A 72,089-nucleotide genomic window follows, 5' to 3' on the forward strand; every position below is an offset into this window, starting at 1 on the left:
TTTTCCTTGCATGCTTCCACATTTGCCCACAACTCTTCTTTCGCTCTGCTTGCACGAGCTTGCGTTGGCGGATGCATACACACAATCACCCACTATTGTAACCCTACTTTCAGTCTTACCCACAGAATCCTTGAACCAGGTGAGTCATACTCTCTTATATTCTCCTTCTATCTCTTGCAGACAGCAATACATACATCGTCTTTTGCCCCCTCATTCTCACCTACTCACTCGCATATACCCCATACATATTCCCACTCTCTCACACCCTAGCTGGATAGACAGACAATTATACGATGGGTAAATAGACATGGACAGGCAAAATATACATTCAAGAAAAGACTTTGCTTAATTTAGGCCTAATTGTTCTCACGGAGATTATCACAATGAACAATATCTTCAAGAGAGTCACTTATTCATTGATAGAAGTTAATGTAAAAGAAATAAAGGAATCAGCACTGATTAGTGTAGAAAATAGCACACGACATGAACGAAGTTTGCCTAAAGGGTGACACCTGACATTTTTTCTTTTTTTCACATGAAGGAAACCTTTCGTTGCAAATACTGGAAATGTGTCGTGTAGCCTTAGGCCTCTGGACTCATGATTGAACAAAAAAGGACTGGAAGATTGTTGTGAAATTATAGTCTTCCTTAATCATTTCACTGGTATAAGTGCAATTTTTTTTACCCTAGGTGATGGTGGATAACTCTGTTCAGTTGATAGAAGTCGTAGGAACTAGCGAATTAAAAATCCTAGATTAGCCGGTTTGCATGTTTTACTCAGAGTATGCGCATACAGCTTTATTTACCTGAAAATAGTTCATGAGGATAATACCTAGAATCCGATGATATATATATATATATATATATATATATATATATATATATATATATATATATATATATATATATATATATATATATATATATATATATATATATATATATATATATATATATATATATATATATATATATATATATATATATATATATATATATATATATATATATATATTACTTCATTCTTGTTTCTGGGGGACACTTTTATCCAGCTTAGGAGACTCTTTGAACGAGAGGATTTTCCTCATAAGTTTAATAAAAATTGTGTAAAACTTGTTAGCTTCAATAGGAAAAATGTGTAATCGGACTGAAGAAGTAAAATAAATACAGCATGTTTACTTGCTCATCAGTGACTGAGAACTGGTGTCAGTGAGTGTGAAGTGAAGTGTGTGAATGGGAAGGGATGTCTGTTAATTGATGCCCCATCGCGTTTGTCCTAGATGTTTCTCGAGCAGTGTAAGCTTGTATAAGGATGGGAAAGAGACTAGTTCAAGTTGTCAGTTTTCGGTTCAGTTTGAGCTTAGTGCAGTGTCAGTGCAGTGTTAATGAAGATTGTACTGTATATTTTCGGTACTTCTGAAAACAGTGGCAAACAGTGAAAGGTTACGGAAGTTGGTATATCGGTACTTGTGAAAATAGTGACATGTTGTGAAGCATTAAGTGTAATAACAGTTAAATTTGTGTAGCTCCAGCGCTTGTGAGAATAGTGAAGTGAAGTTGGAAAGCATTAAGTGTAATTGTTTGATAAGTAAAGACAGTGAGCGAACTTAAGAAGCCAATGTTTATTTACAAAGCCTCAGCTGATCTTGTGTACTGCACACCTAAAGGCGCCTGTGGCAGTGTGAGATGGGGACATAACACTGGCGTCAGGAGTGTGGATAGTTGACGTGCTGCAGTGAGTCTATCCTTTGACATGGAGGAAGAAGGTGTACAGACAAGAGGCCAAGCTAGGCAGGAAGAGGCATTGCTGGGTGCAATTATGAAAGTAACAAGCACAACTTTAGGCACAGAAAGAAGGACATAAATACTCAAAAGAACAATTAGAAGCACAAACTGTACAACTACAGGCACAGAATGAAGGACAAAAGGAATTCAAATAACAATTACATGCACAGAACGAAGGACTGAAAGAACTCAAAGAACGATAACAGGCCCAAAGTGAAAAACAGAAAGACCTCAGGAACGAAATCAAAGAACTATTGCAAGCACAGAGGGAACAGCTTTAAGAGAAATTACAGGAGCAACAGAGGGAATTACAACTGAGAATTAAAGGACAGCTACATGCTTTCATGAGGGAAATGAAGGAAGAACAGGAATAATTGAAGGAGAGGTATACAGTGAGGTACAGCAGCAGAAATATGAGGTAAGCAATAATGCGACTGAGTGCAAACAGCAGTAGACAACCAGTTGAAGTCAATTGGTGAAGAAATTGTGATGGAGTGCAGACAGCATGTAGATAACCAGCTGAAGCATGTAGTTGACCATGTGGAGATAATTAGTGAGAAAATTGAGGCTGTAGAGAAATATTGCCCTGCTGAGCTTCAGGTCAATGTACAGGGGGCATATCAAAGGAATGGACAGTGTATGGTGAACTTGATGGATCCCAGGCATCAAAAGGTAGCATTACAGGGTTGAATAATCAGAATGCAGAAGTTTTAAATCCTGGCCTTAATTATGATGCCCCAGTTTTTAGGCCCCAAACCAGTGAAATCCATGGCTATAATGGGGGTCCAGTTAAAAAGAAGCCTCAGGAATTTGATGGTAGAGTATCTTGGAAAGCTTACCGTGCACAGTTTGAGTTACTTGTGGATCAGAATGGTTGGGATGATGGGCAGAGGGCGGTGCAGCTTGCTACTGGCCTTAAAGATGCTGCAGTGGAAATTCTGGGTCAGATGTCAGTGATGGAGAGGAACAGTTATCTGTCCATAGTAGAAGTGCTGGAGTGCAAATATGGAACCATGCACCAGACTGAAGTTTACAGAGCAAGATTCCGGAGCTGTGTATGGGCTCAAAGCGAATCCCTACAGCAGCTTGCTCATTGACCTGGAGAGTATGGCATACAAGGCATACCCTGGAGCAGCACCTAACCTGTTGGCTATTCTTCTGAGAGACCAGTTCATCAATGCTCTTGATGGTGCAGAGTTGAAAGTGCAAATGAAGCAGGTACAACCAAGAAACATGCAAGAAGCACTAGCCAGGGCGCTAGAATATGAGTGCTATGTCAGGTCTAGTATAGCCACCTTTCAGGCAGGTCGTAGTACAGGATTCAAGGCAAGAAAGGGGCAAGTATGTGAAACGGAATAATTTGAGGGAAGTTGCTAGTACTGTGAAAAGCCAGGACACAGAAAAGAGGACTGCTACAACAGGAAGAGGGAACAGGAGAAGACTGGAGGAGGCTGCTGGTTCTGCGGGAAGCTGGGACACAAGAAGGAGGATCGTCACAAATGAAAGAAGGAGCAAGAACAGAGCAGTGCAAGGAAATCTTCAGTTGTAACAAAAGCATGTTGGACATGTTGTGAGGTGGGGCACTTCAGTTTTGAGTGTCCGAAGAAGAAAAAGGATGATAAGAAAAAGGTTGCAGAAGACCAGAAAGAAGCAGAAAACTAGTGGAGTCTGTTGTGAAGGGGCAACCACCAGACAGCTTTTCCCAAGTAGCCCCACCACTGAGAAAATGCAAGAGTAAGGCAATTGACAGTGTGCAAATAGATGAAAGGGTAAACGGAAAGAAGCGTTCCCTGGTTAATGATTCGGCCTCAGAACAGACTTTAGTGAGGCCTGATGTGTTACATCACGGGTATCTGCCTGAGTCATCAGAACCGAGGGGACCCCTGGATGTTCAGACTGAAGTGGCAGGCAAGAGGCTACCCTTCCAGTCTACGTGGCTGACATGGAGGAGCCTTGCCTTCTAGGTCTGGACTATCTGATGTCCATGGGATATGAGCTGGATCTCTGCTCCATGAGGCTGAAGGTTTGAGGAAGGTCGGTTCCCATCATGGCAGTGAAACGTACCAGTTCGGGTCCTGAGGTGAAGGCGCTCTACACTGCAGTGATACCCCCCAAATCAGAACTGTTGCCCCAGTGTAAGCTGAGTGGCTCTTTTGACAGCTGTATAGGGGTAGCGGAGCCTGATGTATGTTGCAAGACGAAGGCCAAAGTGATGGTGGGGAGAACACTGGTGGAAACAGATGCAGATGAAGTACCAGTTGTGGTGGCCAATTTCTCCTGTGAGCCACAGAAGATCAGTGGGGGAGAAATTGTTGGACTGAGCCAGGTGGTAGACCCTGAGTGGCACCAGAGAAAGGCCTGTAAAAGGAGCATAGTAATGGAAGATGGGTACCTGCCAGACCACCTATAAGACCTAATTTCAAGGAGTTGCCAATGCGTGGATGGCTCACAAGTGCTCAAGTTGAGGCAGCTGCTGACAAAGTTTGCTGATTTCTTCTCCACCGGAGACCTAGACTGGGGGTGCACTGATCTGGTGGAGTATAGTATAGGCACCGGGGATCACCACCTGATTAAACAGCCAGCGTGGAGGATGGTGCCAACCCAACAGCAAGAAATGGAGAAGGTGATGGAGAATCTCCAAAGTCAAGGAGTAATAGAAAAGTCCAGCAGTCTTTGGGCATCAGCAGTGGTTCTGGTAAGGAAAAAGGATGGCTCAGTAAGGTGCTGTATAGATTATCGAGCCTTGAATAATGTGACAGCGATGAACGCATACCCCTCGCCAAGAACTGATGACACCCTCGATGCTCTGTCAGGTGCTAAGTGGTTCTCCACCCTAGACATGAAGGCAGGATGTCATCAGGTCAAGGTTGCAAACAAGGACAAAGAGAAGACAGCTTTTCATATGGGCAGGGTTTATGGCAGTTTAATGTGATGCCTTTTGGCCTATGCAATGCTCCAGCTACGTTTGAGCATCTACTGGATCGCATACTGGAAGGCCTGCACTGGCAGATGGCCCTCATCTATCTGGATGATGTAACTGTGTTTGGACGGACCTTCAACCAGGGATTGGACAGGCTGTCGGAGATGTTGAACATGATTCACGCAGCGCACCTCAAACGGAACCCCAAGAAGTGCCACTTGTTTCAGAAGGAAATAAAGTACCTGGGACACATTGTAGGTGACAGCGGCGTCCGTACTGACCTGGAGAAGGTGGCAGCTGTGTAAGACTGACCAGTTCCAACGTGTGTGAAGGAGCTACAGAGTTTCCTTGGCTTGTGTACCTACTATCAGCGTTTTGTCATGGACATTGCGATAATACCTGCACCTCTGCACAAGCTGTTGAGGAAGAGGCAGAAGTTTGCATGGACAGCAGAGACTCAGAAAGCCTTCAATGAAATCAAGCAGGCGTCAGCAAACTCTCCAGTATTGTCGTACCCTGATCAGAGTCAGCCATTTATATTGGACTGTAATTCTAGTGACCATGGTATTGGTGGAGTCCTGTTGCAGAAGAAGAATGAAAAAGAGTATGAGGTAGCTTATTACAGCAAGAAGCTCAGACCACTGGAGTGGAACTACTCTGTGACCCGTAAGGAGCTCTTGGCAGTGATGAAGAGCCTTGATTTCTTCTATCCCTACCTGTATGCATCAAACTTCATCATCAGGATGGACCATGCGCACTCAAGTGGCTGAAAACACTAAAGAATCCGGAAGGACAACTGGCACACTGGCTCGGGAAGCTAGACTTGCACAATTATAAGGTGCAGCATCATCCTGCGTGGGTACATGGCAATTCTGACAGCCTGTATTGTCGGCCTTCTGATCCAGAGTGCTGGCAGTGTCTTAAAAAGGAAGATCATAGTAAGAAATGCAGCCATACTGCAATGACAGGGCTAGCGTCAGATGGAAAAGACCTGAAGAGGATGCAGATGGAGGATGTAGATTTACAACCAGTGCTAGAGTGGCTGCAGTGGAGTACAGTGCAGCCATCCTGGGATGAAGTTTCCAGGTAAAGCCCTGTGACTAAGAGCTGCTGGAGTCAGTGGGACCTTCTTCATTTGAACAATGGACTACTGGAGCATCAGTGAGAGACAGCCGATGGCCTCAGCAAGTTTTGGCAACTGGTGGTTCCGAAGAAGATGAGGTCCAAGATCTTGTATGAGTCCCATAACCTTATCACTAGTGGGCACCTGGGAATGAAGAAAGCTCTAAGCCAGCTGCAACAGAGATTCTACTGGACTGGCATGTGCCAGGATGTTGAAGAGTGGTGTTGGACCTATGATGTGTGTTGTGCCAAGAAGGGACCCAAGAAATGTGGTTGCACCCCTATTCAGTCGTTCCAGGTTGTGCAGCGATGGAAAGAGTCACAGTGGACATTGCTGGACCTCTGCCACTCACTGAAAGAGGGAACCAGTATATATGTGTTGACATGGACTATTCCACAAAGTGGCCTGAAGCCTATGCCATCCCCGAACATGAGGCTGCAACAGTTACTCAGGTGTTGGTTGATCAGTTTTTCTGTTGTTTCGTTTTGGGATGTCACAAGAGCTACATTCAGACCAGGGCAGAAACTTCGAGCCTGTTGTGTTCCGTTAATGCTGCAAGTTACTGGGGATCAAGAAGGCCAGGACGACCCCACTAAAGCCACAGTCAGATGGGATGGTGGAGAAATTCAGCTGGACCCTGGAACAAGAACTGGCCAAGTACTGCATAGAGGAACAAACAGAATGGGACCAGAAATTACTTGCATTGCTGATGGCATATCGGTCTGCATCCCATGAGTCTACCAGCTTCACTCCTGCAAAGCTGATGTTGGGCCACGAGTTATGCTTACCTATTGACTTGTTAATGGGAAGACCACCTGGTGAAGAGCTGCCTACAGACACCTCTAGCTATATGAAGCACGAGCTGGCTGAGGTACACTCACGATCACTCATGGTCACATTACTAATACACAGACCATACACTAGAGTAAGTAAAAATTAAATAATATAACAATGAACATGCTGCAGCAAGAAATATAGTGCATTATAACGTTGACAACAACAGTAAAACAAAAATGTTAACAACGGCCATTCCAGGCCTCTTGTGTTCGGTGCTTGCATGAGCTTGCGTGCGTGTGTGTTAGTGTCTGCGTGTTTGGGTGTGTCTATGTCAGTTTCGGTGCACCCGTGCACACGTGTGTGTGTGTGTGTGTGTGTGTGTGTGTGTGTGTGTGTGTGTGTGTGTGTGTGTGTGTTTTGTGTCTTTATTTTTGTGTTTGTGTTTTTGCAAAGCAGTGTACCCAACACATGAGGGCTGAGGTGGCTGCTATTAACGTTTTTGTTTTACTATCAGCGTCTTAATGAATTGATTTCTTGCCGCAGCGTGTTGATAGTTATTTTATATATTTTAACATATCCTAGTGTTCTGTGTTTGTATTAGCAGTGGAACCAAGAGTGTTAAGCATGAAATCAGTATGAGATGTAACTGCCAGTTAAGAATGATGGATAGGGTGGGGAGTTGGGTAGGGGTAGGGGTGAGGGTTGGGAGCTGGGGGAGAGGCGGGTGGAGCTCGTTTTGTCCGTCCCTCCCCACTTCCCTGGTCATACAGGAGTGGGAAGGGGGGACTCCTGGGCATAAATTAGTGATCGTCAGTGTACATCATCAAGCGCGAGGAACCCTCAAGTTTTTGGGAGAGGTGATGAAGTGCAAGTATGATGCCAAGGCAAGTGAGGTGAGCTTCAAGGATGGTAACCAAGTGTGGTTATACAATCCTCAACAAAAGAGTGAGGATAATCACCGAAGCTGCAGAGCCCATGGGATGGGTCTTACATTGTGTTGGACCGCCTATCAGAGGTAACAAATCAGATTTAGGGAGGCAGGAAGTTTCACCTAAAGGTGGTACACGTGAATCGTCTGTGGCGATACCATGTGCCGGCACAGTACAGCTGGGACGTCTCCAAGGAATCGTGCTCTCACGCAGCCAAAGATGCTGAGAAGGACCACGGAGCTGAAGTGCAAGAGGATGGTGACAGTTGCCCAAGAGAAGATGTGAATCAGGAAGAGGACCAGGACCTTCCAGGAGGAATGGACTGTTTGGAGGAGCAAGGATGTCGTCGGAAGTGGCACAGATGAAGACCTGATAAGTTGAAGGATTATTTTGTGTATAGTTAGATGTTACATTAGGATAAAGGTTTATGTTTTCATATACTGTGTAGATTTGTCAGGATGACAAAGAACTAGGGAGGGGGTAGTGTTAAGAAGCGAGATTTGCCAGTTAGGCACTCAAGGAGCATCTCGATGTAGGTTTCGGTACGAGTCAGAGGTGCCAGTTTACCTGCAGTTTGTGAGTGTACATTAATTTTTGTGCTCTTTTTCTTTATCATGTTTCATTTATGTGACAGCTTGTTATGTCATTTAATTTAAGTTTGTATGCTAAATAATTTATAGTGTTGTACAGTGTAAAAAACTCTGGGATGCTTTGATGTTTCCTAGTTGGTAACTGCTAACTGATTCTCTGTCCAGTTTGTGTTAGAAGTTTCTCGAGTAATGTAAGCTTATATAAGGATGGGGAAGAGACTAGTTCAAGGTCAGTTGGTTTTCAGTTCAGTTTGAGTGTAGTGCAGTGTCAGTGCAGTGTTAGTGAAGATCGTATATTTTCCGGACTTGTGAAAACAGTGACAAACAGTGAAGTGTTACTGAAGTTGGTATAATGGCACTTGTGAATATAGTGACGTGTTGTCAAGCATTAAGTGTAATAACAGTAAAGTTTGTATAGCTCCAGTGCTTATGAGAATAGTGAAGTGAAGTTGGGAAACATTAAGTGAAATTATTTGATAAATAAAGCAAGTGAACTTAAGAAGCCAGTGTTTATTTACAATGCTTTGGCTGATCTTGTGTACTGTATACCTAAAGGCTGACCATAGGAAGAACAATTCACTGGGCAACGTCCTTCCTATACTATACTACTGTTGTTGCAGCCCGTGGCAGTGTGAGGTGGTGACGTAACAAAATATATATATATATATATATATATATATATATATATATATATATATATATATATATATACACAGTATATATATATATATATATATATATATATATATATATATATATATATATATATATATATATATATATATATATATATATATATATATATATATATATATATATATATATATATATATATATATATATATATACAGTAGAACCTCGGTCCTCGAACACAATCCGTTCTGGAAGGCTGTTCCAGAACCGAATTGGTCGAGGACCGAACTAATTTTCCCCATAAGAAATAATGTAAATCATTTTAATCCGTTCCAAGACCCCAGATGCTTACCTATTTAAGTTTCAGCACTGGTACCAGTGCTTTCCTTTACGAGGTGACTGTATATTTCTCTTGCCTTTTCACAAATTATATACTCATTAACACTGTCTCCTGCTAACTGTTTCTCATTGATGAAGATAAGCAATAATTTTTCCACTTCTTCAATTATTTTCCACATTACTTTCCTCTTTTCACTGCCAGTAGCCGTACTGGATGACCTTGCTTTCTTTGGAGCCATTATTAGGGGCTAATACTGCACTGAATCAAGAAAAATGTGAAGCAAAGCAGGACGACCACGTTGACGAACAACAAAGGTGAACGCGTGACTGTCGATTGGCCAACTTCCCTTCGTTTGGCTACGTTCAGGTTGGTCGAGGTCCGATATTTTGGTCGACCTCTGGAGCAAAAATTTCTTGAATTTTTTGGTCGAGGTCCGATTTGTTCGACATGTGAGACGTTCAAGGACCGAGGTTCCACTGTATATATATATATATATATATATATAATATATATATATATATATATATATATATATATATATATATATATATACATACAGTATATATTGGCACGAATTTGCTAGATCGAAATTATTATGGGAATTCATGACATTGTGTTATTATTATGATGGGAACGCTTGAACAATGTTGAAACCCATAGAACTTTGCTCAGTCAGTTAACCGCTTGCATTTGGACTCCGATTTGAAAGAGTTTTTCAGAACATTAGTCACTACTTCATAAGTGACTGTTCTTATACATGACATTAGTGCATCACTGACTGCTTTTATTACATGTGTACATCATTCTCCCTGCCCCTGTTAACCGTTGAAGTTAGGCCATGCCCACTTCCGTTAAACATGCCCATATCTCACTCCTCTGTGCCAAGCGTGAGAACATTATTTAGTTGGAGAGGGGCCTTCATTAAGGACAGAAATGTGCCACGGCAAGGATTCCCGGGGATTCGACTACTCCTGAGCTGTGGGCACTAGCTTGGTGATGCCACTCCTCTCCACTCACTCTAGGTAGTAGTTACTTATGGACGGCCGAGGGTGAGAAGGATACCGCGTGACTCAATCTGTGGATCGTCTGTGATTCCAGGGGATCGCCCATCTCTCCATCAGCAGTCCAGGGAGCGTGGACGTAGCAACGGAGGAGCAGACAGGAAAATCGTCTTGCGGTGTCTTAGCAACGACTCCAGTCTACAGCCCCGTGACTGCACATCTCCAATTAACGGTATCTTTTTTCTGTTTTTGTAGGCTTAAGATTATTAGCTAGCATGACTGATTGAGTTAATTTACTTTGCTTTGGAATTCTTGTAATGTACATTTATTCTGTTGCAATGAATAAATTTACAGTTCTTCTCTTTGAGCTGGATTAAATGTATTCATGGTGTCTGATTTCTCCATATTATGCTAACTATAGTTTGCTACTCCCAATTAGCACAAACTTCACGACTGGTAGTTAAGCCAGGTCTTTCGTATTTGTTCATAATAAATCCGCTTGTGCTAACTAGGAGTTAGCACCAGCAAGAATCTGTTCATTATCATTAGTATTGTTATTGATTGTCAGGGGTAAGGACACTTTCTCAGAGGCCAATAGTACTAAAAATACAACATTCGTGAGTGATTACTTTCCGCTGTGTACTGTTGAGAAAGTTTATCTCGTCTTTAGAGAATTGGCAAAGTAAGCCAGAATAAAGTAAAATTTTCTTCATGATTTTATTTAGTCGATAGCCCTCGTGTCAGTGGCGATGTACTGGATATATATATATATATATATATATATATATATATATATATATATATATATATATATACACACAGTAATCTCTCATTTATCCAAAGCCAAATGCATGCCCAGGTAGTGGCAACATCAGGATAATGAACACTATTCCCCTACCATGTGCAGACCCTACCTATACCCACCTCCAACCTATACCTACCCTATTTGTACAGTACCAGCGCTTAATTTGGCCATGAGTAAACCAAAAAATACCGTACCTATACACTACTGTATGTACAGTACCCCTACTTACTTTAGTAGTGTTTTCAGGTCATTCAGGCATATTTTGACATCAAAACATACACAGGGTTATGCAAAATAACTTTCAACACCAAGAAAACCATGAAAAAAAAAATCACTGAAAACCCCCCAAACCTCAAAACACCCTACATAAACAGTACTATATGTACAGTACCCCTTCTTATTTTGCTAGTGTTTTCAGGTCATTCTGGCATATTTTAACATCAAAATATACATTGGATTATCCAAATTAATTTTCAACACCAAGAAAACCATGGAAAAAACACTGAAAAAAAACCTACCTAACACTACTGTATGTACAGTACCCCTCCTTGTTTTGGCACTGTTTTGGGGTCATTCTGACATATGGTGACAAAACACACATAGGAATATCCTAGGTAAATTTTAGCACCAAGGAAACTATGAAAGAAACCTAAAGTTTCCTGCCGAAAAACATTCAGTTGGGGTACTTACCACCAGTTCACTGCAGCCAGGCTTTGTAACCGGTCACCTACAACAGGTGGAGAGTAGTCCCATGTGGTCTAGTGACAAACAGAAGCGCCTAACAGAGGTCTATAAACTCCTCATCATCCTAGCAGAGGTCTATAAACTCCTTGTCATCCTCAACCTGCTGGAGGTGGGCGATGACTGGTGACGTGCAATGAGGTGATGGTGGCCTACCCACCTCAGGAAACTCCAAAGACAGTCGCAAACTTACGTTCAAAGGAAACTCAGTGGCTTTTGATATGCTTAGTTGCAGGTCCAAAGGTTAAGGTGGGAAACGAGCTGGTGGTGGTGGTGATGGTGAGAATGGGCTGGCACTCGTGGGGGTCATAGGCTTGAAGAATGAGTAGATCCTGGTCAGATGATAGGACCGATGATTCTGCCAGAGGATGACAGCATCCCCGACTGCCTGCAGCTCCATCGCCAGGCAGAGCGGCACCAACTCCCTGTCACAGTGTGGGTGCTCAGCATACTCCAGCACACCCTCCACGTAACCTCGGAGGACACTAAGATGAGGAACTGAAGGAGTTCCAGAGGGCAGCGAGTCAGGGTCCTCATCCTCATCCTCGTTAGTCCCGTTGTCCTCTTCCGTGCCCGCAGAGGCTGCAGAGGTGATTTCTTCATCAGACACCACTTGGTAATCAGGATCATCACCGTCACCATCCAGCCACTCCCGCACATTTTCGACGTCCATCTGCTCTGCTGTTGTTCTAAGGCAACTGTGAAAATCATCTACGTCAAACCAATTGAAGTTGAGCTCGTCATCGAATGCCTGCAGGAGATGAGACCAACCACTGTCGAAGGTTTTGAGGGTGACTTCCTTCCATGCATTCCCCCAGTTGAACACTGCTGACTTCAGGCCTTAACACTGAAGATTCTGCAAGGTCTGGTCCCCACATGTGTCCTCAACTGCGTCCTCATCCTCCAGCATCATCATCACCTCATTCAGGAACCTCCGTCAGTACAGTCTCTTTGCACCCATGATAACACCCTGGTCTGTTGGTTGAATTAGAGCAGTTGTATTATGTGGCAGAAACATGCATCTACTTTGCTTGTCAAAAGCAATCAAATCTTTCTCAGACAGATGCCTGGGAGGATTATCCAGGAGCAGGAGTGCCTTCACCTGGTCACGAGTGATTCCAAGGACCTCTGTTTGATAACGGAGAACCTCCTTGACGAAATGTCTGTGGAACCAATCTCTGAAGATCTTAGCTTTAAACCAGGCCTTCACAGAATGGTACCACACAACAGATGGCTCTCTGTCAACCCACGGAGACAAAGTGGTTATTTTGCACGCCCAATAACAATGGGTTTGAGACGGTGTGTCCTGTTAGCATTGGCACAGCACAAAACAGACACGCTGTTTGGAAAACTTCCAACCAGGCACAGACTTCTCCCTTTCCTCAGCCAGTGTTGGTGGGCAAACAGCAGTAGAACAGACCAGTTTTGTCAGTATTATAGACTTGACCAAGGGCAAGGCTCTTGTCCTTGATGAGGCACTGTACTTTTGGTGAAACCGGTCTTCTTCCTCCGCTGCCACATCCAAGGCCTCGTAGTGTGCCTTACAGCCAGTAAGTTCATGGTGAAGCTTGAAGTGAAGAGCCATCCCTCAGACACCTTTAAGTCCTGTACATTGTGCAGGTGTGCAAACTTCTCAGCAGCAACCCTCACCTCGGTCCCACACACTAGTACCCTGACACCATGTTGCTGACAAAGCCAGACCAATGTTGACCAGTCGATAAGGTGTGCCAAGCTTGGGCCATTACCTACTTCCTTTCACCACGACGTGTGCTTTCAACAAAATCCTGTCTGTACTGCATAAGCTTGTCACTAGACTTCTTGATATTGAACAGTGTTGAACGAGCTAGATTATATTCACGAAGAATGCGTCCTGTGGTCCAGTCCACGTTAGCCTTGCCCAATATCTCACGCTTCTTCTCCGGACTCAGAACCTTCCTCTTCTGCATCTTAAATGGTGGTGGGGATCACCACACACACAACAGCAGAGCAGGGCCACAACATGAAGAAGGTAGGGAACTACCACAAACACAACTGCAATCACAACCATCGTTGCAAGCGCTACCACTCACGAGAGGCAGAAAGACCGGAACTGAGGTGAGGGCTTCTGTTCACTGCCAAGCAGTACAGCACTGCCATGTCACACCCAACAGTTGCTTTCGAGCACAGAGGAAACAACATGCAGCAAACTGACATTTGCATATAAGGTTCACTTTTGTTTACCCAGGCCAAGGTTAATATGTTATGGCAACAGCAGATGACCAGTACTATAAATCACCACCTCAGGCAGTATATGACTAATGTGGCCTGCCAGGCAACTCTCACCAATCGGTAGGGAAGCTGACAGGTGAGCATGGTGGGGGGTTTCCACACTAATCCCGGAGGCCGAGGGACTCCCAGCATTCAGTGTAGAGGCAGGTGGGCGGTTTTACCATACATTTACTCGTGGCTTGTGGTCTGTGTTACACGTGCAGTGGCCACCGGTACCCCTCACCCAGGAACAATGCTTGCCTCCTCCATTCAAAAATAACCCAGGGCAAGGTTAATATGTTATGGCAACAGTAGAGGACCAGTACTATAAATCACCACCTCAGGCAGTATATGACTAATGTGGCCTGCCAGGAAACTCTCACCAATCGGTAGGGAAGCTAACAGGTGAGCATGGTGGGGGGTTTCCACACTAATCCCAGAGGCCGGGGGACTCCCAGCATTCGGTGTAGAGGCAGATAGGCGGTTTTACCATACATTTACTCGTGGCTTGTGGTCTGTGTTACACGCGCAGTGGCCACCGGTACCCCTCACCCAGGAACAATGCTTGCCTCCTCTGTTAAAAAATAACCATAAAATTTTCTCGAAGATATGGTCAATGAGTTTCCCTGGCAAAATCACATAGGTTATCTTTACCTAACCTTACCAAACCTAACCTATCCCATCAGGGCTAAGGTGGCTGACTGTGGTATTGAAACGAATACCCATACCAAATGGAAGTGTACTATGCAGTACAGTATTGTACTATGCATACACACATACAGTACTGTACTGTATACAGTACAGTACTGTACTATCATATGTATTGGTACCGAAATTACTGTACTGATATTGTAATAATTGGATGGGAAGGAATCTCTCTCTTTGTGTGTGTGGTGTGCATATCTCCAAGGTGGCTACGAGACTTTCGACCTTTGACACAGAGGCGGACAGGCGCTGTCGCCAAGCATGTACTCGTGGCTTGTGGTCTGTGTTACACATGTGGTGGCCACCTGTACCCCTTAGCTAGGAACCAGACTTGCCTCATCCTTTCAAAAATAACTATAGGAATTTCATGACAATATGCTCACTTTGTTTCCCAGGGAAAGTGACATACATTAGCTTTACCTGACCTTACCAAATCTAACCTATCCCAATAGGGCTGCTTGGCAAAGATGGCTAACTGTGGTGTTGAAACAAGTACTCATACCGAATGGAAGTGTATTGTACAGTATTGTACTATACATGCACACATACAGTACTGTATTGTGTATAGTACAGTACTATCGTACACACTGGTACAGAAATTACTGCACTGATGTTGTAATCATAGCCTTGGAAGGAAGCTCTCTGTCTCTTTGTGTGTATGGTGTGTGTGTGTCTCCCGGTGGCCGCACAATTTTCGACATTCGGTGGAGAGGCGGACGGGTGCTGTTAGCGAAAATGTACTCGTGGCTTGTGGTCTCTGTTTGATGGTGGCTGTGGCTGGGCAAGACTTAGCCCAGTGGTAGCGCGACTTTCGACTTTCAGTGGAGAGGCGGACAGGTGCTGTCACCGAACATGTACTTGTGGTTTGTGGTCTGTGCAGATGTTTTGACACTGCTCATGGGTTACAGGCGTATTGTTCGGGTGAGGGAGGTTCATTGAGAGTGATCGTACGAGAGCATGACTTTGACCATTCAGTACAGGGGAGGACAGACATTTCAGCTCTGGTTGTGGATAACAGACTACTTCCCACTCATGGTTCAAGCTCAGAGGCCATGATGCGCAGTGTTTCGACATGTTGGCTGGCTGGCCGAAGTTCGTGAGCAATTTTATGTCTGGAAAATAGCAAGTAAATTTGGATAATGGTTTAATAGTGCCAAGGTCCAGTGTCTGGATATAGAACACGTCCGGATAATGAGAGTCCAGATAATTAAAGGATTACATACTTATATGTATATATACATATAAGTATGTAATATATATATATATATATATATATATATATATATATATATATATATATATACATATAGGTATATATATATATATATACAGTATATATATACAGTATATATATATATATATATATATATATATATATATTATCATCATCATCATCATCAGCCGTTTGAGTATCCATTGCAGGACCGGCCTATCCTGACCGAAGTCGGGACGATACAGCCAATGTTTCTCTATCAACTGGCTTAGGCTGTCTGGTAGAGATTGTTTGTAGGGTGAGAAGTGCTTGTAAGTGTATTGGTAGTGTTGTAGTGGCTCTGGATGTGTGTGTAGTCTGTGAGCCAAATGTAGTCGGCCCGCGCAAGCCAACTGGGTGCAAGCATACTTTACAGTAAGCGACACTGGTTCAACCACAGCATCCCTTGTGTCTGCCAAAGTAGTAGGTGGCTGGGTGAACACCCCCAAAGTTTATTACCCTGGCGGGGCATGAACCCTGGCTCACCCATGTATGAAACGCACACTCTACCACTGTACCCCATATATATATATATATATATATATATATATATATATATATATATATATATATATATATGTATATAAGTAATCCCTCCAATATCCAGATGCCCATTTTCCAGACATCCCCAATAACCGGACATTTTTGTCCCATGATCCAATATTCCCAAAATGGGCCAAAAACTACAAAAATTTTGAAAAAAATCCGACTTTTTCCCGCCCATAATTTGAAGTTGGCACGCCCGGAGCGGGCGAGCTGTGTTTTGGTGCGTTGTTCCACCGACGTTGGCTAGAGCGCCCGTGCATCCTCCCCACTTACCACCCTTCTCTTGTTGTGTGTGCACGCTCGTCTTCATGGCCGCCCACGTGCTCGCTTTTGTGGTGGTGCCTTACCTGCTGCAGGCTCTCCTGCTGCTCTCGTGCCTCTCCTTCGTGTGTGTGATGATGACCCCACCACCTGAGAAGAGGAAGAGAGTGGTTTTGACTCTGGAGAAGAAGAGGGAGATATTGGACAAGGTGGATGCAGGATGGTCTACCTCACATATCCTCCATGAATTCAACCTGGCCCGGTCTACTTTGTTTGATATCAAGAGATCCCATGACAAACTCATGGAGTACACAGCTGACTTCTCGTCGAAAAGCAAATGCAACGTGGAGAGGAAGGTGATGTATACTCCCAAGTATGCAGAAGTCAACCGCTCTATGTTGATTTGGTATCGACAGCAACGTGCTGCTGGTGTGATGGTGCATGGCACTGAGCTGAAGGCTGCTGCTGAGAAGTTTGCAAGGCTTCACGACGCCCTAGACTTCAAGGCATCTGAAGGTTGGCTCTTCGCGTTCAAGTTACGACATGGCTTTACCAACTGTAAGTCTCATGGCAAAGCTTTGGACGCCAACGAGGATGGAGTTGAGTTTTGGCACAAGGTGAAGGGCTTGATCGACAGGGAGGGCCTAACTCTCGGTCAAGTCTACAACGCTGTTGAAACTGGCTTATTCTATTGCTCTTTTCCTACGAACACTCTAGCCGAGGAGACGGAGAAGTGTGTACCTGGCCGCAAGCTCTGCAAGCAACGGATATCTGCTTTGTGTTTTGCCAATGCTAACGGCATGCACCGGTTCAAGCCCGTTATTGTTGGCCGTGCAAAGCAGCCTCAGTGTCTTCGTGGGGTGATGGATGTCCTTCCTGTCATCTGGCACCATTCCTTGAAGGCATGGTTCACAGCCCAGATCTTCAAAGACTGGTTCCACCGCCATTTCGTCAAGGAGGTCATCCATTACCAGACGGAGAAACTGGGAATCCCACGCGACCAGGTAAAGGCCCTCCTTCTCCTCAACAATGCACCTGCCCACCTGTCCGACAAGGAGTTGGTGGCTGAGAATGGGCGCATTAGGTGCATGTTTCTGCCACCTAATACTACTGCTCTCATCCAACCAATGGACCAAGAGTGATCATGGCAACGAAGTGGCTGTACTGGCGGAAGTTCCTGGACGATGTGATGGTTGTCTTCGAGGACAAGGACGAGCGCAGGGAGGGACGGGACACGCGAGGCCAGCAGACTTTGGAAAACATTCGCTGCTACAGTATCAAGTCTGCCATCTACAACTGGGCCAGTGCATGGAAGGAAATCCCTGTCAAGACTCTAGAAAACAGTTGGTCTTGTCTGCTTCTCAGAACGGATGTGGAGCATGATTTCCTAGGTTTTGACGTGGATGACTTCCATGCACGTCTACGTGCGCATGGCAACGATGTTGATGTGGATGAAGTGCTTGAGTGGTTGGATGACGAAGAGGGCGATCCTGGGTATCAGCCCATGTCTGATATCGAGATCGCATCTTCAGTTGCAGGTGTCAGTACCTAGCTTGAAGATTCCGACGAGGACGGTGACGATGATGCGGACTCCTCTCAGCGTGACACTACTCCAGCCATCCCCAAGCTGAGTACATTCTGGGAACACCTAGAGTTCGTTCTGGACTACCTGGAGCACCCAGACTGCGACAGGGAGATGGGGCCCTTGGGACTTGTGGAGGAAGTGCGCGCTTTCAGGCAGCAGATCATTAATCACCAGAATCGTCATTCCTTGCGTCAATCAATGATTGACGGCTTTTTCAGGCCCGTGACCCCCGCTGTGCCCAGCCCTGGCTCCACTCCATTGCCTCCCCAAGACAGGCCCTCATGCTCCGAGCCACAGCCCAGCACATCAGGCACAGTGGAGTCACCACTCGACGTGAGTCTGCGCCTTCTTCAGAGTCATCTGCAGTGGGTACTCCATCACCACGACCCAACGACGCACCCCTAGGTCACCTGTATGTTCTACTCTCAGACTCTGACAGTGATTAGATGCCAAGAACTTCTCCACTAGACCACACGGGAATTTACAGTGTTGTGCAGTGAAAAAAACAGTGCATAGTGTTAAGGAATTAGAGTTCTGAGTGAAAAGACAAAAATTTTATGAGTGTGTTTTGTTTAGAAAATGGTTTCAAGAGTGGAAAGACTTAAAGTGCAGAGTGCAACACTTACTTCATTAAGGTACAATGGAGCGCAATTAAGACAAGAGTGCGCAGTGTTAAGAGAATGGAATTCTGAGTGCAAATGACTGAGTTCTGTGCAAGACTTCATGAACAGTGTACTGCAAGTGCTTCAGGAACTCCTTCTTACTGTCAGAGTCTGAGAGGAGGCGGGTTATTCATCGAGATGGCCAGGGACTTGCTGTAAGTACCCAGAATGTTTCATATTGTACTGTACTGTTTTTTCCATACTTACCTCTAACACCTCATTTCACTCTTTTATGTCCCTTATTGGTGTGAATAATGTCTTAGGTCCTATGCATGTGCAGTAGGGAGGTGTTTTTCTGAGTTAGGCTAGGTTAAGGTCCATAACTACCAGTCAAGGAGCCAGGGACTTGTAAGTACCAAGAATGTTTAATATTGTATAAACCTACCTCAAAAACCTCATTTTATGGTTCTTTTGCATTTATTTCAGTCTTTTATGTCCCTTATTGGTGTGATTTGGGTCTTAAACAGATGCTATGCATGTCCAGAGGGAGTTGTATAGGTGTTTTTCTGAGTTAGGGTCCATAAGTACAAGTCCAGAAGGCTGGGGCCCAATATCCAGACGGGATCACTATTCAGACATGCCGTTGGCTCTATTACATCGGATATTGGAGGGACTACTGTGTGTATATATATATATATATATATATATATATATATATATATATATATATATATATATATATATATATATATCACCCAGTCTTATGTAGCCCCATGAGGAGCATAGGAGCCTGAGGCTAGGGAATTTGGTCCTGACATTTAAGATGAGATTGACCAGCCTCACTCATCCCTGAGTGGCATTATGTGAGCAAACGACCCCAACCATCCCTGGGATATAAACCTGCACTGGCTCAATCCAACTGGAGCGCCTTAATTATGCACTAAAGCACCTTGCCTTATGTTTTGGTTATATGGTTACCATCCAGTGTAGTAAATGGTTTCCTGGTGTACTGGAAACCACTTGGCTTGTCACTCAGTGTAGAGTCATCCACAGACAGAAGGAAGATGAAAGAATGAAGGAAAGTAAGACAGAAGAGAAAAGAAGTATGGAGGGAAAGGAGGATGGAAGAGAGGAAAGGGTTGTCATCCAAGAGCAGCACTACATTGTATGAGTGGATGGTGAGCACCCTCACCTACAACCATATATATATATATATATATATATATATATATATATATATATATATATATATATATATATATATATATTGTTAGGTCCGTGTCCCAGGCTCCAAAAGCAGTAGTACAGTATAGTATGGACGTTGCCCATTGAGTTGTTCTTCCTAGTGGCAGCCTTTCAGTGTGCGACAAGACCAGCTGAGGCATAAATATGCACTAGCTTTAAACTTCACTGTGTTTATTTTCATAACAGTTACACTTAATGCCTACAAACTGTTTTCACAAATACCGAAGATATACAAACTTTACTAACTGCAGTTACACTTAATGCTTGACAACAAGAAACACTTCACTATTTTCACAAGTACCGACGATATACAAACTTCACTGACACTGCACTGACACTGCGCTACACTCATACTGAACCCAAAACTGACTGAAACTGCTCTAGTCTCTTCCTCATCCATATGTAAGCTTGCATTACACTCGAACCTTTGAGTACACTCTCGACCAGCAACAGTTACCAGCTCAGAGACATGCAAAACATACCAGAGTTTTCTTACACTATCTAACACTTTAAATTACGGAGGTAAAAGTACATAATTAAGCAGTCACATTAATGAAACATTGTAGAGAAATAGAGCGCAAAAATTAATGCACAACGTACAAAGTAACTACGCTCACAACAGCAGGCTAACTGGCAACTCTCACTCGTAACGGAACTACAGTACGAGAAACATCAGGAAATCTCCAGCATAATCTAATTGGCAAATCCCGCTACTCAACAAAATAGATAGATAGATACATATAGATAGATATACAGATAGATATAGATATAGATAGACAGATAGATATAGATACATATATAGATGGATAGATAGATAGATATATGGTAGTAGGTGGGGGTGCTCACCATCCACTCACTCGATGTAGTTCTGCTCTCAGGTGGCTGCCCTTTCCTCTCTTCCTTCCTTCTTTCTTCTGATGTCGTTCTTTCCTTCATTCTTTCCTCTTCCTTCTGTCAAAGGGTGACTCTACACTGAGTGACAAGCCAAATGGTTTCCTGTATGCCAGGAAACCATTTACTCTGATGGGTGGTACCCATATAACCAAATTATGGTGCCTGGTGGTTTAGTGGGTAATTAAGGCGCTCCAGCCGGACTGAGCCTGTGTTGGTTACTGTCAATCAGGCGGTTGTTGTTCTGTTTCTCATGTAATGCCAATCAAGGATGGGTGAGGCTGGTCACTCTCATCTTAACCCCCCCCATCCCGACGTTTTCTGGGCAGTGGTACGCCCCAGTCTCAATATTTTTGGACCTTTTTTTTTGGCTCAAACATCCGCTTTTGGTGAGAAACATCGAAAATTCATAGAGAAATCGCTCACCTGAGGTTTAAAATACTCGATCCAGGTAGGAGTATCTCCTTACCTTACAGGGTTTTCTATCAGGTTGGCTGCAAAGAAAACGAGTTCTATGGGAGGATAACTATTCCACACCACTCATAAACAGTATTTATTTATTTATTTGATACGAATTTATATGTAGTACGAGAGTATATTGGTTTTCAAATGGTAATATAGGCATTATAAGCATTGTTTCACTCACTAACTTATCACCATTCCTGACCTTTTTTTGCCACATTACCTGATCATCATTTCTGACTGTTTCTTCCTCTAATGTTTGTCCTCCACATTGTCATCGATTGGGGAATCACTCTGGCCCTGAATTTCGTACCGTGGCATGACATGGCTTTACTGGCCAGGTCACTGATAACAGGTGAATTGCTGACAAAAGGGTATGCGGGGGGGGGAGGAGGTCATGTTGGGTAAGGCATTGTTCCTGCTTGGCATCTTGAAGAGGAAGGTGTCCCGTGTATACGTGCCAAAAATCATTCGCGAAAATTGAAAATTGTGCAAATTAGGGACCTTGCAATGTTGCCGCGTTAATTTACGTCTCCGGGATATGAGTGCACATCATGTGAGGATGTGAATTCACGTCTCTGGGACGGGGCGGGTTAAATGTCAGGACCAACTTGCGTAGCCCTGGGCTCCTATGCTCCTCATGGGGCAACATAGGTTTAGATGATGAATGGACTGATGGATATACTGTATATACAGTATATACATACCAGCCATCAATCAATCGACCTACATGGAGAAACTCATGCAGTAGCCCTTGATATTTCTAAGGCTTTCGACAGAGTATGATATTGTTCCCTGTTGCCCAAACTCCATTGCTATGGACTAAAGTCTTTAGTTTCTTTGATTTCCTCATATCTCACTGACAGAAAAATAAGAGTAAAAGTTGATGTATATGCCAATTTCCACTCAGTTAGCACCAGCGTGCCACAGGGATCAGTTCTGGAGTCAACCCTGTTCCTGGTTCATATTAATGATCTCTTAACTGTCACCCACAGTCCCATCCATTCATATGCAGATGACTCAGCTCTTCATAGTTCACTCACACTCAGACACCCAATTACAACGTTTAATGTCTCTAACTGTCAACTTAGTACAGCCATCTCCATAAATCAAGACTTCTCTACGATCAGTGAATGGGGACAAAACAGCCTTGTCTCATTTAATGCTAGTAAAACTAAATATATACAATTTACTAATAGACAGGTATTGCCAGATTCGTATATTACCTTTAATGCTACAAATATTCCCATCTCCAAAAGTACTGAAATTCTCGGTGTTTCACTTAACAATGCCCTCAGCTGCCCCTCTCATGTCAGATCACTTGCTAAAACTGCCTCAGAGAAACATGGATTATTGCACAGAGTCCGTAACTTCTTCAGTGACGAGCAGTTAGCTATAATTTATAAGTCACGTGCGGTCTCAGTTTGAATACTGCTTACCCTTGTGGAATGGATGTGGAGAGGTTGCATTAAAACAACTAGACAAAATTCAGAACAAAGCTGTCAGAATTATTAATAACCCTGCTATTACTAATAAACTACCTCTCCTACAAGTAAGAAGGAATGTTGCCTCCCTTGCATTATTTTACAGACATATTTATAGCAAATGCTCAGACGAAATTGCGTCCATTGTGCAACCTCCCCATGCCTTCCCTCGTGCAACACGGGTATCTGGTAGCGCTCATGACTGGACTGTCACACTATGACACTGCAGAACTTCTGCCTATCAGAAATCTTTCATTCCCCAAACTGCATCTCTCTGGAACTTGATTCCCCAGAGTTGTTTCACTCAAAACCTCAACCTACAGCTGTTCAAGTCTAACTATTACAGATATTTCATGAACAGAGGACACCAATAATCTGGTGTATTGAGTATGTCCATGGCGGATCTTTTGTGGCGAAAACCATATAGTCTATCACTAATTAAGTTGTTGGATTCAAGATGTTTGACTATGTGCTCATTAATTAAAGTTTCAAATACCTTACAAGAAAGGGGTGTGAGGAACTTCCTTTCTTAGGTATTGGGTGGATATTGGCTTCTTTCCATGAAATAGGGAATGAGAAAGTACGTATGCATAGTCAGAATAATTTAGCAAGAACAGGTGCAAGTTCTGGGGAACACTTTTTCAAAACAATTGGAGGAATTCCATCTGGGCCTAGAGCTTTGTTGGTAGGTAAATTGTCTAGGATGGATTTTACGTATCTTGTCTGTCTTTTAAGTGGAACAATTTCGGGAGAGTCAAGTTCTAGTACTGGGACATTCTGGCTGGCTACCTTTATGGTAGAATTTCTGGCAAATATACTGGCAATGATATGTGCTTTCCTACGCAGGTCATCTGTAAAATCTGAAGATTTTAGTGGGCGAATTGATGATGACTTGTTAAAGTTATTATTGAAAGAATTGAGAGTTGGCCAGAATATTCTCTTGTCATTAGATTGTTAAGTAGTTTTGATGATTTTGAAGAAAGTTTGATTTAGCGATATCTATTAGAGCTTTTGCAAGGTTTCTAGCAATTTTAAATTGATAGAGAGATTCAGATGTTTTTTATTTTAAGTAAGAGTTATATGTTAATGACTTTTGGGCTATTACTCTGGCACAGGAGCTATCAAACCATTTTGGAGAGTTCGATCTTTTAGTGAACTGTTGACTTGCTATGAATAAATCCATACCAGCTAGTATTAAGTCGCAAATGTGGGACTGGGTAGAATTGACATCACTAGAGAAGACAGAGTGCCATGCAATGTCAGCAAGATAATGTCTAAATCCATCCCAGTTTGCCCTATCAAAGTGCCGTCGGGTCACCCTGACAGGTTCAGAACGGGGAGGTTTGGGGGGGCTAACTAATAAGGCTTTGATGAGATTGTGGTCAGAGGATCCAAGTGGAGACAATATCTCTATTCTGTATTAATCGGGATTATTTGTCAGGAATAGAAGTGATGGGCATTATGATCAGAATTATCTGGTATTCTGGTTGGTTGCTTTACCAGCTGGGTGAGATTAAACGATTCTGCAAACAGCTCACACTCTAGACCAGCATCGTCAGTCCTGTCAGAATGCAATAACCATTCAACAGTATGCTTGTTAAAATCACCCAGAATGGTAATTTCCGTGCTAAAGGCAAGGTTAAGGTTACTCAACTGTGTGGATATGGAATCAAATACAGTGGTTCTGAAGAAGCATTGGGGGAGCAATAGCCTACATAGATAGATTTGGTAATATTTTGACAGTTTGTACAATGCGTAATCAAAACTAGATGAAGTGAAGTTTAAATTGGTGTCAACTGCATTATGAAATTTGATAACAGGTGCCGCCCTTGTTACAGAAGTTTGTGAAGAGATGGTAACCGGGAAAACAAAATGGGGATATTTCAGAACAGGGTGAGATTTGTGGTTCTATGAGGAATAGGGCCATAGGGGATATGGACTAGGCCTATAGAGAAAAAATGAACTGTATATATATATATATATATATATATATATATATATATATATATATATATATATATATCTATATATATATATATATATTGTTACATAGCCTATGATTTCATCATCCTTTGTGTAATTCTAACGTACAGTGTGCTGCCTGTTTGATCACGAGCGTGTTCTGCCTCAGTCCCCCCCTTCTACCGTTATAGTAGAGTAAGTCGTCCTTTCTGTTGTTCAGTGCAGGATTGTCAGCTCTTTGTCCCCTAGGCTTCATTTGTGCGTCCTTCTTACAAGTTGTATCAAGCTCTGCTGGCCCCTATATAATGAGCTCAGTCTCTGCATTATTGCCACTTAGATCTACTCCTCATTTTGTTCACATCTCTGTCCTCCCCTGTACAGTTGTGAGTGCTCAGGAAGTTCCAACCATCTAGCAGCTGTGTAATTTGAGTATAAGTGTTGTTGCATTTTTTCTTGTACTGTGTAGCATAAGTTGTTAATTTGTGGGCCTGATGAGTTTTTTTTGTAATTTATATAAAGGTTCTTATTGTTAGCCATTGTTCATAATAGTTTGTATCTGTAATAATTTATCTTGCATTAATTGAGCATTACCCAGTGTATTTTCATTTTATCAGGGCTGACTTAGATAAATTTACTCTTGCTAATTTCGTGTTAATAGAGGCTTTTGCAGTTAATCATATATTTAACCTGTTTTTTGCCATTACATTATCCTTATGAGTCCTGAATGTTTTGTTGTTAGTTTGAGCATTAAACTTTAACTTGTAATTTTACCTAACTTTTTTGTTTTGAACCTGGAACTTTACGGGACAGTAGTGATTTTTAGTATTCTCACTTAAAGTGTACATCATCTTTCTCTGTTCCGTAACATAAATTTGGCGACCTCATATCAGGATATTCAGGATATTATCATAAGGATATTGCTTGATATTTTGTGACTGTGATTTATTCATGATGTCTACTATTACTACTCTTGATGAAGCCAAAGATTTTTTGTCAAATGTGCAAACAGTGTGTGATGTAGAAAACAGAACAAAGAATGAATTTAAGCTTGTTGCTCAACAATTGGGAATTGTTGTTCGCTCTCATCATTCTAAAGATCAGATTGTTGACATGATTAATGAAAGCTTGTTTAATGTAAATCCTCCAAATGAGCAAACGCAGATTGAATTAGCTAAGTTACAGCTAGCCCTGCAGGAGGCCCGTGCTAGGGAGTTAAATTTGTCTGGACCGATAACTGTGAATCCTCTTTCAACAAACTTAAAGCTCTTCTATTAAGTCAGCCAGTGCTCGCTACTCCAAATTTTGCTAAGCCTTTTAAGATGGCTGTTGATGCAAGTGATACAGGAGCTAGGGCTGTTTTGCTGCAAGAGGATGATCAGGGTATTGAACATCCTGTATCTTATTACAGTAAGAAGTTCACTCCACCTGAAAAGAACTACTCAACTATTGAGAAAGAGCTTTTGGCCTTGATTTTGGGTTTACAGCATTTTTCATTTTATTTCTGTTCTGGTTTTGACCCCATAGTCATTTATACCGATCATAACCCACTGAAATTCCTTAGCAAGTTTAAAGATAAAAATCAGAGATTGACAAGATGGAGTCTACTTCTTCAGGAGTATTCATTAGACATACAACATGTCAAGGGGAAAGAAAATGTTATTGCAGATTGCTTATCTAGACTTTAGACAGATTGTTTTAGAGTAATAAGAAATTTCCTTCGTAAATTTCTTTTTCTTTGTGGAGAGGTGTTACATAGCCTATGATTTCATCATCCTTTGTGTAATTCTAACGTACAGTGTGCTGCCTGTTTGATCACGAGCGTGTTCTGCCTCAGTCCCCCCCTTCTACCGTTATAGTAGAGTAAGTCGTCCTTTCTGTTGTTCAGTGCAGGATTGTCAGCTCTTTGTCCCCTAGGCTTCATTTGCGCGTCCTTCTTACAAGTTGTATCAAGCTCTGCTGGCCCCTATATAATGAGCTCAGTCTCTGCATTATTGCCACTTAGATCTACTCCTCATTTTGTTCACATCTCTGTCCTCCCCTGTACAGTTGTGAGTGCTCAGGAAGTCTCCAACCATCTAGCAGCTGTGTAATTTGAGTATAAGTGTTGTTGCATTTTTTCTTGTACTGTGTAGCATAAGTTGTTAATTTGTGGGCCTGGTGAGGTTTTTTTGTAATTTATATAAAGGTTCTTATTGTTAGCCATTGTTCATAATAGTTTGTATCTGTAATAATTTATCTTGCATTAACTGAGCATTACCCAGTGTATTTTCATTTTATCAGGGCTGACTTAGATAAATTTACTCTTGCTAATTTCGTGTTAATAGAGGCTTTTGCAGTTAACCATATGTTTAACCTTATGAGTCCTGAATGTTTTGTTGTTAGTTTGAGCATTAAACTTTAACTTGTAATTTTACCTAACTTTTTTGTTTTGAACCTGGAACTTTACGGGACAGTAGTGATTTTTAGTATTCTCACTTAAAGTGTACATCATGTTTCTCTGTTCCGTAACAATATATATATATATATATATATATATATATATATATATATATATATATATATATATATATATATATGTGTGTGTGTGTGTGTGTGTGTGTGCGTGTGTAAATATAAATATAAATATAAATAAATAAATAGAGAGAGAGAGAGAGAGAGAGATAGGATGTTCTTGAGTTATCTGTCTGAAACACTTATAATGATAAAAACCAGTGTTACTTCTAGGGATATCCGCAATATGTAATTGAACATAAAAATATTTATTTTGAATTTTATGGGCAAAATAGGTGTTTTGCTGTCCTTATGGACCTAGGTTCGACTCCCAGGAAGGACAGGGAACAGTTTAAGGGACTGATTTTCATTAAATGCAGACTTAAATGATCTAATAGAAGACCCGCTCACATGTTGTAAAAACACCCCTGTTAATACCAATACACCAGACCTGTATGTAAGTGCCCTTGCATGTATTCAACATGAATGGTGAGTGTTAGTGCCGAAGTGGTGGCATGTGGAAGTGTATGGTATGTAGGTGGACTATTTGGCCCTGGGATCAAGCTGTGGAGCCTATGCCCAGAGTCGAACACATTCAAATATATATTCTTATTATATATATATAGATCTCACTTGATCGATGGAGTGTCAGACAGCTGAAGCAACAGCGAGTTGGTCATAGACAGTGTTTGGCGGATGTCATTGAGACGGTGGAGAGGAAGGCGGGTGAGGACGAGGAGCTTTATTGTCCACACCAGGAGGCGTCCCTTAAGGGACCACTTGGCAAAGGCGTCAAGGAACACCGGGTCATCACTCACCACCACCACCGTCACGAACCATGACTTCAGTCGTAACTGGCGGTATTTTTACATTAATTGTTTTTTTCTTACAGTACTACAGGAACTTTCTTAAAGACTATGCACCGAAAACTTCAAATTCTTAGTGATTTTAGTCATTAACGACACCATGTGGCATTACATCATGCATCACAGTTTTTCTTTTCTGGCCTTTAATGATGCTATGGTAGACTAAGGTCTTAGAATTTCATAGTTCTGTATATGAGTTCTCCACTTACTCATCTCAGCGGCAACTAGAGAATAACCAGTCCAGCTACTCACTTCAGTAGTAACTTCATTGGCCTACCCACCTCAGCAGTAACACTGTGACCTACCTGGCGGGCTTGGGTGATCACCTGGGAAAGCCGTGACTGTGTTACATTAGTGTTCTGGCTGTCTGCTATCACTTCAAATACCCCAACACCCCATGGCGCTCGAAGTTCTGCCACGTTACCAAACTGTGTAAATGGATTAATGGGGAATATTTAAAATATGAAACAGGATTTGAGTACATAAAAGAGCTGCAGCTGAACAATAGTTTTAAATTCCAGATATTATTACTAACTAAATCTTCAGTTAATGTTTCATACATCTTCATATATACATAAATATAATGTTGGAACCATGAAAGCTGAGGTCTGCTCAATAAAATATCAAACATATATTACGAACATCTTAACAGAGTACTCGTAAATTGTCATAGACAAACATGTGGTCCATTGACTGGCGTCATGCTAGCTTCCGCACTATTGTTTTCACCTGTAGAAGATCCAAAACCCATTTTCAATAGTTGATGGTCAAGTCTAGTCAGACTTGAGGGTAAATTTACAGAGGAACCAAGGAGACTCATTCCTATATCATAGCTAAGGCTCATCGAATTCCATGCAACCACGACTTATTTGAATTGTGAAATGAACCTGACTGTATTAAGTTCTGATGAATGTACATTAAGTTTTTAGTGCCATTGTTCAAGATGTTTTCATTATACTGCTGAACATGATGAGTAACAGGTGACGGTTTTTCGACAGTTTTTTAATATAACATCAGGATTACAATTACTTATGATATGGTGTGTCCACAACTTTGAAGTATAATAGTACCTCCTGAAAAGGTATGAAGTAATACTGTTCAGTTTTAGCACTGCCTTTAATATGACCAGATAATGAGTCTGAACGGTGGACTAAAGCATATTTGTAAAAACATGACTCGATGGAAGAATGACAGGCTTGGAATCACGTATATTTCTACCAGCATTCACATTATTTACAGAAATAACTGAAAGGTGCAAAGCGCAAAAAAAAAAAAAAAAAAAAAAAAAAAAACGTAGTTAGTATGGTTATATACTCGTATGCTGTGGTAAAACTGCTGATTTCGTGATTAACTGGGCACTGGGGCGGATTTACGTGGAGATTGATAAAGTAGAAGCTTCAGGCCCAAAGCTGGTAGAGGTCCACAAAAAATGTGAATGAATTAACACACACACACACACACACACACACACACACACAGTAACAAACACAATACAGGAAAGGGAAGGATGGGTGGACAGTATCTATTTAGATTTCAAGAAAGCTTTTGACACAGTACCACACCAAAGACTTTTATGGAAACTGTACCATCAAGGAAGAATTCGAGGCAAACTGTTTTGTTCGATGCAAGACTTTCTCATAAAAAGAGAAATGAGGACAGTACTAAGAGGAAACTACTAATCTTGGAAAGAAGTGACTAGTGGAGTACCACAGGGTTCAGTGCTGGCACCAATCATGTTTTTAGTGTATATAAATGATATAAACAGTAACGCTGGAAATGAGAGCTATCTGAATATGTTTGCAGATGATGCAAAAATACAAAGGAGAATTACTAACACAGACTCTTGTAAGAAGCTACAAGAAGAATTAAATAAACTTCATGAATGGAGTAGTACATGGAAAATGGAATTCAATGTGGAAAAGTGTCATGTAATCAAGTTTGGTAAAAGTGGAAAAAGACCTGGTTGGGATTATAAGTTAGGAAATAAAACCCTATACACATCAGAAAGAGAGAAAGACCTAGGTGTGATTATCAATAACAGACTATCTCCGGCTGACCACATCAGCGAAAAGGTACGGAACATGTATACATTGCTTGCAAATATGAGAATAGCATTCACATACATAAATGAAGACATGCTAAGAAGGATAATAACATCATTCATTAGACCAACCCTGGAATATGCATCAGTAGTCTGGAGTCCTCATCTCAAAAAGCACATAGACAAGATTGAAAAAGTTCAAAGGGCCGCTACAAGATGGATACCAAGCTTAAGGGACCTAAGCTACGAAGAAAGACTAAATAAACTGAATCTACCAACACTACAGGAGAGAAGGAAAAGAGGTGACATGATAATGCTATATAAATGCATATCAGGAAAGGAGAAAATAGACATAAATGATTACTTAACATATAGAGAAGCATCAGCAAGAGGACACTGCAAAAAATTGCATAAGAAGAGAGGTGATAAAGACGTAAGGAAATTCAGTTTCCCAAACAGAGCAATTGATCAATGGAATGCACTACCGAATGAAATAGTGTGTGCCAAAACAATTCACAAATTTAAGGATATGTACGATAAATATGGTTTAAGACACGGGACAGTACGACCTTGACTCATTCCTGTAAAGATACAATTAGGTAAGAACAATTAGGTAAGAACACACACACACAAACAGCCTGTAAAGGAAAACACCAGAAAAAGAGGACTTGATGATCCATCAGTACTAGATCTTATATTTACCAGGCAAGAAAATGAAACTGACAGTATAATGTGTCACTCCCCATTCGGCAAAAGTGACTATGTAGTATTAAATTGTAACTTCTGGATTGCATATAAAGATACCAGTAATGAGAGTTACAAAAAGAGTCTAAATTACAAAAAGGGTAACTATCATGACCTGAAGAAGTACTTCTTAGAAACAGATTGGGAAAAGGAACTTAGAGGACAAGATTTAAATATTATATATAGAAAAGTCTGCGATCTTTATGAAATTGGAGTCCAAACTTACATCCCACAGCCAAAAGCAACAGAAATTAAAATAAATTGGTTTAATACAGAATATATAAAAAAAGCAAAAGACAAAAGAGACTTGCTGTGGAATAGATACAGAAGACACAATAGTGAGAGGGCATATAACAACTATAAACAGGCAAGAAATGATTATACAAAGATAAGGAGGGAAGCTCAGTGACAGTTTGAGGAGGACATTTTTTATGTGTCTGACTCTGGGCATAGGCTTCACAGCCTGCTCTCAAGGCCGAGTAGTCCTCCTACATACCATACACCTCTACGTGTCACCACTTTGGCGCTAACATCCACCGTCCGTATTGAATACATGCTAGGGCTGTTTCATACAGGACTGGTGTATTGGTAGTAGCGGGGGTATTTTTTACAAAGTTTCGGCGGGTCTTCAGGTAGATCAGTAAAGTCTGATTTAATGAAATTCAAATCCTTAAACTGTTCCTTGCCCCAGCGGGAATTTGAACCTGGGTCCAGTAGGACTGCAGGCCACCTCTCTACACATTGAGCCACCACCTCCCCCAAAGCTACATCCGAAGCAAAACCAAAGATAAAGACAAAATATAGTCCATTACGGATAAGGAGATCATGTAGTACACAGAAGAGAAAGATAATTGTAAAGTACCAATTAAAACTTCCAATCAGTTTAAAAAAAAAAAAAAAAAAAAAAAAAAAAAAAATTGAGGGACATAATATGGAATATGCATGCCCACATGTATTACCAAATATACAAATATCAGAAAAAGAAGTACAGGAAGAGTTACGTAAATTGGGCGAAGGAAAAACAAATGGTCCTGACGGAATTTCAGGTTGGATGCTACATGAATGTGCAGAAGAGCTAAGCAGACCATTGTATTAAATATTCAAGGAATCCTTAGGTCAAGGTAAACTACCTGACATTTGGAAAAAAGCAAACAATGTTCCCTTTTTCATGAAAGGGAATAGACAAATTCGAATGAACTACCGGCCAGTATCATTGACCAAGATTGTAAGTAAGATGCTAGAAAAGCTGATAAAGAAAGTTTGGGTAAAACATCTAGGAGAACACAGTATGGTAACAGAGGGGCAGTTTGGTTTTAGGAAGGGAAAATCATCTGTTGCTAATCTTTTAAGCTATTATAATAGAGTTACAGAAACATTACGGGAAAGAGAAGGATGGGTGGACAGTATCTATTTGGATTTTAATAATGCATTTGTCAGGGTTCCACACCAAAGACCTTTATGGAAACTGCACCATCAAGGAGGTATCCAAGGCAATCTGTACAGCTGGATGCAGGATTTTCTCAGAAAAAGGGAAATGAGAACAATATTAAGGGGAAATTACTCATCATGGAGGGAAGTGACCAGTGGAGTACCACGGGGCTCAGTATTGGCACCAATTATGTTTTAAGTATATATAAATGACATAGATAGTAACACTGGAAATGGAAGCTATCTACATATGTTTGCAGATGATGCAAAATTTCAAAGGAAATTTACTAACACAGATTATTGCAAAGAGCTGCAAAAGGAATAAAACAAGCTTTATGAATAGAGTAATACATGGCAAATGGAATTTAATGTGGACAAGTGTCATGTAATCAAATTCGGTAAAACTGAGAAAAGACCAGACTGCATTTATAAGTTAGGAAGTTCAACCCTACAGATATCAGAAAGGGAGAAGGACCTAGGAGTAATTATTAATGACAGACTATCTCCAGATGACCATATCAGTGAGAAGGTACGTAATATGAATACACTGCTTGCTAATATGAGAATAGCATTCACATATATAAATGAAGGGATGTTGAGGAAGAAAATAACATCACTCGTCAGACCAACCATGGAATATGCATTCAGTAGTAAGGTATACTCATCTCAAAAACACATAGATATGACAGACAAAGTACAAAGGGTAGTTATAAGATAGATACCAAGCTACAGGGATCTAAGCTACGAAGAAAGAAAAATTTAATCTACCAACAATACAGGAGAAAAGGAAAAGAGGAGACATCTATCTATCTATCTATTGCCAGACGCCTCAATCCCGTTTGGGGTGGCCACAAACAAATCGCCTCCAAGTCGCCCTGTCCCCCGCCATTACACTGCCCTGCTCCCAACTCACACCCCCCTCTCTCATATACCTCTCCACCCCATCCCTCCATCTCATCCTCGGCCTCCCCCTCCCTCTTTCCCCCTCCACCTCACTCATATACACTCTCTCCACATGGCCAAACCACCTCAGTGTATTCCTCATAACGCTTCCTATCTCATCCACATCCACACCACAACGTTCCTTTATATCCTCATTCGTCAGCCTGTCTCTCCACGTGACTCCACAGGCTCCTCTTAAATAACTCATTTCCACTGCTCTCACACTTGACTTGTGTCCTTCCAACAATGTCCAAGCTTCACTTCCGTACGTTAGAGTTGGTATCACAATACTGTCATGTAGTAATTTTTTCACTTCCATGCTCACTTCCCTGTTTCTTATCACTGCTTTCAAGGAACCAGCAACCTTTCTTCCCTGCTGTACCCTTTCAAGCAATTCACCCTCCAAACCTCCATCCTTACCCATCACACTACCCAAATACTTAAACGTACTCACATTTTCCAATTCCTCACCATCCAACCTCGCTGAACATTCACTAACTTCACTTCTCTCAAAGACCATCACTTTACTCTTCCCTTCATTCACCTTTAGGTTCCGTTTCTTACACACTCTCTCAAACTCATCCACCAAGCCTTGCAGCTCCCCTTCGTCTTCACTCAACAACACAGTATCATCTGCAAACAATAGTACAGGGAGTTTCCAAACACTATCCTCTCTCACCAGGACCACTCCAACATCCACTACCCTACCTTGTACCTCTTTTATTACCCCATCCATGTACAGATTGAACAACCATGGAGACATGACACATCCCTGTTTCAAACCAACTTTCAAAGAGAAAAATTCACTTAGTTCACCATCCACACGCACTGCAGCCTTCGCACCATCGTACATACTCTTCACAGCATTCAACAACTTCCCATCTACTCCATATATTCTTAACACTTTCCACAATCCTTGTCTATCCACCCTGTCATATGCTTTCTCCAAATCCATGAAAGCCGCATACAACTTCTTTCCCTTCTCTAGAAACTTTTCCACTAAAGATCTAAGAATGAAAATCTGATCTACACAACCTCTTCCCTTCCTAAACCCTCCCTGTTCTTCTCCAACTAATTTCTCTGTTCTTTCTCTAACTCTGTCAATAAGTATCCTACCATACACTTTTCCTATTATACTAAGAAGACAAATGCCCCTATGATTACCACACACTTCTTTTTCCCCTTTTCCTTTGTACAAGGGAATAATTATACCTGACTTCCAATCCTCCGGGACTCTACCTTCCTCCCAGGCCAATCAGCACATCTTCCACATCCATTCTACTACTATCTCTCCCCCATGCTTCAGCATTTCACCACACACTCCATCAATTCCTGGGGCTTTCCCCGATTTAACTTTCTTCATTGCTTCCACAACTTCTATCCTACTGATTTCTTCCTGTCTTCTCACCTCCCTCCTTCTCCCAGCCATTCCCCAGCCACTTATACTCGCATTACTTCCATCCTCTACGTTCAACAATTCCTTAAAGTGTTCTCTCCATCTGCTCACTTTTTCTCCCTTCTCCACTAGTAATCTACCATTTTTATCTTTCACTCCCCTGCTAACTTCACTTCCACCATGTCTTACTCTTTTCACTGCTCTCCAGAACATTTTCTTACAGTCCCTCCACTTTACACTCAAATTCCTTCCAAATTCCTCATCCACTCTCTTCTTACTCTCTCTTACCAATCTTTTCACCTCTCTCTTCCTTTCCACATATAACTCTCTCTTCCGCCTCTCAACTTCTTCCACGCCCCTATTTCTCACCCATTCATTGTATGCTTTCTTCTTTTGTGCCACAGCCTGTTTCACCTCTTCAGTCCACCACTCTGTTCCTTGCACCCCCCTCCGTCTTCTCTTCCTTCCACACACCACATCACATGCTGCACATATTTCTTCTGTAAATATCTTACACATACCTTCCACGTCTCCCATCTGCTCCAATTCATACTTGCCCAATCGTTCCTCCACTTCTCTCTTATACTCTGCCTTTTTCTCATCCTCTTGTAACCTTTCCACTCTCCTTGCAACTACTCCTTTCTCTCGTCTTTCCCTTCTTCTATTCCTCCATCTTACTTGCATCCTAATTCTGGCCACCACCAAGTAGTGGTCAGAAAGTCCACTCCCCCAACCTCTATACACTCTTGCATCCTTTACACATCTTCGCATCCTTTCATCCACACACATAATCAATCATTGCCTTCCTTTCATTCAGTTCACCACCCACCCTTCTCATCACTCGCCATGTATACCTGTGGATCATTTTATGCCTGAAGAGGGTATTGGCTATCACCAACCCCCTCCCAGCACAAATGTCCACTAACGCACTCCCATTCTCATCTATCTCAGCAGGCACACCCCACTCACCAACTATTCCATCCACCTTCACATTACCAACTTTACCATTCATATCACCAATCAAAAACACTCTCTCATTCCTTCCAAACTTTTCCATGCACACTTCCACATTTGTCCAGAACTCTTCTCTCACTCTTCTAGCACGATCTTGCGTTAGCTCGTACACACACACAATCGCCCACATTTGTATTCCAACTTTCAACTTTACCCACACAATCCTTGACCCAACTGATCCATACTGTCTTATGCTCTTCTTCCATCTTTTACTCACAACTATACACACCCCTTCCTTTGCCCTCTCATTCTCATCTACTGCACATATACCCCATCCATACTCCCATTCTCTCACACTTTCTCCTCTCCATTTTGTTTCAGTTATTCCACATACATCCACTTTCGCATCCTCAAGCACCTGGACAATCTCTCTCTCTTTCACCTCATCATTCGCTCCTCTTACATTCCATGTACTCATTACCAAGTCCTTTGTACGGTCCTGGGTCGTCATCGTTTGGTCAGTCCTTGTCCGAGGCTTATTGTTTGTTTTTTTAGTTAGTTGTTTTCCGGGGAGGGGCACTAACCCTCCGCCAACCCTTTTAGTCGCCTTTTACGACAAGCAGGGATACTGGGGGAGTATATATAAACGCATCTCAGGGAAAGAGAAAATAGACATAAATGAATATATAACCTGTGCGGAAGCACCAGCAAGAGTATATTGCAAAAAATTCCATAAAAAGAGAGGCTATAAAGACGTAAGGAAATTCAGTTTCCCAAATTAGGTAACTTATCAGTGGAATGTACTATCGACTGAAACAGTGTGTGCCAAAACTATTCACAAATTCAAGGAAATGTATGATATCAGTGGTTTAATACACGGGACAGTACAAGCTTGACTCATTTCTGTAAAGATACAATTAGGTAAGAACAGTTAGGTAAGAACACACACACACACACACACACACACACACACACACCTCGGAGGGCCCAATACCTGCCCAGGGCTCCAACCAAATGGGCAGATTCGCATGGCCATGTGGGATATGAAAGGTGAATGAGGAGAGCAAGAGGTTGGAAGTGGTGAATGTGTTCAAGAGTGCGAGACACGCCATGATGGCATTGTATGAAACACAAATGAAAGGGTATGAAGTGAAGGAGTGGAAAGGTGTGAAATGTGTAAGATCAGGCATGAAAGACGAGGAAGATGCAAGGAAGGAGTTACTTTGATGATGAATGAGGTGTGGCAGAGTGGAATAAGAGATTACGAATGTGTCAGCTCGAGATGTATGTATCTCAAGTTCAAGTATGAGAAGGTGAAAGTGACTGTGATCGTAGCGTATGCACCGTGTGATGACACGAGTGGGAGAAAGAAAGACAGGTTTTGGGATGAGCTGGATGAAACAGTGGGAGATATGCCCAGGAGCTGTAAAGTCTTCGTAATGGGCGATATGAATGGATGAGTAAGCACTGGTCTGGAGGATAACATAATGGGATGTAATGGAGTAGCAGGAGAAAATGATACTGAGAAGTGACTGAAGGATATGTGTCAGGAAAGGAGGTTGTGCATTTGTAACTCGTATTTCAAACACAAAGATGCACATAAATATACATGGTATATAGGGACTGGGGATAGTGATGAAAGGAGCCTGATTGATTCTGTGCTTGTAGAAAGGTCGATGCTGAGAATGGTTGCTGATACAAGGGCCGTGAGAGGACGATTTAGAGGTCTGTCAGATCATATGATTGTGGTATGCAAGATCAAGCTGTGAGGAGTGAGGTGGACCAGGAGAGAGAGGAGCAGTCAGGCAGAAAGACTGAAAGTCGAGATGCTGAGGATAAAAGAAATGGCAGATGAATACAGGACCAAAGTAAGGGAGGAGTTAGAATCAATGAATTGGAATGAAATGGGTCTGGACAGCCTGTGGAATGCAAATAGGAATTGCTTAGCTAGGAATGCTAAAGCAGTGTGTGGTGTGGCAAGGGTAACAACAAAGAAGAAAGATACGACATGGTGGGATGAAGAGGTTACGTGACCAGTGGAGGAAAAGAGAAAGAAGTGGCGAGAATGGTTACAGGACAGGGACTGAAGTGAAATAAGAACTGAATATACTGAGAGCAAGAAGCACGTAATGAGACTAGTGTAGGCATAATATAACACAACACTATATGTAACTATATAGCTACAGGTAACCATATGTAAAACAAGTAGTTATGTCTGAGTCCTCCAGGAAGAGTTAGAGAACACTTCCCCTTGCCTAGATGAACCAGGAATGTCCATTCACATAATGTATATCCACAACCTTTGTTGTCCCAGACCATCAAGAGTCCTTAACCATACGATGTATCTCAAACTTCCTCGTAGTCCAGACGACCAAGAATTTCATGATGTATTCAAACACGTGGAGTAACCAGCCCTAGCCAGTTAGTCCACGTGAATCTACCAGACATTACATCACACACATACATCCTTCCCAGGCTATATATAATGTCGGAGAGATTCCCTTCAGATCAGAAAGTTTATTAATTTTTTTTTTTTTATGTGTCCGACTCTGCGCATAGGCTTCACACCCTGCTTTCAAGGCCCAGTAGCCCTCCTACGTACCGCACACCTCTACATGTCACCACTTCGGCGCTAACACCCACCGTCCATATTGAATACATGCTAGGGCTGTCTCATACAGGACTGGTGTATTGATATTAGCGGGGGTATTTTTACGACATGTCGGCGGGTCTTCTGGTAGATCAGTAAAATCTGATTTGTATTAAATTCAAATCTTTAAACTGTTCCCTGCCCCAGCGGGATTTGAACGCGGGTCCATTAGGACTACAAGCCACCTCTCTACCGAATGAGCCACCGCCTCCCCCAAATTGGAGAGTAGGCCTGTTAACACGAGGGTCAGATACAGTAAGAAGGGGTTAGAGAGAGAAAGGGGAGACTAGGGCTAGAGAGAAGGTCCGACGTTAGGGTGACGCTCTGCTAAACTGTAACTCATTTTTATAAACTGAGTACAATAAACTTTGTAACCCAAGAGTGCTGTAACTCACCTCGTTGACACTGCGTCTCAGTACTTTATTCTGGCTGAGCTTAACGATCCATAATCTAATGCCCTATCTCCCTACTAGTACTTAAGACCACGTTATCGAGACTAGTGAAGAGGAAAAAGAAGGAAGTAAAAGATGATCTAGGAAGAAAAATGAATGCAAACAACTCAGAAAATAGCAAGTTACTCTGGAGAGAGGTGCAGAAATGTAGAAGTGGCAGTGGAATGAAATGTGAAAGTGTAAAGGATGTAGATGGTAGATTAATAAACCGTGGAGATGAAGTAAGGACCAGTTGGAAAGAATATTTTGAAAGCCTAATGAATGGAAATAGACAGAGCAAGGCCACTGTAAACATGATTGGTTTTGGGGGTGTGCAGAGAAGGAATGCAGTGGCAGGAAATGTGAGACTCGCACAGGTGAAGAGCGATGTGAAGATGCTGAAAAATAGGAAAGCAGCTGAGGTCGATGAGGTGTATGCAGAGATGATTAAGCGTAGTGGAGAAAGAGGAATGAAGTCCTTGTTGGAGATACATAAGATGGCATGGATGAATGAAACTGTGCCTGTAGAGTGGAAAAAGGCTGTGATTGTACCCCTGCACAAAAATAAAGGTGAGCGAAGTAAGTGCAAGACTTATCGAGGCATAATTTTATTGAGTGTGGTAGGGAAGGTATATGGAAGAATTATTATAGAGAAAGTAAGATAACTGTTGTCCTAGTGAGTGATGAAAACGGTGGCTTTACGAATGGTAGAGGATGTGTGAATCAAATATTTCCAGTAAGGCAGATAGTGAAGAAGGCTTGTGAGAAGGACTAGTAGGTGTTTATGGCATTCATGGACCTGGAAAATATATACTACAGGGCAAACAGAGAACGATTGTGGAAGGTTTTGTACATGGTTCACCATAGGTGTGGCTGTGCGACAAGGTTATATGATGTCCTCATGGTTGTTCAATATACAATATATATATATATATATATATATATATATATATATATATATATATATATATATATATATATATATATATATGTGTGTGTGTGTGTGTAGAAAGAAAGAGAGAGGTGAAAAGATTAGTAAGAGAGAGTAAGAAGAGAGTGGATGAGGAATTTGGAAGGAATTTGAGTGTAAAGTGGAGGGACTGTAACAAAATGTTCTGGAAAGAGGTAAAGAGAGTAAGACAGGGTGGAAGTGAGGTTAGCAGGGGAGTGAAAGATAAAAATGGTAGATTACTAGTGGAGAAGGGAGAAAAAGTGAGCAGATGGAGAGAACACTTTAATGAATTGTTGAACATACAGGATGGAAGTAATGTGAGTATAAGTGGCTGGGGAATGGCTAGGAGAAGGAGGGAGGTGAGAAGACAGGAAGAAATCAGTAGGATAGAAGTTGTGGAAACAATGAAGAAAGTTAAATTAGGGAAAGCCCCAGGAACTGATTGAGTGTGTGGTGAAATGCTGAAGCATGGGGGAGAAATTGTAGTAGAATGGATGTGGAAGATGTGTAGATTGGCCTGGGAGGAAGGTAGAGTCCCGGAGGATTGGAAGTCAGGTATAATTATTCCCTTGTACATAGGAAAAGGGGAAAAAGAAGTGTGTGGTAATCATAGGGGCATTTGTCTTCTTAGTATAATAGGAAAAGTGTATGGTAGGATACTTATTGACAGAGTTAGAGAAAGAACAGAGGAATTAGTTGGAGAAGAACAGGGAGGGTTTAGGAAGGGAAGAGGTTCCGTAGATCAGATATTCATTCTTAGATCTTTAGTGGAAAAGTTTCTAGAGAAGGGAAAGAAGTTGTATGCGGCTTTCATGGATTTGGAGAAAGCATATGACAGGGTGGATAGACAAGGATTGTGGAAAATATTAAGAATATATGGAGTAGATGAGAAGTTGTTGAATGCTGTGAAAAGTATGTACGATGGTGCGAAGGCTGCAGTGCGTGTGGATGGTGAACTAAGTGAATTTTTCTCTTTGAAAGTTGGGTTGAAACAGGGATGTGTCATGTCTCCATGGTTGTTCAATCTGTACATGGATGGGGTAATAAAAGAGGTACAAGGTAGGGTAGTGGATGTTGGAGTGGCCCTGGTGAGAGAGGATAGTGTTTGGAAACTCCCTTTACTGTTGTTTGCGATGATACTGTGTTGTTGAGTGAAGACGAAGGGGAGCTGCAAGGCTTGGTGGATGAGTTTGGGAGAGTGTGTATGAAATGGAATCTAAAGGTGAATGTAGGGAAGAGTCAAGTGATGGTCTTTGAGAGAGATGAAGTCAGTGAATGTACAGCGAGGTGGGATGGTGAGGCATTGGAAAATGTGAGTACGTTTAAGTACTTGGATAGTGTGATGAGTAAGGATGGAGGTTTGGAGGGTGAAGTGCTTGAAAGGGTACAGCAGGGAAGAAAGGTTGCTGGTTCTTTGAAAGCAGTGATAAGAAACAGGGAAGTGAGTATGGAATTGAAAAAGTTACTACATGACAGTATTGTGATACCAACTCTAACATATGGAAGTGAAGCTTGGACGTTGTTGGAATGACACAAGTCAAGAGTGAGAGCAGTGGAAATGAGTTATTTAAGAGGAGCCTGTGGAATCACATGGAGAGACAGGCTGACGAATAAGGATATAAAGGAGCGTTGTGGTGTGGATGTGGATGAGATAGGAAGCGTTATGAGGAACACACTGAGGTGATTTGGCCATGTGGAGAGGATGGAGGGTGAATGACTGAGAGTGTGAGTGAGGTGGAGGGGGGAAGAGGAAGGGGGAGGCCGAGGATGAGATGGAGAGATGGGGTGGAGAGGTATATGAGAGAGGGGTGTGTGAGTTGGGAGCAGGGCAGTGAAATGACGGGGGACAGGGTGACGTGGAGGCGTTTTGTTTGTGGACACCCCAAACGGGATTGAGGCGTCTGGTAATATATATATATATATATATATATATATATATATATATATATATATATATATATATATATATATATATATGGATGGGGTGATGAGAGAAGCAAAAACACGTGTAATGGAGAGGGGGATGGCGTTGGTAGTGAATGGTGATGGATGGAATATTTAAAATTTTGTTGTATGCTGATGATGCAGTTCTACTTGCAAATACCGGATAAGAATTTGTTAGACTAGTGCAGCGTTTTCCTGATGTCTGTAAGCGTCGTGCCTTGAAAATAAATGTAGAAAAAGTAAAGTGATGGTTGTTGAGAGAAAAGGTGAGTCCCAGTGTGATGTTACAGTGATTGGAAAGAGACAGGAATTGGTGAGAGAGTTCAAATACATGGGTAAAACGATAGAAGAGACAGAAAAATGTGCAAAAGAGGTGGAAAGTAGAGTGACAAAAGGAAGGAAAGTAGCTAGTGCAATGAGGGCCTTGATGAGAAACAGAGACTTTAGTGTTGCAGCTGAACGAGGCTTACATGAAGGAGTGTTAGTGTCAACTTTATTATGTGGATGGGAGACTGTGGCATGAAAATGAAAAGTCAATAATGAGAGGAGTGGAGATGGGACTGCTGAGGAATGTATTTGGCGTACAGAGTGTGGATAGGATACGAAATAATGTGATTAGTGAAAGATGTGGAGTGAGGAAGTCTGTGGACACCAGGACAAGAAGTAGACTGTAGCACCAGTCGAGCAGGACAGTACTTCATAGGTGGATGGAAAGTTGATGACAAGGAGAGCAGGAGCTCCCGTTTTAGCCCTTTGGACTAGTTCCTGACCATCCCCCTTCGCTGAACTTTTTCAGTGTTTCAGTAACACAGAGAGTAGGCCAGCATGCTCTCCAATCCAAATTTCTCTAACTGTCAACACTAAACTACATGCACACCGCACACTACACCTTGTTCCAAAATTTTTGGAAAAAATATGGCATTTAATAACGTAGCCTCGGAGTCCCGAGGGGGGGAACCATAGATGCTCCCATCATCCGCCCCTCTCCCGGTGACGACTCAACGAGATGCCTAGAACCGCCGTCTGACTCACTTCTTCATTTCTGCAACATTCGCGCCCTTTCCTCTAACTTTCGCTCTGTTGAGCACAACCTATCCTCCACTAAACCTCACCTTCTCTTCCTAACTGAGACTCAGCTGTCTGAGGCAACTGATAGCAAACCCATTACCTTTAATGACCTAGAGCAGCTTGTACAGCACCTTACCTGTATCCCTGACCTCCTTGGAGAGAGCTCCAACAAACCTGACCTCCTCCTTACAACTAATCCTTCTGCTTACACTGTTAATCATTCCTCTCTGTTGGGCTCCTACGATCACAACCTCATTACCTTAACCTGTCCTATCGCTCCGGTACAGCCTGTGGATCCTCCAAGGAAACAACGATTGTGACACTTTGGAGCTGCAGACTGGGAGGCCCTCAGGCACTACTTCTTTGATTTTCTCTGAAATGATTATTGTTACCACGATCGGGAGCCATCCGAGTGTGCCTTGCACATTACAGAGTTTATTCTCTCGGGCATGGAAACATACATTCCTTTCTCATATCCTTTGACTAATGCAAGAAAGCCTTGGTTTAATCATGCTTGTTCTAATGCTGTCCACAACAAAGAAAGGGCCTATAAAAGGTACCGGAGAAAGGGCCTATGAAAGGTACCAGAGCCAACCCACCCCTGAATCACATCTTTTTTTGTTTCTGCCCGGAACTGTGCTAAGTCTGTTGTTCGCTCTGCTAAAAATAATTTCATCCACACTAAATGCTCTCAACTTTCCAACTCAAATTCTACCCGCTCCCTCTAGCACCTTGCCAAAAACCAATCTAACAACTTTACTTCATCATCCTTCCCTCCTCTGTTCTACTCTGGTGGTTCTGTAGCTATTTCTTCTACTGATAAAGATGTCTTCTCTCAGAGTTTCTCCTACAAATTCCACCTTAGATGATTCTGGTGCTGTTCCTCCATCATTTCCTACCTCTGACCTCCTCATGGCTGACATTAAAATTTCTTCAGCTGATGTATTTTCTGCCATCACTGGCCTCAATATTAACAAGGCATATGGGCCTCATGGAGTCCCTCCTGTTGCCCTCAAGAACTGTGCTTCTGTGCTGACACCCAGCCTAGGTAAACTCTTTCGCCTTTGTCTATCAACTTGTACCTTTCCTTCTTGCTGGAAGGATGCTCTCATTCAGCCAGTCCCAAAAAAGGACGACCATTCCCAACCCTCTAACTATCGTTCAATTGCATTAACATCCTGTGTCTCAAAAGTTTTCGAGTCAATTCTTAAGAAAAAATTTTTAAAGCATCTTTCCTATCACAACCTTCTTTCTGATCATCAATATGGGTTCTGTCAGGGACGCTCCACTGGCGATCTTCTCACCTATCTTGTAGGCTCTTGATCATCCTCCTTTCGGGACTTTGGCGAAAGCTTTGCCATTGCACTTGACATCTCAAAGGCTTTCGATCGAGTCTAGCATAAACCTTTTATTTCCAAACTCCCCTCTTACGATTTCTATCCTTCTATCTGTGCCTTCATCTATAGCTTCCTCTCTGGTCGTTCTTTAGCTGCTATTGTAGACGGCCATCGTTCTTCTCCTAGATCTATTAACAGTGGTGCTCCTCAGGGCTCTGTCCCATCACCAACTCTCTTCCTTATATTCATCAATGACCTAAGGTGTACATCTAACCCTATCCGCTCCTACACTGATGATTCCACTCTTCACATTTCCATTCGGTTCCTGCAACGTCCATCTCAGCAGTTACTTCACCAAACAAGGGAGGAGGCTATGGCACACCTAATGTCTGACGTGGCTTGTATCTCTGACTTGGGTAAAAATAATCTTGTTGTTTTTAATGCATCAAAGACTCAATTTTACACCTATCAATCGGAAAAATCTTCCACAGGAGTACCCACTAATGTTTAAAAATATCCAGCTCAATCCTGCATCATCCTTGAACAAGCTCAGGGTTTCATTCACTGGAGACTTATCTTTGTAAGATCGTATTACATCTCTTGTAAAATCTGCTTCCATGAGATCAGGTGTGCTAAGCCGACTCCTTACCCCCTTTACCCCTACATGTTGTTGACTTTATACACGGGTTTTATTCACCCCTGTATAGAGTAAAACTCTGATGTGTGGGGAGGCTCCCCACATACAACTCTTCTCAGTTGGGTGGAGTCAAAGGCTTTTAGTCTCATTAACTCTCCTCCTCTTACCTGCTCCCTTGAATCTCTCTCTCTTCCCTGCACTGTTGCATCTTTATCTCTTTTCTAACACTACTTAAATGGTCACTGCTTCTCTGAACCATCTGTTTGTATCACTCCACCTCTACGACAGGTGCGTAGCATCCATCTGGCAACAAACTGTCATCCTTTTTCTGTGCAGCTCTCTAATGCAAGAGTTAACCATTACTCGCAGTCCTTCATTTATGTAACAGGTCAACTTTGGAACTTTTTTATTTTTTTACGTGTCCGACTTTGGGCAAAGGCTTCAGGGCCTATTTCTTGGGGACAGTGACCTATCCCAAGGCCCAGTAGTCCTCCTGCACCTCCACATGTCACCACTTCAGCGCTAACACCCACGATCCATAATGAATACATGCTAGGGCTGTCTCATACAGGACTGCTGTATTGGTATAAGCAGGGGTATTTTTAAGACATGTCGGCGGGTCACCTGGCAGATCAGAAAAGTCTGATTTTTAGGAAATTCAAATCCTTAAACTGTTCCCTGCCCCAGCCGGGATTCGATCCTGGGTCCATTAGGACTGCAGGCCGCCTCTCTACCGATTCAGTCACTGCCTCCCTCTGTCTGTATTTCCTACTTCCTATGATCTTCAGTCTTTCAGACGCAGTGTGTCCAGGCATCTCGAAATGAACGGATCTTGAATTTGGCTCTCTTTTGTACTGACTTTTTTTTCTTGGAGTGAACGGTTTGCGGGCTCCTAGCTTTTGGTTCCTTCTTCCTTGCATTAAAAAAAAAAAAAAAGAATCGAAGAGAGTGTACTGAGATGGTATGGCCATGTGGAGAGAATGATAACAACAGAGTGGTGAAAAGGTTAATATCTGAGCGAATTTGAAGGAGGGAGGAAGCGTGCTAGGCCAAGGAGAAGGTGGAGAGATATGGTGGATGAGTGTGTGAGGAAAAGGGGTTTGAAAGTCGGTGAGGCTGAGGAAATATTCTGAGGACAAGTGCATGCTCAGGGATTTTGCACCTCTTTTTAACGTGACAGCGTCCGGATTGACTCTATCGGATACTTTTTTGTGAATCTACAGAACGTGATGAATGTTTTTGGCGTATCAGACAGAACCAGGATCCCGGGGGCTTGAATGGTGAGTGAATGGAAGCTTGCCCCAGTGGACTGTGCAAGTTTGGGTTCTCTGGACCTTGGTACTCCTCACCCTGCCCTAGAGTGGAAAAGGAGGTTAGAGAGAGAGAGAGAGAGAGAGAGAGAGAGAGAGAGAGAGAGAGAATGTGTGTGTGTGTGTGTTCTTACCTAATTGTTCTTACCTAATTGTATCTTTACAGGAATGAGTCAAGCTCGTACTGTCCCGTGTCTTAAACCATATTTATCGTACATATCCTTAAATTTGTGAATTGTTTTGGCACACACTATTTCATTCGGTAGTGCATTCCACTGATCAATTGCTCTGTTTGGGAAACTGAATTTCCTTACGTCTTTATCACCTCTCTTCTTATGCAGTTTTTTGCAGTGTCCTCTTGCTGATGCATCTCCATATGTTAAGTAATCATTTATGTCTATTTTCTCCTTCCCTGATATGCACTTATATAGCATTATCATGTCACCTCTTTTCCTTCTCTCCTGTAGTGTTGGTAGATTCAGTTTATTTAGTCTTTCTTCGTAGCTTAGGTCCCTTAAGCTTGGTATCCATCTTGTAGCGGCCCTTTGAACTTTTTCAATCTTGTCTATGTGCTTTTTGAAATGAGGACTCCAGACTACTGATGCATATTCCAGGGTTGGTCTAATGAATGAAGTTATTATCCGTCTTAGCATGTCTTCATTTATGTATGTGAATGCTATTCTCATATTTGCAAGCAGTGTATACATGTTCCGTACCTTCTCGCTGATGTGGTCAGCCGGAGATAGTCTGTTATTGATAATCACACCTAGGTCTTTCTCTCTTTCTGATGTGTATAGGGTTTTATTTCCTAACTTATAATCCCAATCAGGTCTCTACTTCTACCAAACTCGATTACATGACACTTGTCCACATTGAATTCCATTTGCGATGTACTACTCCATTCATGAAGTTTATTTAATTCTTCTTGTAGCTCTTTACAAGAGTCTGTGTGTGTGTGTGTGTGTGTGTGTGTGTGTGTGTGTGTGTGTGTGTGTGTGTGTGTGTGTGTGTGTGTGTGTGTGTGTGTGTGTGTGTGTGTGTGTGTGTGTGTGTGTGTGTTTATTTTACATCCATATTCATCTGGCTAATAATGAGTAGTTTTTAGCTGCGGCGAGAATTTGTTCAGAACAGTTATTATTCAGTACGTCAATTAATCTTCAAACGAAACAGCGAAGTACTGTTTATCGTTACTTTATTATTTACTTGTGATACAGAATCAAAGTTTAATGATAACGATATAGATATTAATATTACCAAAGATACAGAGATTATGACAACGATTTTGCAGTAACCATTACACTCACTTCAAAAGCAGCCTGATTGTAAAAAGACAAGGGTTTGTGGCAGTAATAAGAAACCAATACTTCATTAGTGGCACTCATTTTATACACACATAAGCACAATACGTAAAAGCAATGCCATATATCCTCTTAAGGAGTACCCATAACAGGACTGGCCATCATACAACTGAAGTTTTCTATGAATTGGAAGCTAATCCAAGTGTCGAACCTGTCCATCAGTTACTTGACGCGACTGCAGAGAGAGAGGGAGAGAAAGAGAGAGAGAGAGAGATTATGGTTCGTGTCAATGCAGAAGTCACAACTTGGACTCTGTGTACTTGTGGCTGAATGTGAACTGTCCAAATGTTAATTCTGTGGGTATTTGCCAGTGCCACACTTCAATCTCATGGTAGTACCTTCCAGGTTCGATGATGCCCACCCATCTACAACCTAATCATTATATTTCCCACTAAAAATGCGGTGGGTAATATTATAGAAAAATAAAAGAAACAAAAATTAAAGGAAAAATATGAGAGTTACTCATACAGAGGCTCCAGGTTCAAGAGAAGCGACAACCCGGTGAAGTGCAGGCTTATATTGCTCTCCTGCAATTCTCCTAACTACTTCTACAGGATAGGGAAGTAGTTGAGGGACGTATGTATAGCCAGGTACCCAAGCAGTCAATATTAAACATTTCCACAAAAAAATGATGGTTGCAAGTTTCACGTTGACAATGTTAGAAATTGAAGGGAGAAAAAAAAATGGTACCAGGTGCATTCACATCATTTTAAGACATTTTCACAGAAAATTATGGTAGTATGGAGTTTCAAAATCATTTTTTTTTTATAAATTTTTTCACAAAAGTTATGGTAGCATGTAGCATCAAAATAATTTTAAGAAATCTCAGCAAAAAAATGATGGTACTATTAATGCTAGACAGTAACAAAGTGGTCAATATTAAAAATTTCCATAATAAAATATGGTAGCAAACAACAATTTGGGAACGTTAGACATTCCAGAAGAAAAAAAAAAAAGGTTCTAAGTAATATTCAAATCAATTAAAGAAATTTCCATGGAAAATGGTGGTATTACTGTATGGTGTATTGACTCAATTTTTAGTTTCCACGAAACATGATGGCAGCAGGTAGCATCCTAATCACTTTAAGAAATATTCGCGAAAAATGATGGTACGATGACAAGGGATTAACTGAATCGCGGACAAAGGCCACGACTCACCTACTACAGTCGCATGAGGCACTTGAAGTGTCTTGAAAATAAATAGTGCATCATAATACCTTCATTTCTTGTCGCTTTTTGCGAAACGTGGTAACTAAATCCGTACACCTATTCGAATTTTCTTCAAATTTTGCTCGCAGGTAACTTACCTTATCGAACAAATATTTTGGCAGGCTATTAGCACTGGACCCCCGAATATTTTTGCTTCATCCAGATAAGTTATACCTTCCCAAAACAACTGCAACATTCAAAACTCGTATCCACCACTGCAACACCCCATAATTCTTCACATACTGTACTCGTATGCCTCTGTTAGAGATTACATTGACTGGGATACTACATGCTGCCATCATTTTTTGTGGAAGTTACCCTTTCCTTTCTCCCATCCTTCCTCTTCTGTATTTGTTTCCTTCACTCTTTCCTCTTCTGCCTACAGGTGACTTTACACTCCCTCTTCTGTCTTTCTTTCCTTCATTCTTTCTTCTTCCTTCTGCCTATGGGTAACTCTACACTGAGTGACAAACCAAATGGTTTCCTGTACACCAGGAAACCAATTACTACGCTGGGTGGTAACCATATAACCAAATTTTGGCGCCTGGTGGTTTAGTGGGTAATTAAGGTGTTGCAATTGGATTGAGCCTGTGTAGGTTTATATCCAAGGGATGGTTGGGGTTTACTGCTCACGTAATGCCACTCACGGGTGAGTGAGGCTGGACAATCTCATCTAAAATGCCAGGACCAACTTGTCCAGCCCGGGGTTCCTACGCTCCTCATGGGGCGACACAGGATTGGATGATGGATGGATGGACAAAAATGGATCTGATACTCATTAGTACTATCACTTTCTGTAGAAATTTTTAAAATGATTTGAATATTACTTGTTACCACCATTTTTTGTTGGAATTTCAACATTGTCAAATCATTATTTGCTAACATCCCTTTTGTGTGGAACTTTTATTATTGACCACTTTCGTACTATATATATATATATATATATATATATATATATATATATATATATAGATAGAGAGATAGATAGATAGATAGATAGATAGATACATAGATAGATAGATACATACATACATACATACATATAGACAGATAGATAGATAGATGGATAGATATATAGATAGATAGATAGATAGATAGATATAGATATAGATATAAATATGGTGGATGAGGGCAACCATCAGTGGTGGATGAGGGCGCCCATCATCCACTACTCAATATAGAGTGATGCCATATGAGCTCTACACTGAGTGACAAGCCAAATGGTTTCCTGTACCCAGGAAGCCATTTACTATGCTGGGTGGTAACCATATAACTGGGGTTTTTGGCAGGGTTGAGTGTCCCCCAGATTCCCCGATCCAAAATCACTTGATCATGGCAGTCGTTTCAGAGAGCCTCGGAGGGCCCAATACCTGCCCAGGGCCCCAACCAAATGGGCAGATTCGCATGACCATGTGGAATGTGAGAGGTGTGAATGAGAAGAGCAAGAGGGTGGAAATGATGAATGTGTTCAAGAGTGCGAGATATTCCGTGATGGCTTGTATGAAACGAAGATGAAAAGGTACAAAGTGGAGGAGTGGGAAGGTGGAAATGTGTACTATCGGGAATGAATAGGCGAGGAAGATGCAAGGAAGAAGTTGCTTCATTGATGAATGAGGTGTGGAAGAGTGGAATGAGAGACTACAAATGTGTCAGCTCAACGTGTACATATGTCAAGTTCAAGATTGAGAAGGTGAAAGTGGCCATAATTGTAACGTATGCACCGTGTGAGGACAGGAGTGGGAGAGAGAAAGACAGGTTTTGGGATTAGCTGGGTGAAGTAATGGGAGAAATGCCAAAGAGCTATAAAGTGATCATAATAGGGGATATGAATGGACAAGTAGGCACTCGTCTTGAAGATGACATAATTTGTTGTTACGGGGTACCAGGAGAAAACGATGAGAAACGACTAAAGGATATGTGTCAGGAAAGGAAGTTGTGCAATTGTGACTCGTATTTCAAACACAAAGATGTACATAAATATACGTGGTGTAGAGGGAACGAGGATCGTGTTGAAAGAAGCCTGATTGATTACGTGCTTGTAGATAGGTCGATGATGGGAATCGTTGCCAATACGAGGGCCGTGAGAGAACGATGTGGAGGTTTATCAGATCATATGATTGTGGTATGCAAGATTAAGCTGCGAGGAGTGAGGTGGATCAGGAGAGAGAGAAGTCAGGAAGAAAGACTGAAAGTTGATAAGCTGAAGATCAAAGAAATGGCAGATGAATACAGGACCAAAGTAGAGGAGGAGTTAGAATCAGTGAACTGAAATGAAATGGATCTGGACAGCCTGTGGAATGCATATAGGGATTGCTTAGTTGGGAATGCTAAAGTGGTGTGTGGTGTGGCAAGAGTAACAACAAAGAAGAAAGGTACGGCATGGTGGGATGAGGAGGTTAAGAGAGCGATGGAGGAAAAGAGGAAGTGGCTAAAGTGGTTACAGGATAGGGGTTCAGTTGAATTAATAACTGGGTATATTGACAGTGAGAAGCATATAAAGTGACTAGTGAAGAGGAAAAAGAAGAGCTAAATGATGATCTAGGAAGAAAAATGAATGCTAACTACTCTGAAAATAGGAAGTTATTCTGGAAAGAGGTTTGGAAATGTAGAAGTGAAAGCGGAAAGAAATTTGATTGTGTGAAGGATGCATGTGGTAGATTATTAACCCATGGAGATGAAGTAAGGACCAGATGGAATGTTTTGAAAGCCTGATGAATGGAAATACAGAGAGAAGAGCAGATATGAACATGATTGGTTTTGGGGGCGTGCAGAGAAGGAATGCAGTGGCAGGAGACGTGACACTTTCACAGGTGAAGGGTGCTGTGAAGCGGCTGAAAAATGGGAAAGCAGCTGGAACTGATGAGGTGTATGCAGAGATGTTTAAGTGTAGTGGAGAGAATGGAATGAAGTGCTTGTTGGAGATATGTCAGCAGGCAGGGATGAGTGAAACTGTGCCTGCAGAGTGGAAAAATGCTGTGATTGTACCCCCTTTACAAAAATAAAGATGAGCGAAGTGAGTGCAAGAATTATCGTGGCATAAGTATATTGAGTGTTGTAGGGAAGGCACATGGAAGAATTATTATAGAGAAAGTAAGAGAGATGTCAGAAGTCCTAGTGAGGTATGAACAGGGTTGCTTTAGGAGTGGCAAAGGATGTGTGGATCAAATATTTGCAGTAAGACAGATAGTAGAGAAGGCTTGTGAGAAGGGCCATAAGGTGTTTATGGCATTCATGGATCTGAAAACAGCATACAACAATGTAGAGAGAGAGGGATTGTGCAAAGTTTTGCGCATGTACGGTGTAAATGGTAAGCTTCTAGATTTTGTCAAGAGTTTTTATGATGGTAGCGAAGCATGTGTAAAAGGTTAATGGGCAGCTAAGTAAATGGTTCACGATCGGTGTGGGCGTGCGACAAGGTTGTGTGATGTCCCCTTGGTTTCAATATATATACCTGTATATGGATGGGGTGATGAGAGAAGTAAAAACACGAGTAATGGGGAGAGAGATGGCGTTGGTAATGAGTGGTGATGGATGGAATATCTGAAATTTGTTGTATGCTGATGATGCAGTACTGCTTGCAAGTACCGGACAAAAACTTGGTAGGCTAGTGCAGAGTTTTGCTAATGTCTGTGTGTGTCGTGCCTTCAAAGTAAATGAAGAAATGAGTAAAGTGATGGTTATTGAGAGAGAAGGTGACTCCCAGTTTGATGTTACAGTGAATGGAGAGAGACTGGAATTGGTGGGAGAGTTCAAATACCTTGGTACAATGACAGAAACGAAAGGAAAATGTGCAAAAGAAGTTGAAAGTAGAGTGACATAAGGAAGAAAAGTATCTGGTGCAATGAAGGCCTTTATAAGAAAAAGAGGTTTGAGTGTTGCAGCTGCACGAGGCTTACATGAGGGAGTGTTAGTGCCAACTTTAACATATGGATGTGAGAGCATGGTGTGGCATGAAAATGAAAAGTCAGGAGTAACAGCAGTGGAGATGGGACTGCTGAGGAATGTATGTTGAGTACAGAGGGTAGATAGGATACGAAATAATGTGATTCATGAAATGTGTGGAGTGAGGAAGTCGGTGGACACCAGAATCAAAGAGTGTACTGAGATGGTATGGTCATGTGGAGAGAATGGATAACAATAGAATGGTGAAAAAGGTAACTCTGAGACAATTTGAAGAAGGGAGGAGGTGAGGTATGCCAAGGAGAAGGTGGATAGATATGGTGGATGACTGTGTGAGGAAGAGAGGTTTGGAAGTCAGTGAGGCTAGGGAACTGAAAAGAGATCGAGCTGGCTGTATGAATGTTGTGAGGAGAAGTGCATGATCAGGGATCTTGGCACCCTTTTTTAACGTGGCAGCGTCCCGATTGACTCAACTGGATACATTTGTGCAAAGCTAGAGAACGTGGTGATGTTTTTGGTGTATATGATAGAGCCAGGATTCTGGGGGCTTGAATGATGAGTGAATGGGAGCGTGGCCCATTGAATTGGGCAAATCTGGGCTCTCTGGACATTGCTACTCCTCACCCTTCCCTTGGGTGGGAAGGGAGGTCCGGATAATGATGATTATGATGTATATATATATATATATATATATATATATATATATATATATATATATATATATATATATATATATGTATAAGCTACATGGAATGTAAGAGGAGCGAATGATGAGGTGAAAGAGAGAGAGATTGTCCAGATGCTTGAGGGTACGAAAGTGGATGTATGTGGAATAACTGAAACTAAATGGAGAGGAGAAAGTGTGAGAGAACGGGAGTACGGATGGGGTATATGTGCAGGAGTAGGTGAGAATGAGAGGGCAAAGGAAGGAGTATGTATAGTTGTGAGTAAAAGATGGAAGAAGAGCATAAGACAGTTTGGATCAGTTGGGTCAAGGATTGTGTGGGTAAAGTTGAAAGTTGGAATACAAATGTGGGCGATTGTGTGTGTGTGTATGTGCCAACGCAAGATCGTGCTAGCAGAGTGAGAGAAGAGTTCTGGACAAATGTGGAGTGTGCATGGAAAAGTTTGGCAGGAAGGAGAGAGTGTTTTTGATCGGTGATATGAATGGTAAAGTAGGGAATGTGAAAGTGGATGGAATAGTTGGTGAGTGGGGTGTGCCTGCTGAAATAGATGAGAATGGCAGTGCATTAGTGGACATTTGTGCTGGGGGGCGGTTGGTGATAGCCAATACCCTCTTCAGGCATAGAATGATCCACAGGTATACATGGCGAGTGATGAGAAAGGTGGGTGGTGAACTGAATGAAAGGAAGGCAATGATTGATTATGTGTGTGTGGATGAAAGGATGCAAAGATGTGTAACGGATGCAAGAGTTTATAGAGCCTGGGGGAGTGGACTTTCTGACCACTGCTTGGTGGTGGCCAGAATTAGGATGCAAGTAAGATGGAGGAATAGAAGAAGGGAAAGACGAGAGGAAGGAGTAGTTGCAAGGTGAGTTGAAAGGTTACAAGAGGATGAGAAAAAGGCAGAGTATGAGAGAGAAGTGGAGGAACGATTGGGCAAATATGAATTAGAGCAGATGGGGGACATGGAAGGTGTGTGGAGGGTATTTACAGAAGAAATATGTGCAGCATGTGATGTGGTGTGTGGGAGGAAGAGAAGAGGGAGGGGGGTGCAAAGAACAGAGTGGTGGACTGAAGAGGTGAGACTGGCTGTGGCACAAAAGAAGAAAGCATACAATGGATGGATGAGAAATAGGGGTGTGGAAGAAGTTGAGAGGCGGAAGAGAGAGTTATATGTAGAAAGAAAGAGACAGGTGAAAAGATTAGTAAGAGAGAGTAAGAAAAGAGTGGATGAGGAACTTAGAAGGAATTTGAGTGTAAAGTGGAGGGACTGTAAGAAAATGTTCTGGAAAGAGGTGAAGAGAGTAAGACAGGGTGGAAGTGAAGTTAGCAGGGGAGTGAAAGATAAAAATGGTAGATTACTAGTGGAGAAGGGAGAAAAAGTGAGCAGATGGAGAGAACACTTTAACCCCTACACCACGGGCATGTTTAACAACGTTTTGCGTGTGCCGCAGGGTTATTCGGGCTCCAACAGACTCTCAAAAAATATTTGCCAAAAATCAGTTATTAGTCCTAGAATATTAAAATTACATATCCTTATGGCACGTACCTTCAGCTTTCTCCTGGAATGTTTGTTGAGCCTTCGTCCGTTACCGTAGGACTTGTGGAGACCTCTGAAGTTGGATAACGAAGTCTCCACTTTACACTTCCCGACAACCCGTAATATGATTACCACAGCCAGATATTAACACTGTAAACACTACTCTATGATTTTCAAGTAGTTTGGGATCCATACTCCAAAATAAAAAACACTGTGAAAGCAATGAATATTACGAGCGCGTCTGACCGTCGCACTTGCGCTAGTTCGCTCTTGGTACTCTGTCATTTATTATTCATAAAACCCCTCACACTTTATATTTCTATTCCTATATAACACTTATATATATCTACAGTCTTTATCCATAAGTTTCCTTCAGTAGTATTAGTTTATTGTCACTGTCGGGATTCAATTTCTTTCAGTAAAATACGTAGCATTCACTTTCTCGTCCTGTATACTAGCATTGAGAGTGAATGTCACTTTCACCTTCACTCTCATAACTCATAGTATTCAGACATGCTAGAGTGAAACTTTCACTTTCATTATTCCAAGGGTATATACTCGTATTCTTATAATACTACTCATTTACATTTCTATTTACGTTCTCTATTTTATTTACGTTATTTACATTTCTATTTTATTTACACTGTGTTATGCACTGTCACTTGAAGTAACTTATAAAACTATTTTCCACTGTTCACGTAAATTTACATTCATTACTTTCATTTGCTGTTTACACATTATTTACACATTATTTACAATTCCACTTGCACTGTTTTACTCAATAGAAAGATCGTAGTCACTCTTTTATCAATTGTCAGCCCTTTACTTCTTTCCACACGAGGTTTAGTAGGGGGTAAAGGTCACAGGGCCCTTTGCATGGGGGTGAAAAGTCCCTGAAGCTAGCAAGAGCGAACTGACGTACCTCCACGTTAGAAGATGAGAGTGAACTGATAAGGGTGGGCCGGGGTGGTGGCCTACCTGGGGAAATTTATTACTACCAACGTTAGCCTCTTGAAACAGCTATATATAGCAGTGAAATGATTGGCAGGAAATCTAGACAATACATTATAAATTAGGTAGTTCCAGGTGAATGTAAATATCATTAGGCTTCTCCCTTCCCTCCTTATATGTATATTTATTACGAAAATAGATTATACGGCATATTTCGAGGGGAAAAAAACAGCGAAAATTAGCGAACGAGTGCACGTGAGGTGTTGTCAGGTGATAATTAGCCAATTCCAGGTGTATGGCACTCTCACTTACCTTATTTCTTTCTTGTATATATTATTTAGTATAAGAATAGGGTATTGGGCTTATTTCAGTGGATGAAATCAGTGAAAAATTCCAGGGATGATTTACTTAGCGTAGCACGGCCGGGCAGGCGAGAGGATAGGGTAATGGAGGGGAGGTAGGGAGGGGAGTCAAGAACGGGGAGAAATGGCTAAATTGTCAACAATGGATGGGAGTACAGATGAGATTAGGAGTGCTGACTAGTGTTGGACATTGGCAGTTCTGATAGATGATACAAGCCCCCACTTGGAAGCCCGGGTGAATTCAAAATAACACAGAATCACAAAAGCGATGCCCCGCGGTATGATCCCTTGCTCCCAAGTGTCACGAAAGTGAAGCCCCGTGTTAAGGAGTTAAGGAATTGTTGAACATAGAGGATGGAAGTAATGCGAATATAAGTGGCTGGGGAATGGCTGGGAGAAGGAGGGAGGTGAGAAGACAGGAAGAAATCAGTAGGATAGAAGTTGTGGAAGCAATGAAGAAAGTTAAATTGTGGAAAGCCCCAGGAATTGATGCAGTGTGTGGTGAAATGCTGAAGCATGGGGGAGAGATAGTAGAAGAATGGATGTGGAAGATGTGCAGATTGGCTTGGGAGGAAGGTAGAGTCCCGGAGGATTGGAAGTCAGGTATAATTATTCCCATGTACAAAGGAAAAGGGGAAAAAGAAGTGTGTGGTAATCATAGGGGTATTTATCTTCTTAGTATAATAGGAAAAGTGTATGGTAGGATACTTATTGACAGAGTTAGAGAAAGAACAGAGGAATTAGTTGGAGAAGAACAGGGAGGCTTTAGGAAGGGATAAGGTTGTGTAGATCAGATATTCATTCTTAGATCTTTAGTGGAAAAGTTTCTAGAGAAGGGAAAAAAGTTGTATGCGGCTTTCTTGGATTTGGAGAAAGCATATGACAGGGTGGATAGACAAGGATTGTGGAAAATATTAAGAATATATAGAGTAGATGGGAAGTTGTTAAATGCTGTGAAGAGTATGTATGATGGTGCTAAGGCTGCAGTGTGTGTGGATGGTGAACTAAGTGAATTTTTCTCTTTGAAGGTTGGGTTGAAACAGGGATGTGTCATGTCTCCATGGTTGTTCAATCTGTACTTGGATGGGGTAATAAAAGAGGTACAAGGTAGGGCAGTGGATGTTGGAGCGGCCCCGGTGAGAGAGGATAGTGTTTGGAAACTCCCTGTACTGTTGTTTGCAGATGATACTGTGTTGCTGAGTGAAGACGAAGGGGAGCTGCAAGGGTAGGTGGATGAGTTTGAGAGAGTGTGTAAGAAACGGAATCTAAAGGTGAATATAGGGAAGAGTAAAGTGATGGTCTTTGTGAGGGGTGAAGTCAGTGAATGTACAGCGAGGTTGGATGGTGAGGAATTGGAAAATGTGAGTACGTTTAAGTACTTGGGTAGTGTGATGAGTAAGGATGGAGGTTTGGAGGGTGAAGTGCTTGAAAGGGTACAGCAGGGAAGAAAGGTTGCTTGTTCCTTGAAAACAGTGATAAGAAACAGGGAAGTGAGCATGGACGTGAAAAAGTTACTACATGACAGTATTGTGATACCAACTCTAAAGTATGGAAGTGAAGCTTGGACGTTGTTGGAAGGACAGAAGTCAAGAGTGAGAGCAGTGGAAATGAGTTATTTAAGAGGAGCCTGTGGAGTCACATGGAGAGACAGGCTGACGAATAAGGATAGAAAGGAGTGTTGTGGTGTGGATGTGGATGTGATAGGAAGCGTTATGAGGGACACACTGAGATGGTTTGGCCATGTGGAGAGAATGGAGGGTGAGAGGCTGACGAAGAGAGTGTATGTGAGTGAGGTGGAGGGGGGAAGAGGGAGAGGGAGGCCGAGGATGAGAAGGAGGGATGGGGTGGAGAGGTATATGAGAGAGGGGGGTGTGAGTTGGGAGCAGGACAGTGAAATGGCGGGGGACAGGGTGACTTGGAGGCGATTTGTTTGTGGCCACCCCAAACGGGATTGAGGCGTCTGGCAATATAAATATAAATATATATATATATATATATATATATATATATATAAATATATATATATATATATATATATATATATATATTAATGTTGTGAGAAGAAGTACATGATCAAGGATATTGTCATCCTTTTTTAACGTGGCAGCGTCCAGATTGACTCAACTGGATACATTTGTGCGAAGCTACAGAACGTGGTGAATGTTTTTTTTTTTTTTTTGGTGTATACAATAGAGCCAGAATTCATACATACATACAGTATATATATATATATATATATATATATATATATATATATATATATATATATATATATGGAGCCTCTGTGGTACAGTGGTACAGTGTGTTTCGTACGCTGGTGAGCAGGGGTTCGCCTCCCGCCAGAGTTGTATATATATATATATATATATATATATATATATATATATATATATATATACTAATCAAATAAATGCGTCCTCGGGGTGGAATGATGAATCGTGCCTGAACACCAAAGGACAAGCACTATAATATGATTAAAGATCTTAAGCTCTGCCTTTAGTCTTCTGACACGATTTAGCATTCCACCGAGGGACACTTTCAGCTGATCCACAAAAAAATGTGGTAGATTATAACAAAGTGGTCAAATCATTTAATGAAATTCCACCCCCAACTGAAAAAAATATATATAATATGATATAGTATTTATGTTAAAGATACTTCTAGTGATCCTTGTTTTTATAGTAAGCGAATCGCGGTCGAAGGGAGCAATTCAATAAGTGCTTCTCAGTGTCAATGACTTTATGTATGAGTTGGGTTACATAGGCATTTTTTATTTTTTTTTTTTACAATTCCAGATTCCGTTATGGCTTCATCAGCGAAGGAACGTCAGTTTGATGAAGGGTACATTCACAATCACTACTATCGTCAAAAGTGGGTGTGAATTTCTGTAGTGTGTTATATGCCACAAAGTTTATCACTGGAGTGCATGAAACCAAGTTTGCTGAAGCGACATTTAAATAATTGTCAACCAAATCTGAGATGTAAGGATGTTGACTTCTTGATGTAAAAGGAAGAGGGACTGATGTAAGCATGTTTTGAATGATCAAAACATTGTATCACCGAGATATGCACAAGTAGAAATGTCCTCACAAACTGCAGAGAAGCTTATTGTTCTTTGCTGTAAATATACAGGTCACTGTGTTATTGGAAATGATGATAGCAAAGGTAACATCAACCCCTCTCAAACGGCACTGTTCGTCGACGATTATTAGATGTGTCTGAAGATATAAAACAAGAAGTGACTGCTGAAATAAAAGGAACATCTCTAGGCAAAGTTGCAGTTCCGCTCATTGAGTCCACTGACGTCGATGCTTTTGCCCAGCTCTTGGTATTTAAGTGATACATTAGTGATGATAATTTAACCTGCCCCATCCCGACGTTCTCCAGGCAGTGGTACGCCCCAGTCCCGACATTTTTGGACCTTTTTTGAGGAGGGCTCAAACATCTGCTTTTGGTGAGAAACATCGAAAATTCATAGAGAAATCGCTCACCTGAGGTTTAAAATACTCGATCTAGGTACGAGTACCTCCTTACCTGACTGGGTTTTCTAACAGGCTGGCACCAAAGAAAACGAGTTCTATGGGAGGGTAACTACTTTATCCACTCATAAACAGTATATATTTATTTACTTGGTACGAATTTATATGTAGTACAAGAGTGTATTGGTTTTCAAACAGTAATATAGGCATTATAAACATTGTTTCACTCACTAACTCATCACCATTCATGACCTTTTTTTTCCCACATTACCTGATCATCATTTCTGACTGTTCTTCCTCTAATGCTATGTAAACTTTGTCCTCCACATTGTCATCGATTGGGGAATCACTCTGGCCCTGAATGTCTTTATTGGCCAGGTCACTGGTAACAGGTGAATTGCCGAGACAATGGCGTGCAGGGGGGGGATGGAGAGGTTATGCGGTGTAAGGCATTGTCCCTGCTTGGCATCTTGTAGAGGAATAGAGGAAGGTGTTCCGTGTATACGTGCCAAAAATCACTCGTGAAATCACCGCGAAAATTGAAAATTGTGCAAATTAGGGACCTTGCAATATTGCCGCATTAATTCACATCTCCTGGATATGAGTGCACATCATGTGAGGACGTGAATTCACGTCTCCGGGACGCGGCGGGGTAAAGGAGGATCTCTTGGTCTGTCATGCATTAGAGTCGACTACATGAAGTTAAAGACATTTTCAATGAAGTCTCTCTTTTATTTTTTTTATTTTTTTTGTTTTTTTAGAGGCTGGAGGACTTTCTCGGATAAAAAAAATGTATGTGCACAACTGATGGAGTACCAGCAATGATTGGCCATTGATCAGGGTTTCGAGGAAGAGTGAATGAGGCAAATCCTGAAACAAAGCATCTTCGTAACATGCTTCATGGACATGCCCTGGCATCTAAAACTCTCTCACCTCAGTTAAGATTAGTACCTGATGTTGTGCACATGGTACATACAAAGTCAAGTGCCCTAAATGCACGGCATTTCTACCTACTGTAGAAGTTTGTAGAAGATAAAGAAGTGTTAATCTTTCACACCGAGGTTCGATGTGGCATCAAGAGTAGAGTCACTGAAGGAGGAGCTTTCCAAATTCTACAGACATGACAGCAGGACAGTCGTATGAGTTCACCAAGAACTTGTCAGACAACCAGTGTTTCCAGAGGCTGACCTACTTGATAGACCTACTCTTACGTCTAAATTCGTCAAAGTTATCCCTCCAAAGTCAATTTACCAATGATATGACGGGCAAGACTATATCATTCAACATGAACCTGGGGCTGTTGGAAGGAATGATCAAATATGAAAATTTTACCATGTTTGAACACCTTAGTGAGGCACCTGAAAAATGCAGTGGCACTGGAAAACTAGAAATAGTGCACCTTGTGCAGTCACATCACTCTTCCTCCCAGCTAATGGAGTTGCAGTCTTATTCCCCTGAAATGAGCGAGTTGGAATCAATATTGAGTAGAAGCCCCTTCATTGTTAATGAACACCTTGTCCTAGATAAAATGCAAGAAGAATTCTTAACATTGATGAACGACTCTGTTGCAAAAGATGCATTTGAAACACTTCCCCTGACCACATTCAGCTCTAAGACGAGTAAGCTTAACCCTGCTGTAGCTGATGTTGTTGTGAGGACTTTAATTATGTTCACCAGTATTTACCAACGAGAGCAAAGATTTTCATCTCAGTTCAACATTACATCTAATCTCCGAGCACGGCATAATAAGGAGCATGACCTTCAAGTGTGCCTGTCTATTACTGCATCTCGAACTTAGAAACTTGTTATCACTAAACAGGCACAACCTTCACAATGAAGTTTAATACTGGTCACCATATTTAAAATTTGGTGTTAATGCTTACTTGCCAACTGAAGTATTTATAATTCATCGTCTTACAATAGCTGGTACAGTGCCATTCAGCACTGAATTAGTGCTTATGTTTATTTTCTTAAAGTTAGTACAGTGCCACTCCTGTCTGTAGGATCATTTTACATGGACTATGATCTTAATGCTTAACTGCTTTTAAAAAGTCAGTGCAGTTTCAACCAAAGATAATATCCATTGCATTACCATAATCTACTGAATTAGCCTTTATATATTTCAGAGGGGTAGACTGTAGCACCTGTCGAGCAGGGCAGTATTCCGAAGGTGGATGGAAAGCTGATGACAGGGGGAGCTGGAGCTCCCGTTTCATTAGCCCTCGGGACTAGTTCCTGACCATTCCCTTTTGCTGAACTTTTTCAGTGTTTCAGTAACACAGTGAGTAGGCCAGCATGCTCTCAAACAAGTTCCTCTAACTGTCAACACCATTCTACACGCACAGTACACACTACACTTCCTTTTTAAAATTTAAAAGAGAAAAGGAAAATGGCACACCAATACAATGCCTCGGAGTCCCCAGAGGAGGGGACCATCAATGCCCCCATCATCTGCTCCTATCCTGGTGACGACTCTTTGAGCTGTCTGGATCCACTGCCTGATTCACTTCTTCATTTCTGCAATATTCTCGGCCTTTCCTCTAACTTTCTCTCTGTCAAACAGCACCTCTCCTCCACTAAATTTCACCTCTTCCTCACTGAGACTCAGCTGTCTGAGGCAAATGATAGCAAACCCTATTCTGTATCCTCCTACTTTCTCTATACTCATTCGAAAGTCAAAGGTGGGTGTTGTGCGTATGAATGCAACGACCTATCTTGCTCTCGTGTTCCTGAACTTCATTCTTTTGAATTCTCTACTCTCTGGCTTCGGCTATCCTGTCATTCTCTGACTAAATATATCTGCGATGTTTACTTATCTCCTAATTCTACTGACTACTAAAAATTCTTTGACTATCTTATTTCTGCAATGGAATACATTCTATCCATTTCTCCTTTCACCGAAATCTCCATTCTAGGAGATTTCAGTGTTCACCAACACCTTTGGCTCTCCTCTCCTTTCACTGATCCACCTGGTGAACAAGACTGCATCTTTTCTATCCTTAATGACCTAGTGCAGCTTGTACAGCACCGAACCCGTATCCCTGACCACCTTGGAGAGAGCTCCAACATACTTGTCCTCTTCCTTACAACTAATCCTTCTGCTTACACTGTTAACCTTTTCTCTCCGTTGGACTCCTCCGATCATGACCTTGTTACCTTAACCTATCCTATCGCTCCGGTACGACCTGTGGACCCTACAAAGAAACGTCGTCTGTGGCACTTTGGAGCTGCGGATTGGGAGGCCCTTAGGCAGTACTTCTTTGATTTTCCCAGGAATGATTATTGCCGCCATGGCCGGGAGCCATCTGAGTATGCCTTGCACATTATAGAGGTAATTCTCTCGGGAATGGAAGCATACATTCTTTTCTCATATCCTTTGACTAATGCAAGAAAGCCTTGGTTTAAGCACGCTTGTTCTAATGCTGTCTGCATCAAGGAGAGGGCCTATAAAAGGTACCGGAGCCAACCCACATCGCATCTTTTTTTCTGTTTCTGCCTGGAATCGTGCTAAGTCTGTTCTTCTCTCTGCTAAAAATAATTTCATCCGTACTTAATGCTCTCAACTCTCCAACTCGATTTCTTCCCGCTCCTTCTGGCACCTTGCCAAAAACCTTTCTAACAACTTTACTTCATCATGCTTCCCTCCTCTTTTCTACTCTGATGGTTCTGTAGCTATTTCTTCTACTGATAAAGCAGATCTCTTTGCACAGACTTTCTCCTCCAATTCCACCTTAGAACTGTGCTTCTGTGCTTACACCCTGCCTAGGTAAACTCTTTCGCCTTTATCTTTCAACTTGTAACTTTCCTTCTTGCTGGAAGTTTGCTCTCATTCAGCCAGTCCCAAAGAAGGGTGACTACTCCCAATGCTCTAACTATCGTCCAATCGCTTTAACATCCTGTGTCTCAAAAGTTTTCGAGTCAATATTTAACAGAAAAATTTTAAAGCATCTTTCCTATCACAACCTTCTTTCTGATCGTCAGTATGGGTTTCATCAGGAACGCTCCACTGGTGATCTTCCGACATAGCTTTCACACTCCTGGTCATCCTCCTTTCGGGGCTTTGGCGACAGCTTGCCATTGCACTTGACATCTCAAAGGCTTTCGATCGAGTCTGTTATAAATCTTTAATTTTCAAACTGCCCTCTCACGGTTTCTATCTGTGCGTTCATCTATAGCTGCCTTTCTGGTCGTTCTTTAGCTGCTATTGTAGACGGCCATCGTTCTTCTCCCAGATCTATCAACAGTGGTGTTCCTCAGGGCTCTATCCTATCACAAACTCTCGTCCTTTTATTCATCAATCATCTTCTATGCTGTACATCTAATCCTATCCACTCGTATGCTGATGATTCCACCCTTCACCTTTCCATTTGGTTTCTGCAACATCCATCTCAGCAGTTACTCCAACAAACAAGGGCACAAATAATGTCTGACTTCGCTCGTATCTTTGACTGGGACAAACATAATCTTGTTTTTAATGCATCAAAGACTCAGTTTTTACACCTATCAACCCGTCAAAATCTTCCACAGGAGAAAACATTGATTTTTAATAATATCCAGCTCAATCCTGTATCATCCTTGAACATGCTCTGTTTCCAAGAGATTAGGTGTGCTTAGCCGACTCTGTGCCTTCTTTACCCATATTTCGAGTACAACTCTCACGTGTGGGGAGGCTCCCCACATACAGCTCTTCTCAATAGGGTGGAGTCAAAGGTTTTTCGTCTCATCAACTCTCCTCCTCTTACTGGCTCCCTTCAACCTCTGTCTCTTCGCTGCACTGTTGCATCTTTATCTCTTTTCTATCGCTACTTCAATGGTCACTGCTCCTCTGAACAGTTTGCTTGCATACCTCCACATCTACGGCGGGCGCATAGCACTCGTCTAGCAACAAACTCTCATCCATTTTCTGTCCGACTCTCTAATGCAAGAGTTAACCGTTACTCCCAGTCCTTCATTTATGCAACTGGTCAACTCTGGAACTGTCTCCCTCTGTCTGTATTTCCTACTTCCTATGATCTCCAGTCTTTCAAACTCAGTGTGTCCAGACATGTTGAAATGAATGGCTCTTGAGTTTGGCTCTCTCTTGTATTGTTTTTATTTTCTTTTTTCTTGGAAGGAACGTTTTGCGGGCTCAGTCTCTGGTTCCTTCTTCCTTGCAAAAAAAAAAAAAAAAATTGTTTGCAGTGACATATTAATGTACAGTAGGTACAGGTTGATGGTCTGATTACTCAGGGGGAGTACTTGGTGGGAAAAAGGTCGAGAACCCCTGGTTTAGGGAGTAAAGAAATGCAAGGTTATAAAGATTTTATACAACCCTAACTTTTATACAGAAAATTCTTATTGGAACTAGGTGAAGAACCTGAGCAGTTTTGCAGCAAATCAGCAAATCCGATGAGCAACTGCCTTACGATTAACACAAATTTCTGCAGTTATAACGTTAATTATTTGTTATACAGAAATAAAATGCTTAACCTGTGTCGTAATTATTCTGCATTCATAATTACCATATATCAGTTGCAATCAGCTTTCCAAGGAAAGGAGCTGAAAATCACAGAACCTCCTTCCTCAAATATCAAGCTCAAAGTCTTTGTGTTAATGATCCATGTACAGTGGATGGACAGAAACCTGTTTAAAAGGTAGCCTCTGTAACAGGTTTCTTATATACTTACGAAAAAGCAGGTGTCTTTGATGACAATAAGGGAATCCTTTTCCAGTGGTGCCACTTCAAGTAAAGTATTTAGTGCTTCCATGGTTGCTGTTATCATTTTAACTTCACCTGTAATAAGAACAAACATGTTAATAATTGACGTGACAAATTCAGTTAAAAAGAAAACAGTGCGGGACAATATATGTGAAAAAGAAAAGTCCTATATTGTTAATTACCAATGCATTCACTATTTCTCAAATAAAAAATAAATAAATAAAATAAAAACACGGAACACAAACTCTCTTCTTCACTTGCCATTTTTAGATGGTCCAATTTTTGTAGCGTCTGCAGAGATGAGAACATCATTAAATACTAGCAGAAGTAAGATGCCTGCGGTCATTGTTTAACTTCGACAGGAGCTGCAGGGAGAAGACGGTCTGTGGTAAGTGTCTGTATAGATTAAAGAACTCGGAAATATACAAGGTGCCCACAAAACCTTACTGGATTAACAAGACTGTCTGGAGAAGGGAGGAGCAAACCACTCCAAATCGGTCCCAGTTCCAAGCTCAGAAAAATGGATAGGGTTGAAAGTCGGTGTCAGGATGGGCATCCGGCCTTTCAACGATCACCCAAAACCAAGGCGTGAATTCCACCGCTGCCACCCATCACCTCAACATAGCCTTCGACACCTCCACATTCGCAAGTAAGAGAGTGGACACAGTAAAAGATTGGAGCGTGACTAGGATGACGACCTCGTTATGGCGAAGAATTGAATCGGTATCTGGTGACGATGAATCATGGGGCATGGACTTGGATTCCCAAGGGAAACATTTCCTGAGTAGACCGTACATGATACATCGATTCCAAATTGTGGTGGGAAGAGATGGAAAGTTACGAGGAATACAAAAGAAACTGATCTTACATGTAAATAGAGTGATAGGTAGATAGATTGAAAGATAGATACACATTTAGATAGCTATAGATTTATGTATATATAAACTATATCATTTTATATTTATTTTACATGCAGTATAATTCTGCAAACCTAGCAGGAAATTGCGGACACCCTGGATATTGAATCAACAGAGTCCATGATAATTAAGGAGACTACATCATAAAAGGAGTTTTGATTTACTGACAAATTACTCTTTTATTAATTTTACTGTAGATGAAATTCCATGTCACTGCTGGAATGACACCATCTCTCATTTCCGTTCAGCTTGTTGTATTGAATGTATTCAGTAATAATTATCTATCCATCTATCTATATCCATATCTGTATCTATCTATCTATATCTATCTATCTATCTATCTATATATATATATATATATATATATATATATATATATATATATATATATATATATATATGAATGTTCCATACTGACAAGTGGATTCTATAGGGAGGTTAGGAAAAACATAGGAGAGAGGCTGGAGTTTATTATTTAACATTTCGACCACAGGCCTTTGTCAAAGAGAAGGCTACATTCGGACTGACGTGAGCTGCTCAAGTACCCGTAGCACCACCCCCTCTTGCTGGCTGTGCACGTCCCCCATGACCTGATCTGACTTTCCCGCTCCACATGATTGCTATATCCGCGCTCGGCCTCTCCCAGCATAGAAAGCTGTTATGGTTAGTTGTGCTACCCTTATTTGCACAAATGTGAGCTGCTTCCATTGCCCTCTTTACAGACTTATTTGAACCCCTGTTTATTATTTGTACTTCCTCCTAGTTGGACAAGTGATTATACTCATCAATGGGAACAGCTAAAGACTTTGATGTTCTGTGACACCTTACATCGTTCTCATGTTCATATAACATCTTATTCAGGCCCCGAGAGTATTCACCATAGTATACAGAAGAACAATTTCCACAAGGTATTATGTAGTCCACACTCTTCTCGATATTATTCCTCGGCTTGTTTCTCATCATCACGACATCACATATTTTATTTCCTGATGATGTTGCGATGCTTATTCCAGTTCCTCTGAAGAATTTCTCCAAACATGTTGACTCTGCAGAGTTTGTGACCCTTATAGGTGCATCGTCCTTTCCAACTTGCTATTCTTGCATCTGTTCTTTATGTTTATATCTTTCTTTTTCAACAAAATTAGCAACCCCAGTGAATAACTTACCATTGTGAATCTGTCAATGATATATTGAAAATCCTTTTCCAGAAACTCACTGCTCCATATTCCTAACGCTGTAAGAAAAAATCCGAATTCAACACCTGACTTTGTTCTCAAACCGTGTGCCGATAGAAAATGGATGAAATCGTCCTTGTTTCTGGGTTTACGGTATACTGAGCACCTTACTCCTTGTTCTTTTCTTCATTTCTGTGTATCCATAAATGGTATTCTCCTGTTCACTTCTTCCTCCACTGTAAACCGAATGAGTACCGACATTATTTAATATTCTAAGATTATTTTCGATGTTTGTTTTCTCAGCGACTATTACCAGGACATCATCCGCATACCTATACCATTCACAGTTCATGCCAATAAAGCTTTTGTAGTGGTCTTGCTCCATGGATTCCATGTACAGATACGCCATGACTGCATGGAGGGGTGAGCCCATGGTTAGACCCCTATGTTGCATGTACTCCATGTGCTCCTCCCGCAGCAGAAGGAGCCATACATGCTGTTTGCAGAGCGTTCGAAGGAGTTTCGGAAGTGAAACTACCGATCCCAAAATGTGATTTCCTGAAACTCGTATCGTTGTGTGTTAAGTTCGAGGCGTTTGTTTTCAACGGGGAGGAGTACATGCAACTTGGGGTCTTGCCATGGGCTCACCCCGCAGTGCAGTCATGGCGTGTCTGATCATAGAAACCTTGAAGCAAGACCACTACAAGAAATTTATTGGCAGGACCTGTGAATGGTATAGGTATGTGGATGATGTCCTGGTAATAGTCCCTTAGAAAGCAAACATCGAGAATAAACTGAGAATGTTAATGTCAGCACTCACATACAGTTTACAGTGTAGGAGGACGTGAATGGGAGATTACCATTTCTGGATACACTGATATAGAGGGAAGAATAGGGAGAAAGTTTCTCAGTCTACTGCTAACTTACAAGCAAGGACGATTTCATCCATTTTCTATCATCACATAGTTTGAGAACAAAGTCAGGTGTTGTATTATGGTTTTTTGATAAAGCGTTAAGAGTATGCAGCAGTGAGTTTCTGGAAGAGGAATTTCAATATATCATTAAGAGATTCACAGAGTTAAGTTATCCAGTGGGGTTGTTAATGAGCTTGAAAAAGAAAGTTATAAACATAAAGAACAGACGCAAGGATAGCAAGCTGGAATGGAGAAGGCACCCATTGCGGTCCTAAACTCCGCAGAGTCAGCATGTTTGGAGGAGTTCTTCAAAGGAACTGGGATAAACATCACATCATTATTAGGAAAGAAAATATGTAATGACGTGAAGATGAGAAACACGGAAAAGAATAACATCAAGAACAGTGTGGTCTGTACAATGCTGTACCTTGTAGAAACTTCTGAATATTATGGTGAATCCAGTCGAGCAGGACAGTAGTACTCCCAATGTGGGTGAAAAGCTGAAGACAGGGAGAGCTGGAGCTCCCGTTTCATCAGCCCTCGGGACTAGTTCCTGACCATCCCCCTTTGCTGTACGTTTTCAATGTTTTGGTAACACAGACAGTAGGTCAGCATGCTCTCCAGTACAAGTTTCTCTCTCAGCACCAAACTACATGCACATTACATGCTACACTTCCTTTTCATTTTTTTTTTTTTAATGGTGTCTAATAACCAAGCCTAGGAGTTCCGAGAGGGGGAGACCATAAATGTCCACACCATCCACCCGTCTCCCGGTGAGCACTTAACAAATTGCCTGGAACCATTGCCTGATTTAACTTCTTTATTTCTGAAACATTTTCGGCTTTTCCTCTAACTTTCTCTCTCTTGAGCACCACCTCTCCTCCTCTAAACCTCACTTTCTGTTCTTAACTGAGACTCACCTGTCTGAGGCAACTGACAGCAAACCCTTCTCTATATCTTCCTACTTTCTTTATGTTCATTTCAAAGCCAAAGGTGGCTATTGTGTATATGTACGCAACAACTTTATTTGCTCTCGTGTTCCTGAACTTGATTGTTCTGAACTATCTACCCTCTGGCTTTGGGTTTCCTGTCATTCTCTGACTAGATATATCTGTGCTGTTTACTTATCCCCTAATTCCACTGACTATGAAAAATTTCTCGACTACCTTACTTCTACAATGGAACACATCCTGTCCATTTCTCCTTTCTCCATTCTAGGAGATTTCAATGTTCACCATCACCTTTGGCTCTCCTCTCCTTTCACTAGTACACCTTGTGAACAATCCCACATCTTTTCTATCCATAATGACCTAGTGCAGCTTGTACAGCACCCTACCCGTATCCCTGACCGCCTTGGAAAGAGTTCCAACAAACTTGTCCTCTTTCTTCCGTACAACTAATCCTTCTGCTTATGATGTTAATCTTTCCTCTCTGTTGGGTTTCTCCAGTCACAACCTTCTTACCTTAACCTATCTATCACTCCAGTATGGCCTGTGGACCCTCCAAAGAAACGTCGGTTGTGGCAGTTTGGAGATACTGATTGAGATGTCCCTGGGCAGTACTTCATTGATTTTCCCTGGAATGATTATTGTTTCCACGATCGGGAGCCATCTGAGTGTGCCATGCGCATTACAGTGGTTATTCTCTCAGGCATCGAAACATACATATGGTCCTGTAGCAATTTCTTCTAATGATAAAGCAAAACTCTTCACTTAGACTTCTGCAATTCCACCTTAGGTGATTCTAGTGCTGTTCCTCCATTGCTTCCTTCCTCTGACTTCCTCATGGGTGACATTAAAATTTCCTCAACTGGCGTATTTTCTGCCATCACTGGCCTCAACACTATCAAGACATATGGGCCTGATGGGGCCCCTCCTGTTGTCATCAAGAACTGTGCTTCTGTGCGTACACCCTGCTTAAATAAAATCTTTCATCTTTGTCTATCAACTTGTACCTTTCCTATTTGCTGGAAATTTGCTTTCATTCGGCCAGTCCCAAAGATCGGTGACCATTCCCAACCCTCTAACTGTCGCCCAGTTGCTTTAACATCCTGTGTCTCAAAAGTTATCGAGTCTATTCTTAACAGAGAAATTATAAAACATCTTTCCTATCTCAACCTTCTTTCTGATCATCAGTATGGGTTCCATCAGGGACACTCCAATGGTGAACTTTTCACCAACCTTTCAGACTCCTGGTCGTCCTCCTTTCGGGACGTTGGCGAAAGCTTTGCATCTCAAAGGCTTTCGATTGATTCTGGTATAAATCTTTAATTTCCCAACTCCCCTTTTACGGCCTCTGTCCTTCTATCTGTGCCTTCCTTTATAGCTTCCTTTCTGGTCGTTCTATAGTTGCTGTTGTAGACGGCCAGCATTCATCTCCTAGATCTATGGTGTTCCTCAGGGCTCGGTCCTATCACCAACTCTCTTCCTGTTATTTATCAGTGACCTTCTAAGCTATACATCAATCCCTATCCACTCATATGCTGATGATTCCACCTTTCATCTTTCCATTTGGTTCCCACAACATCCATCTCAGCAGTTGCTTCAACAGACATGGGAGGAGGCTATGGCACACCTAATGTCTGACTTGGCTCATATCTATGACTGGGGTTAAAGTAATCTTGTTTTTAATGCATCAAAGACTCACTTCTTACACCTATCAACCTGACAAAATCTTCTACAGGAGTATCCGTTAATGTTCAAACCTCACTGCACTAATTCTTAGCAACACGATTACCTTTGCTGAGTCATTTTTCAATTTATTTTAATATTAAGTTGACTTCTTTCATCAGATCAACTGTTTCTCAGCTCGAACGCTTCATTACGCTCGTCCTTTTTGTTGTTTACAACTCTTGGATGGATGTGAAAGTGACGATATTTTCCCAGCACCATGGGAGGTACACGAACGGGAATCCACCATTGCTGGGCTACAAACGAAAACTGAATTACTAATTTTGCTGTATTTGGCAGCTGCGATATGGCAGAGTTTGGTGTAGAGGGAGAGTCAATGTTCCCATGGAAACCAGTGATGCTTCCTGGTGCTTGAAATTGTGGCACTGAGACCCATCGCCTCATATGAAACGATCAGTGCGGCCAGGGGTGGCCTGCATATCGCCTCATATGAGGCGATGAGCGTGGCGGAGGTTTATAATATCCAGATTAATCCTGCATCATCCTTGAATATACCTCAGGACTTATCTTGGAAAGATTATATTACACCTCTTGTAAAATCTGCTTCTTGGAGATTAAGTGTGCTAAACCGACTCCATACCTTCTTTACCTCTGCACAGTCGTTCGCTTTATGCACGGGTTTTATTCGCCCGTGCATAGAATACAAGCTTCATGTGTGGGGAGGCTCCTCACATCTCGTTCTTGTCAGTAGGGTGGAGTCAAAGACTTTTCGTCTCATTAACTCTCCTCGTCTTAGTGACTCCCTTCAACCTTTGTCTCTTAGCCGTGTTGCATCTCTATCTTTTGTCGCTACTTCAACGGTCACTGCTCCTCTGACCTGTCTGCTTGCATCCGTCCACCTCTACAACAGGTGCGTAGCAACCATTAGCAACAAACTCTCATCCCTTTTCTGTCCGACTCTCTAATGTAAGAGTTAATCGTTATTTCAGTCCTTCATTTAGGCAATAGGTCAGTTTTGGAACAGTCTCCCTCTGTCTGTATTTCCGACATTCTCTGATCTCCAGTCTTCCAAATGCCGTGAGTTCAGGCATCTCGAAATATAAGGATCTTGAATTTGGCTCTCTGTTGTATATATATATTTTTTTTTTCATGGAAGGAATGGTTTATGGGCTCCTGATCTTTGGTTCCTTTTTCCA

At 41.8% G+C, this 72,089-nt stretch overlaps 1 protein-coding gene across 1 annotated transcript; it reads right to left on the minus strand.

Moving 5' to 3' along the window:
- Positions 1-15,626: 15,626 nt before the first annotated feature.
- Positions 15,627-28,945, minus strand: LOC145402674 (uncharacterized). Its single transcript, XM_080274653.1, has 4 exons — positions 28,922-28,945; positions 28,548-28,670; positions 28,010-28,230; positions 15,627-15,708 (listed from the first exon to the last, which is right to left on the minus strand). Exons 1-4 carry the CDS (start codon positions 28,943-28,945, stop codon positions 15,627-15,629), a joined length of 450 nt encoding a protein of 149 aa, XP_080130779.1.
- Between the last annotated feature and the right edge of the window lie 43,144 nt (positions 28,946-72,089).

The sequence above is a fragment of the Coenobita brevimanus genome, chromosome 58 (genome assembly GCF_032717465.1).
Source record: "Coenobita brevimanus isolate Jiangsu-jjx chromosome 58, ASM3271746v2, whole genome shotgun sequence".
Classification (NCBI taxonomy): Eukaryota; Metazoa; Arthropoda; class Malacostraca; order Decapoda; family Coenobitidae; genus Coenobita; species Coenobita brevimanus.

What these genes read in the sequence shown, in the direction of transcription:
- LOC145402674 (XM_080274653.1), bottom strand. Translation starts at nt 28,945, where the DNA reads ATGACGCCAGTCAATGGACCACAT. An exon ending in TGATCACCCAAGCCCGCCAG is followed by an intron (nt 28,231 to 28,547) that starts GTAGGTCACAGT and finishes AAATACCGCCAG; the next exon opens with TTACGACTGAAGTCATGGTT. An exon ending in TCTGACACTCCATCGATCAA is followed by an intron (nt 15,709 to 28,009) that starts GTGAGATCTATA and finishes GCTATTTTCCAG; the next exon opens with ACATAAAATTGCTCACGAAC.